A 68,800-nucleotide genomic window follows, 5' to 3' on the forward strand; every position below is an offset into this window, starting at 1 on the left:
GAGCAATGTGCTTCTGGAAACATCAAACAGTGGATCACTGTGCCCTCAGACAAGGAATAAGGAAAACATCTAGGGAACAGACTCTGTGCCCGTGGGTTCCCTTAGCCAGTCCTGTCCAGTGCTCACTCCACGGCACCACACTGAGCGGGACAACTTTCCTGCCCTCAGCACTGCCACGGCTGAAGCCACCTTAACCACAAACGCAACCTAGTGCATGAAACAAAACAGGATTTAAAACGGGGAATTAGGCGCTTATCATATCCTTCCAGGGCCTCGGAGCAGGCTTTGAGCTGAGTACTCAGGAGTGTGTCCTGCCTTCAGTGCGGCTGGGTCCCTGCTGAGCCTGGTATTATGTATCTATTGGAATGATGTCTCTTTATTCCATTCAAAAAGCATGTGGGTTCTCATGTCACACAACCTGTGTAGAAAAAGCTCCAAGAGCTTGTCCAGTGCCTTCTCAACAGAAGAAAGGTGCCCTCTGTCCAGACGCACGGGAAGGCATGGGAACAGCCTATGAAGGCCATGTCTGGGTAAGTGTCATTATCTGGGGTTTAGATGAACTCTTGATAAGTTTATTAATCACCTCGCACTCCATGAGCACATTTGTTAAAAAAAACAAAAGGATATAACAGATTATACAATACAAATTATATGCAAATGAACATACTTGTTCCATCTTGAGAAGATAGTTTGAGAACAAATTTAGCTGTCCCCAATAGGATATTTTGAAATGTTTCCAAGTTTTCTGTTCAAGCCTTACCCTGTGATGAACAAATGTTGAAAACTAATGATGGAACTTTGAATTCCAGTCACCAATGACAGATTTTGAGACTAAAAGTAAAATAACCTTTTTGAGAAATATTTAAAACCTGAGTTGAATTTCAGGCATGGTGTTACCAAATTTGAATTTAGTGTTACCAGAGACAAAGAAATTATTTGAATAAATTGCTAGTTTTAATCGAAATGGTGTCAATCTTATTTTCTCCCGAGATATTCAGTCTTCACAGGAATTTCCTTGTTTTTTTAAAATTTCAAGTATGTTATACACAGTTCTGTTCCACATCTTTAATAAGAGAAGTAAGAGATGTATAACGTTTATTATTTTAATTTTATATGTAATAATTGGATAGTATTTGATGTTTCAGCTCAGATTGTTTCTGTTGTTATTGTTGTTTTTTAAATCAAAACTGAAGATCCCAAAGAAAGCAGGGGTGAAGAAAGGATGGCAGAGAGCACTGGCTATAGTTTGTGACTTCAAGCTCTTCCTGTATAATATGGATGAAGAAAAAGACTCAAAACCCAATGTTGTCGTGAGTCAAGTGATTGACATGAGGTAAGCTTTGAAAGAGAGAATTTTTTTATTTAAAAAAATGGGAATAAAAATAGCTTCTGATATTTTTTTAATGTTTTTTTATTATATTATGTTAGTCACCATACAGTACATCCCCTGGTTTCTGATGTAAAGTTCGATGATTCATTAGTGGCGTATAACACCCAGTGCACCATGCAATACGTGCCCTCCTTACTACCCATCACCAGTCTATCCCATTCCCCCACCCCCTCCCCTCTGAAGCCCTCAGTTTGTTTCTCATAGTCCATAGTCTCTCATGCTTCATTGCCCCTTCTGATTACCCCCCTTTCTTTATCTTTAAATAGTGTTGTCATTAAAATTTAGCTTTATGTTAAAGTTCCTAATTTTCTCCATTGCCATGTAAATGTCAAAGTAGAAGTTTTTTGCCTAAGTTTGCATCACCATCCCTAAGGTATGGATTATAATTCATCGCAATATTTTAAGTGTTTTTTACTCAAAAGTTATCTTCTTAGTGTGTGTGTGTGTGTGTGTGTGTGTGTGTCCGGCAAGAGAAGAAATAGCATCTTAAAACCAGACACTCTTCATAGTGAGATGTAATTCACACACCATAAATGTCACCATTTTAAAGTGTGCAATTCACTGGCTTTTAATATGTTCACAAGGTTGTACAACCATCACCACAATCTAATTTTAGAACATTTCTGTCATGCCAAAAAGAAACCATATCTGCATTAGCAGTCATTCTACATTCTCCCTTGCCCCAAGTCCCTGGCAACCACGAATCTATTTCTGTCTCTATGGATTTACCCACTCTGGTTATTTCATATAAATGGAATCATATGTGAAGCTTGCCATTGGCTTCCTCCACTGAGCATACTGTTTTCAAGCTTCCTCCATGTCGCCTGTATCCATATTTCATTACTTTTTATGGCTTATGCTCTTTTTCAGGTTGAGGAAATTCCCTTCCATTTCTAGTTTAAGTGTTTTTATCGGAAAAGGGTGTTGGATTTTGATAAATGCTTTTGCTGTGTCTATTGAGGGGATCAAAGGGGGGTTTTCCCCCCCCTTTATTAACATGGTGTATTACATTGATTGATTTTTTAAATATAGAACCTAGCTTACATTCCTGGGATAAGTCCCACTTCATTATGATGTGGGAAAATAAGGAATATCCTTTTTACATGCTGCTGGATTAGATTTGCTGGAATTTATTAAGGATTTTTCCATCTGTATTAATATAGAATACTGGTCTATAGTTTTCTTTTATTAGATATTTTTGCCTGGTTTTGGTGTGAGAGTAACAATGGCCTCAGAATGAGTTGGAAAGTACTCTTTTCCCTCTTAATTTTTGGAAGAGTTTGTGAAGGACTGGTATTAAATATGTTTGGTAGAATTCACTAATGAAGCCATCTGGTCTTGACCTTTTATTTATGGGAAGTTTTCTGATTACTATCTCAATCTCTACTTGTTAAAAATCCATTCAGATGTCTGTATCTTCCTGAGTTAGCTTCAATACTTTGCGTTTTCTAGGGATTTTTCTATTCTTTTAGATTTTCTAAATTTTGGGCATGTGATTGTTCATAGTATTCCCTTATACTTCTTTTTTTCTGAAAGGTCAGTTAGTTATGTTCCCTCTCTCATTTCTGATTTTAGTAATTTGAACCTTCTTTCATTTTTTTCTCGGTTTACCTAAAGGCTTGCCAATTTTGTTAATCCTTTAAAGAACCGACTTCTGCTTTTCTTGATTTTCTCTTATTTTTCTATATTCTGTTTTATTAATTTTCACTCTATTCTTTGTTTATTTCCTTCCTTTTGCTTATTCTGGGTTTAGTTTGCTCTTCTTTTTCTAGTTTACTAAGGTGAAAAAGTTAGGTTATTGAGTTGAGATCTTCATCCAATCTTTCTTTTTTTCCCCTTTTGTCTCTTCTCTTACTTTGGGATTCCCACGATGTATATCTTAGCATTATTTATGGTGTCCTGCAGGTCTCTGAGGCTCTGTTTGTTTTTCTTCATTCTTTTTTCTTTCTTTTTCTCAGATTGGATAATATTAATTAACCTATCTTCAAGTTCAGTGATTTTGTCTTCTGCCTACTCAAATCTGTTTTTGAGCCCAATTAGTGAATTTTTCATTTATTTTACTCTTCAAATTCAGAACTTCTATTTGGTTCTTTTTTCCTTTTTACAATTCTGAATTCCTTATTGATATTTTCTATTTGGCGAGACATCATTCCTAAAGTTTCTTTTAGTTCTTTAGCCATGGCTTCCTTTAGGTCTTCAAACATATTTAAAATAGCTGATTTAAATTGTTGTCTAATAAATTCAATGTCTGGGTTTCCTGGGGACCAGTTTTTACTGGCTGCATTTTTCCTGTGTATTGGTCATGCTTTTGTGTTTCTTTGCACGTCTTATAAATTTTTCTTAAAAACTGGACATTTCAGATAATGAACTTGGCAACTCTGGTAATCAAATTCCACCCCCTCTCCAGGATTTGTTGTCGTTGTTACTTGTAATTGTTGTTTGTTTCTTTGGTGACTTTTCTGAATTAATCTGCAAAGTCTTTATTCTTTGTCTTGTGTAGTCACTGAAGTCTCTACTTTGGTAGCTTAGTGGTCAGCTAATGATTGTGCAGAGATTTTTTTTTTAAGCATCTGGATCCAGTATATCTCCCAGTCTTTGTGGAAGGGCTTTGTGTGCAAATTGGGGCACTCCTTCAGTACTCAGCCAGGCAGCTGACAACATTGTCTTAGCCTTTACTTTCTACTTGTACAAGTCCTCAAGAATAATGGAAGAAATAATGGCTGAAAATTTCCTAAATTTGATGTAAAACATTAATCTACACATCCAAGTCAGCAAGAAGTGAGAACGTATGGCCTTCTTAGGTCTTTCCTGAGTATAGCACAGCCCCAGGAATGTTCATAGCCCTACACATGTGCATCGACATCTAGATTCCTAGCAATGTGCCCAAGCTTTTCAAAGACCCTATGGACATCTCACTTCCTACCTTATCTTTTTAAGATTTTTGATTAATCTCTTTTTTGTTAAAAAAAAAAATCTCTGTTTTGTTAAACACTGCCTAGGCAGCTGTGTAGTTAAGATGCTTCCATGTAGTTGTTTTCTTTAAGTGCACCCTGAGGATAGATTTTTCAAGCTTGGAGAGCTCTGGGTTAAGTCAAATACACCAGTTTCTTTCTCATACCTCCTCCTCTTTTCTGCACCCCCACCCCCCAGTATCCACTGGCTTCAAGGATGCACTGTAAATGCAGGATGCCATTTTTCAAGGCTACTAAGGAGCTGGAAAATGGAGTATGCAACTAGGGCAAGTTAAATCACCACAAAGCTCATGATTCCTACCAAGATTTAGTGTTTTTTTGTTTTTTTGTTTTTTTTTTTTAATAAATCCTCCTCAGATTGCCACAAACTTTGGTTAATTTATAGAGTTCTGAAAAAGTTGATTCTGATGAATTTTACCAGTTTTTTCAATCGTTTTCTTTTTTTTTTTTATGAAGGAGAGAATCTTCAGAGATCCTTACTCTGCCATTTTTGTAGATGTCTCTTTAAGTATTTATTATTAAATAATACTGAATCAGTGAACCTGTAGCAAGTATATCTTATTGAAAGAAATGTAGTAATATGTTCTCTCCTCCCCCCTGCCTGTTCTGAATCTTTTAAGCCCCTTTACACATTCCTCTTATTGTATCTGGGTATCTGTCCTTCGCCTTTTACTCTTCCCCATCTGCACACACTCAAGGTGATCCCATCATTTCCTGTAGCTCCTGGTATCACCTGCACCATGATGACATGCTCTGCCTAAAAGTTCTATCACAGATTATTTGGGTCTCCATATTCCTCCTGTCTTATTTTGATTCCTTACTCAAAAACTCTGTACTATATCCTTCATACTAGTTAATGTCACCCTTGTCAGAAATTCAATAGTACCTTGAATAACTGGCACAGGAAATCAGATTATCTTGAAGATGACTTTAAAAGATTAGTCTGGCAGTAGATTTTTTTTTTTTATAAGACAGAGATAGAGAGAGAGAGAGTGTGTGTGTTTGGTGTTGGGGATGGGAAATGAAAGCAATGCTGGAGTCCAGTCCAGCTTGCAAGCATCCATTCTTCAGATTGAATGAGTGCCTGTACTAATGTGATGGCTCCAGAAATTACAAAAGAAGAGATGGGTACAGGAAATACTACTAAGGTGATCTCCTAGAGAAAGGAAAATGAAGAAAAGAGTGACAATAATAGATGGTGCTGAGGTTTTAAGTGATGAAGAATAAGAAAGGGTGACAGCAGTAAAGTTATAATGGAGAATGATCGTATTGGGGGAAAGATATGCTAGTTTTAGATGCTGAAGAAGTAGAAAATTACCGAGTGAGCCGGATCAAACACACTTCTACTTTCAACCAAGATGGAGTAACGGGCTCAGAGTGCGGGACTGGCTCAGTCAGCAGAGCATGTGACTCGATCTCGGGGTTGTGAGTTTGAGCCCCATACTGGGTGGAGAGATTACTAAAAAGAACTTTTTTTTTTTTTTAATGGCGTAACAGGGACCATATTTAACCTTCTCTCTGAAACAACAAAGAAAGTGATTTAAGGTGCTAGACATCAGATAATAAAAGGCAGTGACCCCTAAAAAGTGGAAACAAATGAGGTGATCTCTATATTTGCCTCAAGTTACTGCCTTGTGAGAGTTTCTAGGACATAACACAGGAAGTGGAATTCCAGTCAGAGCCAGGTAGACTCTAGAGTTGAAGACAGGGAGCCGAGAAAGACGCACAGAGAGAAATCTCCAGCGATCTACAGAAGATCTCATTCAAGGAGTCAGCAGATTACTGATCAACATATGCACGTGAGGAAACTACCAGAGGCCAGTGAAAGAACCACCTGAAGGATTAGAGAGAAGAGTGTCTATTCCAACCAGCCAGACTGGAAACCTTGAGATAAATTAATAATTTTGTTGCTATTAAGTAATTGATTTTTAATTAAACATTATCCCAGAAGGAAAATTCCAAGTCCAAACAGTCTCACTGAGGTATTTTTTTTTAATTTTTGACACAATACCAATTCTACATAAAATTTTCCAGGAAATTGAGGAGCAGGTTCCTAACTCGTTCTATGGGACCTGCATTACCTTGATACCAAAGCCAGACAAAGACATTACAAGAAAAGTACAAACTTTTCTTCTCAAACTATTCCAAAAAAGACAAGGGGAAGGAAAACTGCCAAATTCATTCTGTGAGGCCAGTATCACTGTGATACCAAAACCAGATAAAGACACCACTGAAAAAGAGAATTACATGCCAGTATCTCTCATGAATATAGATGAAAAATTCTTCAACAAAATATTAGCAAACCAAATCCAATAATACATTAAAAAAATCGTACAGCACACATCAAGTAGGATTAATTTCTGGGAAACAATGGTGGCTCAATAGTCACAAAACAATCAACATGATATGTCACATCACTGACAGGGTAAAAACCATATGGTGATTTCAATAGATACAGAAAAAGCATTTCACAAAGTATAATGTCCATTCATGATAAAAAAACGTTCTGCATGGGGCGCCTGGGTGGCACAGCGGTTAAGCGTCTGCCTTCGGCTCAGGGCATGATCCCGGCATTATGGGATCAGGCCCCACATCAGGCTCCTCCACTATGAGCCTGCTTCTTCCTCTCCCACTCCCCCTGCTTGTGTTCCCTCTCTCTCTGGCTGTCTCTATCTCTGTCAAATAAATAAATAAAATCTTAAAAAAAAAAAAGTTCTGCAAAATAGGTCTAGAGGAAATAAAGCTCAACATAATAAAGGCCTTATATGGAAAACCCACAACCAACATCACACTCAACGATGAAAAACTGAGAGCTTCTCCCCTAAGTTCAGGAACAAGACAAGGATGTCCACTCTCACCACTTTTATTCCACACAGTACTGGAAGTCCTAGCCACAGAAATTAGACAACATAAAGAAATAAAAGATATCCAAACTAGTAAGGAAGAAGTGAAACCCTTGCTATTTGCATGAGACATGACACTATATATAGAAAGCCCTAAAGACTCCACCAAAAAACTGGTAGAGTTGATAAATGAATTTGGTAAAGTCACAGGACACAAAATCAATGTATAGAGATCTGTTGCATTCCTATATACTAATAATGCAGCGTAGAAAGTGAAATTAAAAAATAATCCCATTTACAATTGCCCCAAAGACAAGAAAATATCTAGGAATAAACTTATCCAAAGTAAAAGACCAATACCCTTTGAAAACACTAAAAGAAAGAAATTCAAGACAATGCAGAGAAATGGAAGCATATTCCATGCTTTTGGATTGAAGAACAAATATTGTTAAAATGCCTATACTGCCCAAAGCAATCTACAGATTTAATGCAATCCCTATCAAAATACCAATAGCATCTTTCACAGAAGGAGAACAAACAATCCTACGATTTTTATGGAACCACAGACGACCTCGAATAGCCAAAGCAATCTTGAAAAAGAAAAAATTGAAAGTATCAAAATTCCAGATTTCAAGTTATATTACAAAACAGTAGTAATTAAAACAGTATGGTACTGGCATAAAAATAGGCACACAGATCAACAGAATAGAACAGAAAATCCAGAAATAAACCTGTAATTATATGGCCAATTAAACTTTGACAAGGGAGGAAAGAATATACAACAGGAAAAAGACTGTTTCTTCAATAAACGATGTTGGGAAAACTGGATAGCCACGTGCAAAAGAATGAAGCTGGGCCACTTTCTCTCACCATCTGCAAAAATAAACTCAAAATGGGTTAAATATCTCAATGTGAGACCTGAAGCCATAAAAATCCTTGAAGAGAGCCCAGGCAAGAATTTCTCGGACATCAGCTGAAGTAACTCTTTTTTAGATATGTCTCCTGAGGCAAGGGAAATAAAAGCAAAAATAAACTGTTGGGACTACATAAAAAAAAAAAGTTTCTGCATGACAAAAGCAACAATCAACAAAACTAAAAGGCAATCTACTGAATAGAAGATATTTGCAAATGGCACATCTGATAAATGGTTAGTATCCAAAACATATAAAGAACTAATACAATTCAATGCCCCAAAATCAAATAATTCAAATTAAAATGGACAGAAGACATGAACAGACATTTCTCCAAGAAAACATCCAGATGGCAAACAGACATATGAAAAGGTGATCAACATCACTCGTCATCAGGGAAACGCAAATCAAAACTACAATGAGATATCACCCTCCCACCTGTCAGAATGGCTAAAATAAAAAACACAAGAAACCACAAGTGTTGTCAAGGATGCGGAGAAAAAGGAACCATCTTACATTGTTGGTGGGAATGCAAACTGGCACAGTCACTGTGGAAAAGAGTATGAAGGTTCCTCAGAAAGTTAAATATAGAACTACCCTACAATCCAGTGATCGCACTACTGGGTATTTACCCCAAAACACTTTATTCAAAGGAATACATGCATCCCTATGTTTATTGCCACATTATTTACAATAGCCCAACCAGGAAAGTGGCCCAAGTGTCCAGTGACAGATGAATGGATAAAGAAGATGTGGTACACACACACACACACAGAGGAATATTATCCGGCTATAAAAAAGAACGAAATCTTGCCATTTGCAACAACATGGATAGAGCTAGAGAGTATAACGTGAAGCAAAACCAGTCAGAGAAAGACAAATCCATATGATCTCGCTTATATGTGGAATTTAAGAAACAAATGAGCAAAGGAAAAGAGAGAGAGAGAAATCAAGAAAAAGACCCTAACTATAGAGAACAAACTGATGGTTACCAGAGGGGAGGTGGGTGGGAGGAAGGGGGAAATAGGGGATGGGGATTCAAGAGTACACTTACCATGATGAAATAAAATGAGATAAAATAAAATATTAAAAAAAGCACAAACCAATATTCTTTGTAAACTTAGTTGCAAAAAGTCTTTACAAAATGTTAGTAAATCAAATCCAATGTTAAGTAAAAATTATATTGCATCATGAACAAGTATGGTATAACTCAGGAAGGTTGGATTAATATTCCAAAATCAATTTATTACGTTAACTTATGAAAAAAGAGCATTCCAATAGATATAGTAAACGCATTTGACAAAATCACACTTATTCTTGATGAACTCTTAGAAGGGAGCTTCCTCATCCTGATAAGGGCATCTATGAAAATCTTGTTAACATTATAGTTAGTGGCAAAAGACTCAATACTTTCTAAGATCAGAAGCAAGACAAGGATGTTTACTCTCACCACCCTGATTTATTTAACATTGTACTGGGAATCCTAGCCAGGGAAGAAAAAGAAATAAAATACATCCAGGCTGGAAAAAAGGAAGCAAAGTTATTCATAGACAAAATGAACATCTATGAAGAAAATCCAAAGCCATTTATAAAAAAGTTATTAGAACTAATATATGAATTTAGCCAGTTTGCAGGATACATGATCAATATATAAAAATGGACTGTACTTCTTTATACTAACAACAACTAATCAGAAATTGAAATTAAATAAGCAGTACCATTTGCAATAGCATCGAAACATATTAAAAGTTAGAAATCAATCTGACAAAAGATGTGTAAGACTTGTACACCGAAACTATAAAATATTGATTAAAAATTAACAAAGACCTAAATAACTGGAGAGTGACTGTGTTCATGCATCAGAAAAGTCAGTATTTTTAAAACGTGAGTGTTCCCAAAACTGATCTATATTTTCAACACAATCTTAATCAAAATCCCAGCAGGTTTTTTCATTTTTTGTAGAAATTGACAAGTTAATTTTAAAATTCATAGGGAAATGCAAAGAGGTAGAAATGCGAAGAGTTTCAAAATAACTTTGAAAAAAAGAAGAAATCCAGAAATACATACACAAATACATACATGTATAAAACATTTATAATATACATACAAAATATATTTGCAAATATACAAAAATATATTTACATATATATACATAATAGATTTGTGTATGTATTTCTGGATTTTCTATTCTATTAATGGACAGTTGATCCCAGAACAACACAGGTTTGTACCGCACAGGTCCACTTAACATGCAAATTTTTTTTGATAAATACAGTATAGCATACTGTACTGTAAATGTATTTGCTTTTCCTTATGATTTTAATAACATTTTATTTTCTCTAGCTTATTTTATTATAAGAATATAGAATATGTTATATATAATATATATATTATATATATATTATATATATATAATACAGAATATGTGTTAATTTACTTGTTTATGTTATCAGTAAGACTTCCAATCAACACTAGGCTACTAGCAATTAAGTTTTTGGGGAGTTAAAAGTTATACATGGATTTTTGACTGCATGGGGATGGTCAGTGCCCCTAACCCCTACATTGTTCAAGGGTCAACTGTATATAGTATTTTCTACAAGTTGTAAAGGCTATCAACAAATGACACTGGAATTTTAGATATTTGTACGCAAAAAAAAAAAAACCCAACTTTGATCCATACTTTTTAACATATACAAAAATTAATTCAAAATAGATCATAGAACCAAATGTAAAACCTAAAACTATAAAGTACCCAGAAGTAGACATAGGAGAAAACGTTTCTGATCTTGGATAAGACAAAGAATTTTTAGATATAACACCAAAGTACAACACGTACAAGAAAAAAAACTGATAAACTGGACTATGTCAAAATTTAAAATTTCAGCTCCTTGAAGTACACTGTTAAGAGAAATAGCAAGCTGCAGAGTGGGGGAAATCAAACTCCTGACAAGGACTTACATCCAAAATGTGGAAAGAATTCTTAAAACTAAAAAATAAGAGAATAAATAGCTCAATTTTCAAAAAATGGGCAAAAATTTGAAAAAATACTTCAACAAAGATGATACACATATGACAAGTAAGCACACGAACAGATGCTCAACATCATTCATTATTAGGGAAACTCAAATCAAACAACCATGTGATGCCACCACACGTCCGTAAGAAAGGCTAAAATTGAAAAGACTGACCATTTCCAGTTTTGGGAAGATGTGAGGACCTAGAACATTCTTACACTGCTTTGTAAATCGAGTAACTGCTTTGGAAAAGTTTGGCAGTTCCTTGAAAAGTTAAATGCACACCTATGATATCATGAGAGACTGGAATACCTGGAAATACTCCCAGGTATTTCCCCAAGAGAAATCCTATGTCCATGAAAGATACACATGAATATTCACAACAGCTTTATTCAAAATAGCCAAACTTGAAAGAACCCAAATGTCCATTATTGGGTGAATGGATACGTTGTGGCATATTCATACAATGGAATATTGCTCACCAATAAGAAGAAATTCAGTATTCATCGTGCGATATGAATGAATCTCAAGATAATTATGCTGAGAAAAAGCAGCCAGACAGAAAAAAATACATATTGTATATCTCCATTTATATAAAATTCCAGAAAATTCAAATTAATCTGAAGTGCCAGGAAGCAGATGAGCGACTGACTGGGGAGGGATTACAAAGCAGTCCCAGGAAACTTTTTCAGGGGATGGACTGTTCATCACGTACGTTTGTGGTGATGGTTTCATAGGTGTATACATAAATCAAAACTTTTCTAATTGTTCACTTTATAAATATGTGCAGTTATATGGCAAGTATAACTTAGTAACATTTAAAAAAATCTATCAGATCAGCTGATCTGAGGGCACAAGGCCCTTATTCTAGGCAGTGGCTTTGGAGTCAGTCAGGTGCTTTATTCCAGTCCGTGAGGACTGTCTGAATTGGGGTCAGCCTAGAGTTTACTTGGGTTTTCTTTCTTTCTTTCTTCCTTTTTTTTAAAAATTTATTTATTTATTTGAGAGAGGGACAGAGTGCATGAGTGAGAGAAAGACAGAGGGAGGAGGAGAGGAGAATCAGACTCCCCACTGAGAGGGGAGCCTGTCATGAGGCTCGATCCCACAACCCTGAGATCAAAACCTAAACCAAACCAAAATTTGGACTCTCAGCCATCTGAGTCACCCAGGCACCCCTGCTTGGGTTTTCTAATATGCTGCTGGCCAAGCACTGCTGATACAATATTTTGATTGCTGTCAGTTACTACAAAAAAGAGTGTCAAAAATCAATGAAATTGAAATTGATGATTATGTTTATATATTGTTTTACTCACTTTTAGGTGATTCTACTCACTTTCAGTGTCTTGCTTTTCCTTCAGGGATGGAGCATTTTCTGTCAGTTCCGTCTGGCCCTCCGATTTTATTCCTGCACGGAGAAAGGAAATGCCCCGTATGTTTAAAGTAAGCATGCGTGCTGCCGCTGGATCTCTGATGGTACAGTTTGTTTCAGCCCTTTCTCGGCTGTCGATAGAGGGTCAACGCCCTTTGTGCTGCTGAAGGTCACTGGAGATTTCAGAAGTGCTGGGGGATCATGTCCTCCTTCCCACCTCCCACTTGCCACAATAATTCTACGCCCTTATTTCTATTTGGGGATAATGTAAAGAGCTTTCTACATGAGCCACGGTCTTTTCATCCTACAGTTAAATCTAAGCCTTAAAATGCAGATGTTCCTGAGGAGGTCCATTCATCCCACACGGTAAGGTAAAAGGACAGATACCAGGTCTATAGCTGAGAACAGACGCTTTCAAAGCAGAGTGGTATTGGGAGTATGAACAATAGGGGAAAAACAGTGACAGAGAGAGATGCCCTCCTTCAAGGTTATCATGACAGATGGTTCATCGCGGACCTGTGTGTGCGGCTTCTGAAACTAGAAGCACTTTGCAAAATTGTTTCCTTTGAGGCAACCTTTTGAAGTCACTTCCAATTCAAACCAAGATTACAAAATAAAAAATCAAGGATGAATGTACTTTAGCAATCTTTTAAAAAAATATTTATTTATTTTAAAGGGAGAGAGAGAAAGTGCATGCACAGGGGGTAGAGGCAGAGGGAAAGGGAGAGAGAAACACAAACAGACTCTGTGCTGAGCATGGAGCCTGACTTAGGTCTCGATCTCACAACCCCGAGATCATGACCTAAGCCAAAACCAAGAGTCACACGTTCAACCAATCGTGCCACCCAGGCACCCTGGCAATCTCTTAAAAAATAAACACTCCACTCTTTAAAATTCATATAAAAAATTAAAGTGATTTTGGAAGTGACTATCTATAAAGTGACAGAGAAAGCAAAGGACTGCAGTCCCCTTGTGACCCAGATGGTTACAGTCAACCCATGACTTGTATTTAACAAAGGCTGCACAAGGGTATCCTAGTTCCTCAGTCCTGGGGTAGAAATCTATGTAGACTCTACCCAACCACCAAGAAACCCTGCAGAGGCCTGGCCATTGGTACTGACTCAGGAAGCAGGAATTTATTATGCTACTGCTGCTTAATTGATGTTTACAAAAGAAAGTTTTACACATGAATTTAGAGTGCTGCGAGGCTAAGAATATATTTTTAAATTTAAATTTTATCTGCCATTCACTAGTAGTGATGTAAATCACTGGCACGCAGCAGCCAGGAAAGCATAAGTACTTCTAAGTATTTGTGATTTAACAACAAAAGACCCCTGAATGTTGCATAATATCCAAATTGATTATGATGACTGCAATTAAGACACATTGCCTGATTGCAATTAAGACACTTACCAAAAGGTACAAAGCTGTGTCTAGAATTGAAGAAACAGAGAGGCTCAGAGTAGGGGTTCTGGCATCATACTGCTAGCAATTTTCACCACTGTGCCTATCTTTTCACCCGTAAAATGGACAGAACTGTGGTGTCTCCCTGTTGAGTTTTCCACGGGGATTAAATCAATTAACATATGTACATTCCTTAGAGCAGTTCCTGGACAGAGTCAACACTCAACAGATGGTAACTATTTTCATTATGAAGCTCAATATTATTTGGACAGAGTACCCAGTATTTTTATGAGGATCAAAATAGAAGTGATTCTGACATTTTGCTTTTGGCCTGGGTTCTGATGCTCACGTCATTTATTCTACTAAACAGGGACAGGGTGATAAACAGTATTAGAAGTATCATCTACCCATGGTGATTTTGATGAAAAACGCTAAACAGGCTGGCATAAAAAGTTCTGCTTTCTTATAACTGAGATATTCCTTAAATCATTGCAGGTCACGGCTTCTCAGCTCTCAGTGCCTAGCAATAGGTACTCAGTACCAATCCTAGCAGACAGCGAGAATGACAAGTGTGAGTGGGTGGGAGTGCTGAGTGACTTGCACACGATGCTGAGAAAAAGTCACTCCAGAGACCACTCAGTCTATGTGCTGAAAGAGGCTTATGATAGCAGTCTGCCCCTGATCAAAACCACCCAGACAGCTGCAATCATAGGTATGGATTTACAACATTTATGCCCAAGGTTCGTATGCCTCACTCCAACCTCCACATCGAGATCTGAAAACCATCCCTTTATTCACAACTCATGTGTCAGCCAAACCTGACTGACTGGGGCTGTTGGGGGTCTTCCCCACAGTCCACCCGCCCATTACTACTCTGCAAAAATATTAATATCCTTCATTCTATGATGGTTCCCCAGGCCCTGTGCCAAATGATGTCTCTTTAATATACAGTAATACCTTTCTGGAGTCTGGATAATTGACTCCCCAAACCCATCTGGCTCCAATGTACCAGCGGTGTGACCCTGTTTAGTCACTGTGAACTATCTACCTAGAGGGCAGAGACTGTCTTTCATACCTGTATTCCCAATGCCCAGAACTCAATAGGTAAATGAAAAATAAGTGACAAATGAGTGAATTGCCAAGATCAATATTCAATAAACAATTTTTATTTCCCAAACATCATTTCTTTTGCCTTTGCTATTTACTGCTGTGTAACATGGAACCTGTTACTACCATGCTCGTGCGTTAAGTGCAGATAATTCCTGCTTTCCAGTTATGAAGAGGATTAAGTGAGCTAATATATGGAAAGTTTTGTGCTTTGAATTTAAGGCATTCACTCAATAAATGCTATCCTTGCACTCTGAGTTGTAGTTCTTGCTGTGTTCTTACACACCCCCAATGCTGTTACAGTTCAGGCCAGGAGCACCCATAAATTAAATGATACAATTTTTTTTTCTATTCATGAGACAAGTTACTTACTGATAGCAAATTAAGAAATACACCATTGCTTAAATATTATCTTCAAGTATTCATAAAGATAATGATCTTTCTAATGAGAAAAGTCATGTTTTATTTTTACTTCTATAATCTGATAGAAAACTACTGCAATTATTATTGTTTCTTTTCATTTTTATATATGCTAAATATGTATCTAATTTGACTTTTAAACTTTTTCCATACTGATACATTTGTCCAGTTTATTTTAATAGCTTTACTTAATGTTCACCCCCCCCACATAAAAATCCTTGACGTTTATATTTATGTGTCAAATATAGATCACAACAGAATCGCTCTGGGAAATGAAGAAGGGCTATTCGTGGTGCACGTTACCATAGATGGTAAGGAGAGTCTTTACTGTTCTGCTATAATGCTAAAAATAACAATATCAGATTTGTTCTCTTTCATTCTGTAAAAGAAATCTTCCAGATCTGGTTTGATGTTTTCAAGTCAAAAGATGACTTTTCTACTATCTGGAGATCCATAATCCCCCAGGGTCTAAATATCTTCACAGGTGATTTTATATAATAAGTCCACTGTAAGAACTCAGTTTACTGTCTTCCAATTGGCACCTGAAAAAAACCACAGTTCTGCTTGCTACCCCCATTATATTGGCACCACAATGAGTAATAACATATAATTGAGTATTTCCTAGAGAAGATAGAAGAGTTCTTTGTTTTTGTCGGGTGCTAATGGCTGTTTGAAGGAGAAATGGAGGTCCAGATGAAGTCAAACACACCCATTCTATACCACTGTCTTCTTGGACATCTGGCACCTATATAATGGCTTAGCTAAGGAGAACCCACATTTGATGGACCCCAGAAATGGACCCTCAGCTCTTTGGGCAACTAATCTTTGACAAAGCAGGAAAAAATATCCAGTGAAAAAAAGACAGTCTCTTTAATAAATGGTGCTGGGAAAATTGGACACCTACATGCAAAAGAGTGAAACTTGACCACTCTCTCACACCATATACAAAGATAAACTCCAAATGGATGAAAGACCTCGATGTGAGACAGGAATCCATCAAAATCCTAGAGGAGAACATAGGCAGCAACCTCTTTGACATCGGTCACAAGAACTTTTTTCATGACACATCTCCAAAGGCAAGAGAAACAAAAGAAAAAATGAACTCGTGGGACTTCATCAAGATAAAAACCTTCTGCACAGCCAAGGAAACAGTCAAAAAAAATAAGAGGCAGCCCACGGAATGGGAGAAGATATTTGCAAATGACACTACAGTTAAAATACTGGTATCCAAAATCTACAAAGAACTTCTCAAACTCAATACACAAAAAACAAATAAACAAATCAAAAAATGGGCAGAAGATATGAACAGACACTTTTCCAATGAAGACATACAAATGGCTAACAGACACATGAAAAAATGTTCAAAATCATTAGCCATCAAGGAACTTCAAATCAAAACCATACTAAGATACCACCTTACACCAGTTAGAATGGCAAAAACTGACAAGGCAAGAAACAACAAATGTTGGAGAGGATGTGGAGAAAGGGGATCCCTCCTACATTGTTGGTGGGAATGCCAGTTGGTACACCCACTTTGGAAACCGGTGTGGAGGTCCCCTAAAATGTTAAAAATTGAGCTACCCTACGACTCAGCCATTGCACTACTGGGTATTTACCCCAAAGAGACCGACGTAGTGAAGAGAAGGGCCATAGGCACCCCAATGTTCATAGCAGCATTGTCCACAATAGCTAAATCGTGGAAGGAGCTGAGATACCCTTCAACAGATGACTGGATTAAGAAGATGTGGTCTATATATACAATGGAATATTACTCAGCCATCAAAAAGAACAATTTCTGAACATTTGCTGCAACATGGACGGGCCTGGAGGAGATAATGCTAAGCGAAATAAGTCAAGCAGAGAAAGACAATTATCATATGGTTTCACTCATTTATGGAACATAAGAAGTAGGAAGATCGGTAGGAGAAGACAGGGAAGAAGAAAGGAGGGGTAAACAGAAGGGGGAATGAAGCATGAGAGACTATGGACTATGAGAAACAAACTGAGGGCTTCAGAGGGGAGGCGGGGTGGGGGAATGGGATAGGCTGGTGATGGATATTAAGGAGGGCACGTATTGCATGGTGCACTGGGTGTTATACGCAAGTAATGAATCATGGAACTTTACATCAAAAATTAGGGATGTATTGTATGGTGACTAACACAATATAAGAAAAAAAATTATTTAAAAAAAGGAGTAACAAGTGTTGGCAAGGATGTGGAAAAAAGAGAACTCTTATATGCTATTGCTGGGGATGTAATTTGGTTCAGCCGCTGTGGAAAACAATATGGAAGTTCCTCAAAAAATTAAAAATAGAATTACTATATGACGTAGCAATTCTAGTTGTGGTATTTTATCCAAAGAAAACAAAAACACTCACTAGAAAAGATATCTGCCCCTATGTTCACTGCAGAATTATCTGTAATAACCAAGATATGAAACAACTTAATTGTCCATCAATGGATGGATGGATAAAAAAATGTGATAAATTCTATAAAATGGAATATTATTCAGCCATAAAAAGAACATCTTTCCATCTGTGACAACATGGTTGGACCTTAAGGGTATTACGCTAAATGAAATAAATCAAAGACAAATATCATATGATGGCTCTTTAATGTGGAATCTAAACAAACAAGCAAAAAAACACACATATACACACACACAGTACACAAATATCATAGATAACAGAACAGATGGGTGGTTGCTAGAGGTGGAGAAGGGAGGGTGCAAAATGAATGAATGGGGTCAAAAGGTACAGGTTTCCAGTTATAAAATAAATAAGTCTTGGAGGTATGATGTTTAACATGATGACTCTAGTAACACTGTATTGTACATTTGAAAGTTGCTGAGAGATTAGATCTTAGAAATTCTCGTCATAAGAACAAAAATTTTGTTAACTATGTATGGTGCTGGATGTTAACTAGGCTTATTGTGGTGATCATTTTGCAGTATATACAAATACTGAATCATTCTGTTGTACACCTGAAATTAATAATGGTATACCTCAATTATACCTCATTAAACTTTTTTTTTTAATAAGAAGACATTGCTAACTTTAAGGTGTCTTGCCATCTTATTTGTAAAGAATTTATTCACATTAATAACATTAAGACTTATGAGATCATTTTTATGGACATTTTTTCAATTGCTTTTGTGTAAAATTGAGGAGAACATTCAAAATAAATAAATAGGGATTATTTTGAATTTGAAAATGACTTAGAACTATGTTTATTCGTGTAGAAATTATTCGGGTTGGTGACATGAAGAAGATTCATCAGATTGAGCTCATTCCCCATGGCCAGATGGTTGCAGTGATCTCTGGGAGGAGTCACCATGTGCAACTGTTCCCCATGTCAGCTTTGGATGGACGGAAGACTGATATTCACAAGCTGGCAGAAACAAAAGGGTGTCAGACAATGACTTCCGGAACAGTGTGCCAAGGGGCCCACATATGCCTCTGTGTAGCTAGGAAAAGCCAAGTCTTTTGTTATGAGCTGTTTCAAAGCGAGAAAATTTCTCACAGAAAATTTAAAGAGCTCCAAATCCCAACCAATGTCCAGTGGATGGCCATCTTCAGTGAACAGCTTTGTGTAGGATTCCAGTCAGGATTCCTGAGATACCCCTTGAGGAGAGAAGGAATTCCATACAAGATGCTCCACTCACATGACCCTACACTATCATTTATTGCACATCAACCAGTGGATGCTCTCTGTGCAATTGAGATCTCCAGTATTGAATATCTGTTATGTTTTAAGAGCGTTGGAATTTACACTGACAGCAGAGGCCTCCGATCCAGGCCAATTGAACTGATGTGGCCAGCAACTCCAACTTATTGCCGTAAGGGTATCTTACAATTTGTTCCCTTGTCTTTCTGTATCTTTCTTGCCTTTTTTTCTTATATTTCTATTTCAGCTAACTATTGTTAGTGACAGGTTTTATTTCTGAAAACAATATCACTGAAGGTATTTCCTGATTTTTCTAAGTCTTTTTAAGTAGAACAGCTCTAATGAAGTTATATCTAAGTCATACATGTGATAACTTAGCCTTTATCTTTTTCTATATTCATAGGAAAATTTATCTTGAATATATCCTTAATCCAAATTGCTACTCTTTGTAAGCTCCTAAATAGGTTATCTTCATGGTCACTGAAAATCACATACACATTAATAAACCATAAGAAATAGTTACTATGTTTTGCCTTTTAGCTTTAGTTCACGTAAAGTATACATGTAAGGTTCCTAAATAATTTTAGCTTATTTCATATTTTATTGGTGCAGGCCATCATTTTATCAATTAAATACAGCCTTTTTTAATTCACTTAGAGAATAGTTGAGCACTTAATATGAGCAACTTACTCTGCCAAGGGTTAAGGGCACAATATTAAACATAAAGTAGTCTGTGTCCGTATGGAGATTATAATCATGAGACGAGACCAATAATTAAGCAAGTGCTGTGACGGGAGCAGAGTACTCTACAAGAGCACACTGGGTCAGGGAAGGCCAGTGGGTCAGGGAAGGCCAGCTAAAGAAATGAGAAGTGTTTTTTAAATCTTTTTTCTCTCCTTCAGTTTGGATAATTTCTATTGAGCCCATCTTCACTTTCATTGATCGTTTTTCCCTGGTTTATCTAGGAATTAAGCATTTGAGATATTGTATTATTCAATTTTTTTGAAGTTTCCAGTTAGTGAAATTGCCCTATCTTCTGTTTATATTTTTCACAAAGTCCTGAGTACTTACAATAATTATACTTATTCCAACATATGGCACATCTGTGGGTCTGTTTCTATTGACTATTTTTTCTTCTGGATTAAGGATGATATTTTCCTGCTTTTTTTTAATCTTATTTTTTTACGCTTTGCTGGACGCTATAAATGCTATGACATAGGGACTCTGGACTACATCGCACAACTCTCTAGAGAGTGTTGTGCTTTGTTCCGACAGACAGTTAACCTCCTGATGGACTAGTCACCTTGGTTTTGCTGAGGCTTGGCCTTAGACTTGTTAGGATGGGCCTATTTTGGCTTTTCCTTTAGTCCTTACTCCTAAAGAATGGCCTTTTTGGGGTCTCAACTGAACGCCCAGAGTTTTGCCAATGTCTCTCCACTCTGTCTACGTCAGAAATCTGTTTTTCCAGCACTGTACTACCCACGGAATTTCTGTTCATCCCTCAATGCTCTGAGCAGGTCTCATGGAGTTTTGCTCTGTCCATGAGCAGCTTTGGATTTGACCAGGGACTTTGAGGGAACTGGTGTGCAGATGTCTGGGAGAACTTTTTTGTGCTCTTTCCTCTGTGTACTCTACTTTGCAAATTCCAGGCACATTAGAATCTGTTTCCTCTGCCCAGCAAAACTCCCACTCTCTGCTTGGGCTCCATTTTCTCTGCCCAGCAGTTTGGAAATTTTCCCTAGCAGAAAGCTAAGGGAATGTAGGATCTACCTCATGTCTTTCTCCTTCTTTAGGAATGGCAGTCCTGTGCTGTACACAAATACCTAAAAAAGTTACATCATATATATTTTTTCCAGTTTTATAAGTATTGATGGTGGCAGGGCATGTCCAATATCAGCTGCTCTGTCATAACTGGAATAGGTCATCCACGCTGCTCTGTCTGAGGAACTGTAAGTTCAGTGTTTCAGGCATGGAGTTCAAGATGACAGTTCAAGACGGGCCTGGAGGTGTTCTCATGAAGCAGACCACAGAAGGTGTTTTATAGGCATATGGTTAGATTTGCATTTCAGAAAAATTCCTAGGTTCCAATGGTTAGATTAAAGATGATGCAAGGTAAAACTGGAGGCCAAGAGACCACCTTAGAGGTCATTGTAGAAATTGTGGATTAAAATTGTATAAAGTAGAGGCAGTTAGGGTGGAGAGGAGAGAACTTGAGGGATATCGAAGAGATATAACTGACAAAATTTTACATTTGATTGGCAGTGGAAGCTGAGGGACGAGACAACCAGTAATGATTCTCGGATGTCGAACTTGAGCAAATGAGTGGATGCCACTGATATTTACTAATAAAACACAAGGAAGGGTGTACTCAGATAGACAGGGGATGAAGGTTGTGATCATTTAACTTCTTTCTTTTTTGTTGTGTTGAAAAATCAATTCCCAGAAGTCCTTATCATTCCACCTCTATACATTTTACATTACACCTCTAAAAATATGGACATTTTCTCATAAAACCACATTGCTATTATCACCCCTGAAGAAGTTACCTATGGTTCTTATTATCATCAAATACACAGTCCATATTCAAATATTTCTGATTATCACAAAGATGTCTCTTTTGACAATGTATTTCTTGGAATCAAAATTCAAAGGTCCACACATTCCTTGTTATTGTTATTATCTTAAATATTGTCTAATCTTGAGTGGTCTTCCAAGCCACTGATTTGTTGTCCTGCAGGATGTTCCACGATCTGGATCTGTTTCCTCATGGTTCTTTTTTCTCTTCCTTCATATTTTAAATTTCCTGTAACTGAAAATGAGCTCTAAAGACTATTATTAAGAATACTTCATTAATAATGTTGTTATGTCACACTGAAGCACATTGGGGCACATGATGTCTGCTCATCTTCTCATGGCAATGCTAAAATGGATTACTAGTTTCTAATGTTGTCAGCCTGATTCCTTGGACATGCTGAGTTTGTACTGCCAGAGTAGAGAAGAGGACACAGGTTAGAGAACCAAGAAACACAAATGTCAGAGGGATGGTCAGGAGGCAAGAAGCCCACAAAGGAGAATTCTAGGAGGCAAGTATTACTGAGCAGTCAAGTAAGACAGACTAAAATGTGTCTGTTGATTTCAGCAACAATTGGTGGTTGATGACTTGTTGTGACAGCAGTTTTAATGAAGGAGCTAGCGCACAGGTCAGACTGCTTGGACTGAAGTGTGGAAGTGGGGGAAGAAAGGTAGATGGCACTCTTAAGAGCTTGGCCGTAAGAAAAGGGAGAAGGATGGCACAACCAGAGCATAGGAAGAGTTGTTATATTGCTGTTGTTTTAATGGGGAGGTATTCAGGTGAGAATTTTGTAATCATTAGTTATTATTAGTAATATAGAAAATGTTAGTGCTGCAAGTTTTCACTGCTTTGTTCGTTAACTTCACTTTCCACATATACTTTGCTAATCTTACACTATATTCTTGCTATAAGCTCAATTAGTTTAGAAGCTGCAGATTTTGAATTGTTATGCAATTACTTAATAAAGCTGCCATTAGATGAAAATGTTAGAAAGCTTTGTCAGACTTTCACTGTGTTGTATTCTAAAACGTAAACCATGCGCATCATCATCTATTGCTTTTATTTATTTTAACCATATTAAAAATATTTGAGGCAATGGGGCGCCTGGGTGGCACAGTGGTTAGGCGTCTGCCTTCGGCTCAGGGCGTGATCCCGGCGTTATGGGATCGAGCCCCACATCAGGCTCCTCTGCTGTGAGCCTGCTTCTTCCTCTCCCACTCCCCCTGCTTGTGTTCCCTCTCTCGCTGGCTGTCTCTATCTCTGTCAAATAAATAAATAAAATCTTTAAAAAAAATATTTGAGGCAGCAACTATATGATAATTAAATTATAATGGAATTCTCTTAGGTTTCCAATCTGATGTGTTTTTTTTAATGTATTAGGGCTTAGCAGATACAATTTATCAAGAATGCCGTGTGGTTCCACTCATACAATACTTTTGAAATGCCAAAATTGTAGAAATGGAGGACAGATTATTGATTCCCAGGAGTTAGAGAAGGAGGGGGAGGTGGGTGGGATTATAAAAGGGAACCCTGAGGGATCCTTGTGGTGGTATATGAAATATTCTGTATCTTGACTGTGGTGGTGGATACATGAACTTACACAGATGATAACAGTATACAGACCCACACACATACATACACACACATACAAACACACCTACACACATGTAAACTGGGGAAATCTGCCTAGAATGGGTAGGTTGACTCTATCAATATCAGTATCCTAGTTTTGCAAAACTGTTACATTGGGTTGAACTAGACAGTGCGTGCAAGAGATCTTTCTGTATTCATAAAACTGCATGTGAATTTATAATTATTTTAATAAAAAATCCAGTTAAAAAATGAATCCTGAAGCCCACACTTGCTGTCATCTCCTCCCCATCTCCCAGGTTACAATGCCCCATACCTCTCCGTGTACAGTGAAAACGCAGTGGACATCTTTAACGTGAACTCCATGGAATGGATTCAGACTGTCCCTCTCAAGAAGGTGATTTGACATTGAGATCATGTGACTAATGAATTACTGACTGAAAATGGAAACAGGAATATTCATTTGTGCATTTACTAATTTGGAGGCTGAACTGAGAGTGGAAAATTCACACCAAAACCCAAATTGGTTAATTTTATTACTAGTACAAAAGCTATTTTGTGATTCATACTTGCATTAAAGTAGGACTGTTATGATCAAATAGTACATTTATTTGTATTTATATCATACACTATAGATGCCACATCCACATTCAGTTTAGTTACTTTTACTAATTTTCACTTAGTATAATTTTTCATCCTGAGAAAGAAAATTTTATAGGCTAAGGAAAAAAAAAGAAAAAATATATAAACAAATCTGTGTTTAAGATTCTCTGTGTTTAGGATTTTATAAATTCATAATAAAAAATTTTTATCTCTACTGCAAATAATCTCAAACATAAAAAAAATTTAAACATAAAAGACTCACATTTTGTAAGAAAGATCAATGAAGATTTAAGAATAATTAAATTTTGGGGGCGCCTGGGTGGCACAACAGTTAAGCGTCTGCCTTCGGCTCAGGGCATGATCCCAGCGTGATGGGATCGAGCCCCACATCAGGCTCCTCCGCTATGAGCCTGCTTCTTCCTCTCCCACTCCCCCTGCTTGTGTTCCTTCTCTCGCTGGCTGTCTCTATCTCTGTCGAATAAATAAATAAAATCTTTAAAAAAAAAAAGAATAATTAAATTTTGGGATATTTATACGTAAGATGAGCTATGTATCAAAAAAAAAGTTCATACAGGAATAGGACGAAGAAAGTAGTCAATTATGTGAGATTTTGTCCTACTTTAAACAATATCATCTGTGGGAAAAGCTTTTGCAAGGACTGCCTAACTACATAAAACATGAAAAATTTCCAGCATTCTAAATGCGAATCAGTCACATTAACTGTTTGATAAAATGAATTTATGAGGCAGATGAATCTTCTGAAGATAACATTTTATTACTAATATAAAAAGTTAACTTAAAAATTGAATGTATCTCTGTTACCAATTTTCAGATTTCTTTAACCTATGATATTCATGTTTCTGAAATTTTATCCATGATTTTTTTAACAGCATCTATTCCCTCTGACTTGTATTTTTCTGGTTTTTGTTGGTTTGTTTGTTCATTTTGTTTTTGGGAATAAAGTATTTTGAGCGGGCGCTTAGAATATTTCAATAACTAATGCTTTATATATAAGCAAATAGGCATAACTTAATTTTAAAAAGTATTTGCTGAGATGGTAATCTTGCTTTTTATTATTTTAGGTTCGACCCGTGAATAGTGAAGGATCCCTAAATATTTTACTTTCGGAGACAATTAGATTAATATATTTCAAAAATAAGACGACATGTAAGAAGCAACTTCTTCTTAGTAGAACTACTTCTAAGACTCCATGTCTCTAGCTGACGTCCCAAGGTCACAGAACAAGCGAGTGGAGAAGATCTGACATTGATTCAATGCACTGGTGGCCAAGAGTGATTCTTCCTCATCGTTGCATATCTGTATAGATGTAACATTTACTTTTGGCACACTCATTTTCCAGTGGGACTGATCTAGGCATAGTTGGACATAAGCACCTGTAAACAACGTAATCACCATTTACAACGTTCACTGTGAAGACTCGTTCACTTCCGAACAAGCTGAGGGTCTAGAAGTGCACCAAGCTGCAGTTCATGTGCTGAAAGCAGATGTAGCCCCCAGCCCCGCCCCGGCCCCGCCCTCCTTCAGCTTCTCCCACCTATGTTTTTAGACTCTAGATTTGTGGTATGAAGAAAGCCACATGGATTCATTTCCTTTTTCCCTTATTTTACTGATAGGACGAATGCACAGTGCAGCTAAGATTTAGTTTGCTAGGGCTGCCATGACCAAGTACCACAGACGAGGTGGCTTAAACCACAGAACTGTATTGCTTCTCGGTCCTGGAGGCTACGAGTTTAAGATCAGGGTGCCAGCAGGGTTTGTGCCTTTTGAAGACTGTGAGAGACAACCTGCTCCAGGCTGGTCACTGTAATGACTTCATCTTAACTTGATCATCTGCAAATATCCTATTTACAAATAAGGTCACATTCACAGGTACTGGAGGTTAGGACATCATCTAACATCTTTTGGAAGGAGACTCAATTTAACCTGTAACAAGATTTCTTATTGTCTTTTTGAAGTCTAAAGCAGTTTTGATGGTTTCTGGGTGACAGTTATATTTACTTCTAAATATTAAAGAAGAGCTGTATCCTCCCCCAAGGTTAGAAAAGGCAGAGAGTAGAGGCTGATTCTTACCTCCAGTAGAGGGGAGTTGGGTGGGGTCACTTTACCCCACCTCTGTACCTCTTCCTCCTGTTGTGGGCCTCAGAAATGCTTTGCTTTGTCACGATAACTGTTTTTATTTATAGAAGGATTCACCCTTTACATTTTACCCTGCAGCACCACAGAATATTCTAATGCCCTTACACCACGAAAATCTGGTAGGAGGAAAACAGCATAGACATGTGAGGGCCAATTAAAGTGGAATGACACCAATGCAACTGCCCTCCCCTTCTAAAGAAGCGACGTTGCTTTATAGATATAAATCAGCACAGGTTTACTCTTCAAGTACTGTTTAAATTGAACACTAAATTCTGTTCATTAATGCTCCCTTCATATTCTTGATAATGGATAATGGATGCCATAAGCATCCAGTTTTAACTTTTAAAAATTAGAGTAGTGTATTTGTGCAGTTCCTTAATTGTGAGATTAATGTGAAATTAATGAACAGGGAGGCATTTTAACAGTTTAAAGGATGCTGTTGTTTTATTTGTTTAAAAATTTGTATAGATGGAGATGAGCTGGTATTTCCTGAAACATCAGATAATCATCGGAAGCAAATGGTCCGACACCTCCACAGCAAGCGGCGATATTCCTTCAGAGTTCCCAGAGGGAAGGGGAGGCCGCCCATGGGGCTGTGATCACCACCCTTCACATGTGGGCCAGAAGGACCACTCCAGAACCACATGTTATTTGATGTTATTTGAAAGAAAAAGAAATAAATCTCTGAAACTTGGGCAGAAATCTCTGTTCCCATCAGTGTTATGTTTATTTCTCTGTGAAACTTCAAAGAAAACCTTTATGTAGTAAGTATAAATGGAAGTTCAATGTCGATTCTTTCTCCGTGAATGTGAAATAACTGAAACTCAGTACGTAAGCCTCCATATGACATAAATATAGAACAAATGTGTATACACATCATAATGTATGTCCTGTAATCATTTTGTGAACAAATAAATAGTGCTGTGTATGCATGGAGATTGATGACTTTCTGATTCTGGATGTGTTTTGCTCTGACTTTAGGATAACCTTTGGTAATGAGCCATTCCCTGGCAATAGGTAGGTCTTCTTTGGATCACAGCATAGGCTGTACTCTTTGGACCAGCATAGGCTGGTCTTCTTTGGATTACAAATAAAAACATTTCTAAAGTGGTGCAAATTCTTTTAAAAGAACCATAATCATATGAAAAATATATAATATGGCAGAGCTTTTTTGAAGTCTGTGGCTGTTTAAGTCAGTATTTCTACCAAAAACTTTGAAGCTTTTCAAGTTTCAAATTTTCAAGTCTTTTTGAAAGAAGAGAGAACTGTTAAAATATTCAATCATAATTGTGGATTTCTCTTTTTTTCCTTTCACATCAACAATTTTGGCTTCATGTATTTTTGAAGTTTTTTTTATTGGATTCACATGCATTTAGGTTATGTTAGATAAGATAGTTGATCTTATCATTATGAAAATTTCGTCCTTATCAAGGAGCCTCCTTAGTCCAATATTCATTTAGCCACTCTAGCTTGTCTTACTTCAGAATCTGCATGGTAGCATTTTTTTTTTTCCCATCCTTCACTCCTAACTTACACGTGTCAAATGATTTAAAATGTGTTTCCTATATATAGTTTATGGTTAGGTCTTGATTTTCATTAAGTTTCATAATGTCCACATTTTAATTGGGAGTATTGAGAACACTTACATTTAATATAAATACATTGACATGTTTGGTTTTGAACATATCATCTTTCGTATTTGTTCTGTATCTCCTTTTCCTTTCTTCCTTGTTTCTGGATTCTTTTGAATTAATTGTGTATTTAATTATCCAATTTTTCTGTTATAATTATTATTTGTACCACTTTTTTTTTTTTTTGGTGGTTGCTCTCCGATGTAGATTGTTATAATTGTGAGACCAATTAGGATGTATGAGTTTTCCAACACCACCAAGAAATTCTCTGACACCGGCTGGGTGTCCTACAATTCAGCTCAATTTGGACACTATCTACCTGGAGATAGTGTCAGACCCCACTGGTTAAGAGCTCAGCCCCACAAGACTGCCCGCTCCCCTCTACTTCAGACAAGTCTCAAGCCCAGGTTGTCGTCACCTGTGGTTCTGACGTACAGGGTATAGATCAGAGGCCCCCACAACTCCCTCCTAGGGTTCAATTAACTTGCTAGAGTGGCTTACAGAACTCAGACAAACATCTCACTTATTACTGGTTTATTATAAAAGGAACTCAGGAACAGCCAAATGGGAGAAATTGGACGAGTTATATGGAAAAGGCACAGAGTTTTCAAGCCCAGCATCTCCCTGAACCTCCATGTATTCACCAATCCAGAAGCTCTCTGAACCTTGTCCTTCTGGTTGTCTATGGAGGCTTCATGACGTAGACATGATTGATTATATCGATTGGCCATTGGTAATGGATTTAATCTCCAGCCCTTCTCCCCTCCCCAGAGGTTGAGGAGAATGGAATTATAAATTCCTACCTTCTTTTTTTTTTCTTTTTTTCCCCTTTTTTTAAAAAATAATTTTTTGTTATGTTAGTCACCATACAGTACATCCCTAGTGTTTGATGTAATGTTCCATGATTCATTACTTGCGTATAACACCCAGTGCTCCATGCAATACGTGCCCTCCTTAACACCCATCACTGGCCTATCCCAATCCCCCACCCCTCTCCCCTCTGAAGCCCTCAGCTTGTTTCCCAGAGTCCACAGTCTCTCATGGTTCATTCCCCCTTCTGTTTACCCCCCCTTTCTTCTTCTCTTCATTCTTCCCTTCCTTCTCCTACCACACCTAAGAATGGGGGCTGGTTGTCAAGGAACCAGCGATGTGATTAGAAGGTTCACATTCTGAGGTGCTTTCTAAACTCACCTAATCTAACTTCACAAAAGACAGTTTTATCACTCTCATCAGTTAGGAAATTCCAAGGGTTTTAGAAGCTCTGTGGCAGAAATGGGACAAAGACCAGATATAAACTTATTATGAGTCACAGTATCACAAGTATGCATCCTCAACATCACTATCTACCCTGGAATGATACCAATTCACCTGTATCATGAAAACCCGCAACAACCTATTTCCATCTCCCTCTCCAACCTTTTGTGCTATAGTAAGACATTTTGTTTCTATATGTGTTGTATTTTTTTATTAAATCACCATACTTCGGTATTATTTTTGCTTAAACAGTAAACTGTCAAGAACTTATTTTAAAAAGGAAAACAATTTATATTTACCCACATATTTACCATTTTTGGCAGTCTTCATTTTTAATGATTTTTAATGATTTGTTCTGTCTGGAAACAGACACTGATTTTTGAAGAGAGAAGATCTGTTTGCAAAATGACCTACTTTGTGAATTATTTTTATTTTTATTGCTATCATTCCTTTGTTGAATATTCTCAAATTGGGATTATCTATCAGGCATCTATTATATATAGGTAAAATGAACAGCATTTGTAAATGTGTATACCAGTTGTTCTCACCTGGAGACTATTTTTCAGGAACATTTGGTAAAATCTGAAGGGTTTTTGCGGGGGGGGGGGTTGGCTGTCAAAACTAGGTGGGGTGGGTATGCTCCAATGCACAGGTCAGTCCCTACAGCAAAGAACTATCTGGCCCAACATGGAAATAATGAGGAGGTTGAGAAATACTGATGGTGATGCATGAATCACTATGGCTAGTTCTGAAAACTCTTACATATTTTCGTGTGGCTGGAATGAAGCGTGCAATATTGGTGAAAGAGTCCAATCCCAGGAAAAATAGAGGATAAGAGATCGAATAGACCAAGGTCCTAAGTAAATTGCAACAAAGTTTGGATTTCATCCTGCAGGACAGAAAACACTGAATTATTAACTGAGGAATTAACATGAATAACACAGTTTGAAAAAATTGCCCTGGCAGTAATACAGATGGTCTGCAAAGCAATGGGGAAGTTGCAGCAATTTAGGAAAGAAACGCACAGGGCTTTAAGGAAGTGAAATGACTTAATAACTTTCTGGACGTGAGGAAGATGAACTGAAGCATGACCACTAGGTTTCCACCTTGACAGCTGGGAAAATGTTATCATTCTGTGAGGTCAGGAACACAGGACAAGGAGCAACCTTGTGGTGGAAAGTGTTGAGTTTGAGATCACTAGAGAGCTTGCAAGGGGACATGTTCAGGAAGCAGATGGCCTAGTGCTCAGGAGGGAATTGTGTCCTCAAGGAACTAAAGCATTTAGGTGATGGCTGAAGAAACAGTTGAAGCACCTCGAGGTTACAGGAACAACAGAGAAGGTCTGATCAGAGAAGGAGGACCCAGACACAGGAGAGGAACCACGACTACACCACGGAAATGAATACCAAGAGGTTTCAACAGACAAGCTCTCAAATGCTGCCTCAGAAGCGTAACTTAAGTATGGCCGGAAGCATGTCCCCTAAGGTGCTCAGAAATCTCAGAAGGTCCGCAGGGCAAAGCAGCAGGCTGTGGGTTGAGGAGCGAGGGCTTGCAGGGAACAAGGCAAAAGCCGTACTGTTTGACAGGTCCACGGTTTCGACTGCCCTGTTTATCAGCCTGGCTTTATTTACTGTCTATCCAAATAACTCGTATCATCCTTGCACAGAACAGTGTTGCACTAGGAAGTACATCCCCACCGTTTTCTCACCCCACCATCAAAGCCATAGGTAGCTTACCTGCCCATCAGGTTTGGAAGGATCCCGGCTCTCAGCCCAGGTCGGCCGCTGGAGAGTCTCCGGGAGAGCAGCCTGGGCCCGGGCAGCGCCACATGTGGGGCATGGCCGAGTCCACCGACCCCACCACAACCCCGCAGGCACCTGCGGCGGCACACACCTTAACTCGCACACGTCCTCTCCGACACGTCGAGGAAGGCCGCGCAGAGCCTTATGGGAGCTCACCGCACAGCACCCTGGGAACAGCCCCCTGCGGAGCCTTGTGCGCAGGCGCAGCCCCGCCCCCTACCACGGGGAGCCGCCTGCGCCCTGGAAGTTCACTCCTGCAGTCCCGGGGTGGGTTGGAGTATGGGATCTGCTAGGTGGGATGGGCGCCGGTTCCTGCTCGACCCGGGGTCAGGTTCTTGCAGGGGCGGGAGATCGCGGGTCAGGTCTGCAGGGAGAGCTGCAGGGAGCCAGAGGACCCAGGGCCAAATCTAGCTGCCGCCGAGGAACCGGGAGCGAGGCGGGAGATTGCTGAGACTCGGTGTCCGCGTCTGTCCGCGGGCACTGCCCTCGACGGCCACATGTTCTGACCACCATTAAGATGCTACCTGCGAAGGATGAGCCAGATGCCAAGCGATAAGCACTAGTTAGGTGTAAGCTTCTGTATTTAGAAGACAATTCGTTCTTATTTGACGTAATTCTACCTTTTTTTTTTTTTAAAGAACATGAAACAGGTGCAGAGAGGTGGTGGGATGTACTGGGGGTCACAAGTTTTTTTGGTGAAGGAGTTCAGGTTCAAAGACTCCTCTGTGACTTCTCACAGAGCCTCGGAGCAGAGGTGGAGGAACAGGGAAAGAAGGTTCTAGATTTGAATGGTCATAAGCAATTCTTTTTTTATTTTTTAAAAATTTTTTAAAAAGATTATATTTATTTATTTGACAGAGATAGAGACAGCCAGCGAGAGAGGGAACACAAGCAGGGGGAGTGNAAAAAAAATTTTTTTAAAAGATTATATTTATTTATTTGACAGAGATAGAGACAGCCAGCGAGAGAGGGAACACAAGCAGGGGGAGTGGGAGAGGAAGAAGCAGGCTCCCAGCAGAGGAGCCCGACGTGGGACTCAATCCCATAACGCCGGGATCACACTCTGAGCCAAAGGCAGACGCTTAACAACTGTGCCACCCCGGCGCCCGGTCATAAGCAATTCTTGATCCTCCTGACCAGAGTGGGCCAGACGTGGGGGGNACTCTGAGCCAAAGGCAGACGCTTAACGACTGTGCCCCCGGCGCCCGGTCATAAGCAATTCTTGATCCTCCTGACCAGAGTGGGCCAGACGTGGGGGGTGTTGCCACAGCAAGAAGCCATCTCAGACTATAACAAGAGCTCCTACAACTCAACAGCAAAACCACCAACAAGTCCTATTAAACAATGGGCAGAAGATCTGAACAGACATTTCTCCAAAGAGGCACACAGATGCCCAACAGGTCCGTGAGAAAATGCTCAACATCACTCATCATCAGGCAAATGCAATCAAAACCACAATGTGATGTCACCGTGCACCTGTCAGACTGGCTAGAGTCAGAAAGACGAGAAATTGGCGAGGATGTGGAGAAAAGTGAGCCCCTGTGCACTGTTGGTGGGAATGCAAACTGGTGCAGCCACTGTGTTCCACTATGGACCACATGGAAAAGCCACTATGGAAGTTCCTCAAAATATAAAAAAGTATGATACATGTGATCCAACAATTTCATTTCTGTATATTTATGTGGAGAAAACAAAAGCACTAACTCAAAAAGGTATCTGCACCACTATGTTTATTGCAACATTATTTATAATGGCCAAGATGTGGAAACAACCTAAGTGTACATCAACAGATGAATAAATCAGGGAAAGTGATACACACACACACACAGACATAATGAAATCTTAAAATATTATTCAGCCTGGGGCACCTGGGTGGCTCAGTCGCTAAGTGTCTGCCTTCGGCTCAGGTCATGATCCCAGGATCCTGGGATTGAGCCCTACATTGGGCTCCCTGCTCGACAGAAGCCTGCTTCCAACCCTTTCCCACTCCCCCTGCTTGTGTTCCCTCTCTCTCTGCCTCTCTCTCTGTCAAATAAATAAAATCTTCTAAAAAAATATTATTCAGCCATAAAAAAGAAGGAACACCTGCCATTTGTAACAACACGGATGGAGCTAGAAGGTATGATGCTGAGTGAAATAAGTCAGAGAAAGACAAATACCGCATGAGTGCACCTCTGTGTGGAATCTAACTCCTCCCGGAACCCCCCCAAAAACCCAGCACCACAACAAAGAACAGCTCCCTGTAGCAGAGATCATATTGGGTGGGCTATTGCCCTCTGAGGCGAGGGGGGAGGGATGAGAGAAATGGGTGAACTGCCTCTGTTTGTTTGTTTTGTTATGTTTAAATAAATTGGGGGGGAGCCAAAGTCTTTGCTGGGATCTAGGAGGTCAAACATGGCCTGGACCCCTCAACCCCCCGACCTCCCGCCTCCCAACTTGATCCCCTCCCTCCCACCCCACTCAGCCCTTAGACTCCAGGCCAACTTCCTGCTCCTGGGAACCCTCCTTTGAGTATTTATCCCTGTCCAGACCTCTCTCTGGCACATCCTTCCCCTGGACAGCCACTTCACTCTTTCCTTTCCTCGCTTAGGATTTTTGCCCAAATGTTTTCAGCAACCTTTGCTGACAGTTCTGATCCCCAATGCTCACTCCATACCCACTGGCACTGCCCCCATAGAACTTACCATAGAACTTACCACCATAGAACTTAGTCATTTGCTTCCCTGACTCTGTGCTGGAAAGAATGTTGTGCTCAGCAAAGGTTTGCGTGGTCACATTCTAACCTCCCTGTGCTGTCTGGGTGGGATCTCTCCTTTTGCTCTCTTTCCAAAAGATTGCTATTTGGGGTACCTGTGTGGCTCAGTCAGTTAAGCATCTGCCTTCGGCTTAAGTCATAAACTTGGGGTCCCGGGATCGATCCACGCTCAGTGGGGAGCCTGCTTCTCCCTCTCCCTTTGCCTCCCTCCCCCCAGCTTGTGGTTGCTCTCCCTCTCTCTCTCTTTCTCTCTCAAATAAATGGGGGAATGGGATAGGCTGGTGATGGGTAGTAAGGAGGGCACGTGTTGCATGGTGCACTGGGTGTTATACGCAACTGATGAATCATCGAACTTTACATCAAAACCCAGGAATGTACTCTATGGTGACTAACATAATAAAAAAAACATTAAAAAAATAATAAATTAATTAATAAAATCTTAAAAAAAAAAGAGCGATTGCTATTCATGTGTTATCCAGCATGATGATGTATTTGCCTAGTCAGTTCTATGGCCAGACCCTGAGATTCCCAAACCTGAAATCACTTCTGCAACCAGTGTGGACTTGTGGGGGACCTCGAGCACCATCTCTGAGGGCTGGTCTCCAGTTGACCAGGTAATAACTGTAAACATGGCTTTTTGAAAGGCCAAGGCACATGAGGCAGTGACCATTGTGGGTCTAATAACATCGTCTTGGGCATAATATTCAAGCTTTTCAAGATCTACTTTTAGCTATTATTTTCTTGACTGTCACTCAAATGTGTTTTTATTTCTTGTACTTGAAGGAATAGCAGTAGTGGCTGCTCTGGCTTTCTTTGAATTTGTGGGACACAACCACATCACATGAATATGGAACAGTAAAGTCTGAGCAGGCATGAATTCGCTGTGTATTCAGCAAAGTTAAATTTAGAATGGCTAAAGATGTGCAGAGTAACCTCTATGCTTCATGGCAGGTTAGACACACAAATGGTAGGAAGATCATAAATGACTGAGTAATATTACTTTACACAGATAAATCAGGAGTTTACATTTCTTTTCCTTTTTGCTTTGTTATATGTTAGTGCTGCTTTTCACTCTGATGGCTTGAGGTCAATGATCAGGGTCACCTTAGGAAAGAGGACTTTAGACGCCAAGCTGCCCAAGGGCAGGGCTTGTCTCATTCTTGCGTGTCCCGGACACGGTGCTGGGCATCTGGCTGGAACTCAGCAAGTATTTGTTGAATGAGTGAATGAATCCCCTTTGGCTTCTTGCTAGCTCTGGTTTGGGTGGTTAAGAGCTATTTCATATTTTTCTGTGTAATTTAGCTAATGTTCTTTAAAAATCTATTGGAATTTAACCTGAGGAAAAGGAACATTTTTGATTGCTCAGGAATGTAAAGATTCTCACATCACAAAATGTTAAAATGTGTTTGATGTGTGCTACACATGTAAATATCCTGGTTCTGTGTCTTTGTTTATGGGTTATATACATGGCTTGAATGTTTGTTACAATTTATAACTTTTTTTAAAGTAGGCTCCACAGAGCTTGAACTCACGACCCTGAGAGCAAGACCTGAGCTGAGATCAAGAGTCAGACACTTAACTGATTAGCCACCCAGGCACTGCAACAGTTGTTACGATTTAAAAAAAAAAAACTTTTATCCTTAAGGTGGTGAAGTTAATTTGGGCTGCTACGTAATGAAGCAATATGGCCACTAGGTGGAGGTGTTGTACAGTGTAGAGCACACAGCCCTTTGCACTATTCTTTTACAAAGATTTTATTTATTTTTATTTTTAATTTTTTAAAAGATTTTTATTTATGTTTGACACAGAGAGAGACAGCCAGTGAGAGAGGGAACACAAGCAGGGGGAGTGGGAGAGGAAGAAGCACGCTCATAGCGGAGGAGCCCGATGCGGGACTCGATCCCTGAACGCCAGGATCACGCCTTGAACCGAAGGCAGACACTTAACGACTGCGCCACCCAGGCACCCCAAAGATTTTATTTTTTGAAGTAATCTCTACACACAATGTGGGGCTTGAACTCACAACCGTGAGATCAAGAGTCACACACTCTTCCGACCCAGCCAGCCAGGCACCCAGAGACTTTTACTGTTTAATACAGAAAATCAAATGGAAGTTCTGTGGAAGTGGGCACTTTTGAATATACGTCCCTATTGAAGTTTCAAAGCAGTAAATACGATCAAAACATTCAAGACAAAAATTGTAAAGATAAATTATCCTGGTAGTGTTATTCTTTATTTTCCTTTTATAAGGGTTTATTCATTGTTCTTTTACATATCAACGCTTAATATTTTGAGTTTCAAATTCCGTGTATAGCATATAAAAGGAAAATGCAGTTCTATCTAGACACATAAATACATAATTTTGACTGTAGTGTTTATAGGGGAAAACAATGACCTCTTTTGTCATGAAAGAATGTTTGATCTTTCCATTTTTCTCAGCAACTAGAAAAGTAGCAACTAGAAAAGTAGCAACTAGAAAAGTAGCAACAAAGTTTAATTTTTTTTATGTTTAGACAATGGCTGCTTACAAAATCGGTAACTTAGACTGTCAAGGAAGATAATATCACATGTCAGAATGGCTTTTGAAGGTCCTGGCATTTTTATGTTGTTCTCCTGAGATACACAACACAAAAGACCTTTGCTCTGAATGGATTTTATTTGTCACCATTTACTCGTACTTTTGTTTCTAAACAACCCCAAAAATCAGACATATTTTTTTGTGTGTTTACTTTTAAAGAAAGCATTGTCGTCTGTGATAGGTCTGTGGGAATTCAATGCCGTCGTCTTACTTATCACATATTAATGTAGTCAACTCACATCAGGTTCTCAGGTGTTCTTTTTTTTTTTTTTTTCAGGTGTTCTTTCCCTGAACAGGGAATGAACTTTGGGTGTTGCACTCCCAAGGCTGTGGGGACCACTAGTGTCATTGCTATGATGTGTGTCTGGGGCCAACTCAGAAAGCTGTGATAATTACACGGGAAAGGAGCGTTTTCCAAACCGGGTCATTCACACTCTGTCAGCGGGTGGATGGAGGAAGATGGGGGGAGAATGGTTCTCTGCAAGTACCCAGGAAACACAGAACTCCAGGGGACGAGCCCTCCTCCACCACCCCACATCTGCGATGATGTGCAGGTTCAGAAAAGCTTTGTGAGTTGGTCCTCCGGGCCACGAGGGGCAGAATCATGCCCTGGGGAGCTCCCTAGTGGGGTGCAGAGGTCAATGCCCCCCCAGGCTTGGAAGGAGTTACTCAGAGTGCTGGAGTGCTCAGTCCAACCTGACAGCTCATTCATTCATTCATTCATCAGCACAGGAGTGCCTGTGCGTATCGCGTCTTCTGTACATAGATGAGGGAAGCAGGCAAGGGTGTGGGTGGAGGGCACGGAGAGGGAATGCCCAGGACTGAGGGCACATGGTCAGTGGTTGGAGGGAGTTGGGACATTCTGGGAGGCCGGAAGTAAACCAGGAGGGTATGGTGGCACAGAGAGAGCTTTAAGGAGGTGTGAGCTGTCACAGTCGTCCCTGCTGCTGAGAGTTCAGGTATAATGGTGCCTGGGATCTACTGGGAATGGCAACGACATGGTGGGGGATGAACGGGAGGGCTGTTTGGTGGGGTGGGGGGGCCCAGAAGTCCAATAGGTGAGTGGAAGATGGGGAAATGAAGACTCCTTCATGCCTCTTTGCCTTTGAGTAGTGGGAGAGAGATGGGCAGTGCCACAGGAGGGTAACACAGGTTAGAGCAGGAAAGTACCTGAGTCAGGGATGCCCATACTCTGGAGGAACCCCCCCCCCAGCCTGCACTCTCCACATATCACCCAGCCTTCCGTTACCAAAACCATGTTCACCTCCAGGGAAGAGGGTTTTCACCTGGGCTCAGGAGATAAACACCAGCTCCCAGTCAGTCATGACCCCACGCTACAAATGTGAACAGGTAAGTAAGAGATACCAACACATGAAGAAAGACAGAGAAGAGTCACTGCAGAAAACAGAAGAAACTGATGCCAATCCAAGGAGGGCGAGGATGGAGACAGTAACACCTGATCCAAGATACTGTTGGTGCCCTGGATACAGCTGTACCTGAAGTCTGTTCTCAAGCATTTGATTACACAGGCCAAGATGCCTCTCTTGCTACAGCAGGTCTGAATTGCAACCAACATCCACATCCAAGATCGCCTTGGCTGTGTTCACTGATGTATCTATTCTTGGAAAATTCAGGGACATTTTTATGGTGATCTGACATCGAGTGTATCAATTTCAGGAAAAAGAAACATTAATTCCGATGCCATTATTTCTCCTGAAAATTATTTACAACACAAAGAAATGAGAAAACTAAATTAAGTTTATGAAGTATCAAACAGAGCCTTCAGAATGGAAACATGTCATTATTTTTTATCACTTTATTACTCATGTTATTTATTTAATACTTTATTACTCATTTAATATTTTATTATTTATTACTTTATTATTTATTACTTTATTTATTTAGTAAGTTCTTAGCTTTATGACTCATTTAATAAGTTCTTAGCATCAACGATGACCTGTATGTTTTCATAATTTTCTCCAAAGAAATCGGTCCACTGTAAGCCTGCTACCAAGTGTTGTCACATGGATTTATTTCATGATCCCCTGTTTTGCTTTTCCTTAGAACTTCACGCATTAATAAACTGTGTGTTTTCAGTTTCAGTCTGCATTGGCGCATTCTATCTGTACAACTGCTAACACCTTGCACACAAAAGCTGCCGTTCTCCCACTTGCATTTCTCGGGCCGCAGAGAGCGTTGTGGAGCTCCAGGTCACACGGTCTTAATGAGGAAAGTGGTCTGAGAACTTCCTGCCCTTGTCTCTGTGGACACAAGACGTCAGGTCTTGCAAGTAGTTTGTATCTGTCTTCAACCCCGTGTTCGTGGTTTCTTACATTTTCCACTGTTGGCTCTGAGATTCCAAACCCCACAAGGTTCGGGAGGAGAGCACAAGTCCCCTGGGGAGCTACCACGGCCGCAGCCCTCACTGTAATCGGGTATCTTTGCTTTCTCTTCCAGAGCAGCCCACATTTATTTATTTAATTTCCCTTGAAATGATGACACTTTTCCCTTCAAGGGAAATAACAATCTTATGGCTCACTGCCCACATATAAATCATCTGGTGGATACAGGTTGTGAATTTAGGGCTGAATTTCAAAAGATGAAGTTTTGATCTAGGCTTTAAATTTTATTCTTTTTTTTTCCCACTAATTTTTGGAAACCTCTGTGGGCAAAACCTTCACTGAATTAAGTCAGAGAAAAGACCAAGGGTGGGAAAGAGAATAGTGACATTTTACCTTCAAAAAGCCAGTGCGCTGGGTCTGCCGAGCAGCTGGTGAGGGGAGAGGGGCCGTCCTGACCCCGCCGTGGCTCCCCCATCCGATCTGGCCGATGCATCACCTACTGTTTGTACCCTAACCCAAGATGCATTTGTTTATTTATTTAAATTCTAAAGTTCCTAGAAAGGATGTGCTTTCTAGTTAATAAAAGAAGGGCTCTGAGCACCAACGATTGGACGTGAAGGTGAATTTTCCTTCCTTCCGTCTGAAAGATAAGAACTCCCCATGTTGTTCAGTTGATGTTACAAACACCTCCCTGCCCCCCAGAAAAGGAGGGGCAAAATGGAATTAGGTAATAGTAGTAAATACTTTTGGTGCTTTGGCTCTGTTTTCCCTTTTTCCCTGTGTTGGTATGTTTTCTCCGAAGCCTGTCCCACTCCCCACCCCTAGGGTGGCTGTGTTTCTGTGACTTAATCCTGTGTCAGCCTGGGTGGGGTTCAGTGTCCCCACCACATCCTGTCCCCAAAACCTGGGGACTGGGGTTGAGGAACGCTTCTCTGAGCTTGCAGATCACTGTAACTTAGAATATTGAAGTTTGGGACCTCTGCTGCTGCTGTATTTACCAAACGCTCAGCAACGCAGATAGAAGAGTCTGGAAAAGTGAGGCAAGGTGGAGTGAGAAGCTGGGAGGAGAGGGTGGATGGACTGAGGGGAGATTCGCTTAGCGTGGATGGATCTGCTCTGGAGCTCTTCTGGAAGCTTCCGTGCCATTAGAATAAACTCTCTGGATTTGGATTAAATTGCTCTGACAATGTTTCTCACTACAAAACAGAACGGCACTGAGTAGCTAGTTGTATGGTCAGAACATGCTGCCAAACGGAAAAAGAATCGACAGAAACCTCCATGCAGAGACGGTTTTTACCCCGCTTCCCTCTGTTCCTGTTGGTCGAATAACCTCCAGAGCTGCACTATAGAGTTTTACCCCCTAACGAAGAGCAACCAGCTGTTTCAAAGTAAAGTACAGGCTGGTTACGGCTTATTAAATAATGTGTCTAAAAGGACCAGAAGTTAGATCTTGAAAGACATCAAGGCAAGTTTAGTTGAGATCATAGAATCTTAGTGCTGAACAGTCCATGTTGTCACTGCGCACAAATCCCCACTCTGCAGCATCCCCCTGCCCCTGTGCTCCTTCATCCACATGGGGCGAGCCCCGTGCAATGTCCCACCACCTCCCAACTCCTCTGGTGCTCCTTCACCCGCCTGGGTGAGCCCCATACAGCGTCCCCCCGGGGCTCCTTCATGCACGTGGGCAAGCCCCATGCAATGTCCCCAGCAGTGCTCTGAGAATGGGAGGGTCAAGTGGTGCCTTTGCCCTTTAGGAACAGAGAAAACTCCTATTTCTCTGTGGTTCACCTGAGAGGCAAGCTTGTCACATGCAGGGGACCCGTTTCCATTTGTGGCCCCCTGAGGGCCAGCTGGCACCAGGCACAGAAGCCACACTGTTGCTCTGGGCTCTGTACTGCGGTGAGCACAGAAGTCTGGCTCTGAGCCAAAGCCTTGGGTGTGCTATCAATGCGGAGGAATAAGGAAGCCTGCTCCTTGCATTCTGAAATCTGGGAGCTGCTCCTTCCAGCTTCCATGTGGCCTTGGGAGTCTGAAGCCAAGGGCAGGTGAGACTCTGGGGAGGGGTAACACCACTCTGCTTCTTCCTAGGGTTTGCTTTCTCAGTTAACACTAAAGGGATGCCCATAGCAGGTGTAAAACCAAAGTCCTACTCAGTAAAGCATCAGAAGAACTGCCCAAAAGGCACAGATTTAAGGACAGTTTTCACGGAAGGCACTTGCAGGTTTGAAGGCCGTGGGAGGTAGGCCGTGCTCTGTGTGGCTGAACTCACAGGCCCCTCTGCTTTTCATTCATGTCTCCTTAAAAAAAAAAAAAAAAGTGAAGACAATAAATCTGGAAGGTGGAATGAGACGCCTCACATGATGTTCTAGAGATTTTTATTTCATTTGCTGTGTCTCGGACAAGGAAGAGTCAATCAGCCATGAGCCACTGGTTCATCTTTGAGCCTGGCCACCGGTGACCACAATGCAGCCGTCCTAAACGTGGCACCTTCCCCAGTGTGATGCAGGAGGCAAGGGGGGGCTCGCTGTGTGCAAGCAGACGTCTGGCCCTTATATCTAGGTCCATCCTCTTGGGGGGCTCCTGTCCCTGAGGACTCCTGATATCTGAGTGTTCCCACTAGCCACTCACGTCCAGCCATAGAAGCCTGGGTCAGCCCTAGAATCGGGTTGACTTGGGTCAGATGCGACTTCAAATCGAGTCAGAAGGCAACATTCTCATAATTATTTGCAAACATGTCTGTACTTTCTACAGATTCCTTCCATTCTGCCTCCATAGCAAGCCATCCGAGGCCCAGGATTTGCTGAAGTCGGTTTTTAAACCCTGCTTTTCTTTATTTAAGCTCCTTATGCCCTTCTGCAATATGCATACGGAGAATATAAAAAATTCTAAACTGGCTGGCCTGCTTTGCACATTTATAATGCTGTCAACTTTTCCAGGCAAACAAAGTTGCAGATCTTTAAATCGGTGTTTAAAAATTCAGACATGTTTTTAATTTCTAATTGAGACAGAAATGAAAACAAATTGTAGCAGGTGTAATACAAAGAATTTTGTGACCCGGTTTCACTTTAAGCTTGAACCCTTCAATAGTGACCCTAATAATCAATTACGCATTGATGTAACGGGGTCTTCTATTAGAAAAATCAAAAGATTCTTCAGAGAAAGGATAAGTCTGAGTCTTTGGGGGGAAATCTGAAACAAATGGAAGCTTTGGGTGACATCGGGGGGGAATTACCTGTCACGGCTGCTGGAGGAAGGTATAAGCGACCTGCACACGGGAAGGTTCTGAGATTTGCCAAACAGAGGAGGCGGCCATATAAGCAGAATCGTAGAATACTGCTGCTCCTTTGATTTGACAAATTCCACTCTTCATCCAGAGGGGATTTCGCCAGTTCGTGTCCTGTTATGGGCTGAATTGTGTGCCCCCCTCCAAATTCATACATTGGAGTCCTAACCCCCAGTAACTCAGAAGGTGGCCTTATTTACAGAGGGTCTTGACACAGGGAACCAGGTTATATTGAGGGCATAAGGCTGGGCTGTAATCCAATAGGACTGGTGTCCTTAGAAAAGGGAGAAATTTGGACACAGACCGATAGCGGGAAGACCACGTAAAGACACACAGAGAGAAGACGGCTGTCTATAAGCCAAAGAGACAAGACTGGAATGGATCCTTCCCTTATGGCCCCTAGAAGGAATCGAATCTGTCTCACCTGGAGTTTGGACTTCTTCCTCTATCTAAACTTCCAGGTCTGTGTCGCTTTGTTACAGAAGCTGGAGCGGACCAAGACAGGTCCTATCACAATAGGGCTGGGGCGCCGGGCTGCAGAGCTTTGAGGCAACTCGGGCTCCGTTTAGACCAGCACTGTGCAAGCAGAGCTCAGAGCCAGCCTCGAAGGCGGGCACTTACGTAATGTAAAATTTCCTCGTAGTTGTATTAAAAAAAAGAAACAGGTAAAATTAATTCTAATAGTATATTTTGTTTAATCCATTATATCCAAATATCGTTTCAGTGAGCTATGTCGCATACAAACAAGATACTTTATCTTCTCTTTGTGGTCCTAATCTTTAAAATCGGGTGTGTGTCATTTACACTGACAGAGCGTCTAAATGGTCAATAAAAGGTAGGGATATTTTGTCCAACGGAAGTTATTGTGGGAGGGCGCTTGAGGAAGACATAGTTTCTCATTGTTCCATTCTTGCTCCTCTTTCATGATTTCAGCATTGGCTGTGGAATCATGTGTTCCTTTTTCTGCTCTGATATCTCGTCTTGGTAAGGATAATCCTTCCGGACAAAGATGTGATATTGGGGGGACCCATCACAGGATATTCTGAAGCACAAGGCCGGCTACGGTGCTTTGATTTTCTGCGTGTGGTGATGCCAGGAAGGTGATCAGACCTCAGCGTTGGCCACAGTGAAGAGCCCAGCCCCGCTGCACACCCCTGCCTCCTGCCCCTTCCTTTCTTGTTCGGTGTTCGGATGGATTCTGGGCACACCGCCCCTGGGAAGCCTGGTGGGGCCGCAGGCTGAGCGGCGGGGAACCAGGGCAGTGGTTTGATCACGGCAGTGGTTGGGTCTTGAGGGCTCTGGGCAGTGAGGAAACGTTCCTTTGTCTTCATTACCATATTCAAACGGAGGCGCGGGTCTGTTGATAGTTCTGCTGTGATTTTGCTCATCGTTGAGCAAAACCGTAGTGAGCGTTTGCTAAAGGTCCTACTAGAAAATTACAATTAATTTCTTTCCTCTGGGAATCTTTACCTATGGTTTTATTCCTTTTAAATTTCGATGTTTTTAAGAGAAGTATGTTCTGGCAAAGTGAGTTTTGGGTAATACGTGAGTGGCTTGGAAAACACTGCTTTCCTCACGTGGGGCAGTTCTGAATTTCCTCTAAAAAGAGATTTACCGTGACAGTTTTGGAAATCACATTTTCTGTCATGAAGGAGGAAAGCGGGAAGACTGATTACCACAGTCCGACCACTGAAACTGTTTGGATGGTTCTCTTTGAAGAACTGCAACGCCTTACGATTAATGCCGAAGTTTATCTTCACGAGGTGAATGAGGCGAAAACGAGATACATCGTACGAATTCATTAATAACTTATTTGATTGAGTTAGTCAGTCAGCAAGCGTTTATTAAAGAATCAGGCTCAGCCAGGAACCGGGCCAGTTGTGGAGGGTTCAGAGGCAGACGGAGCCCCCAACTCGGATGCTTCTGGATTTCCCTCCTCCAGCAGGTGGGCAGGTGGGCTTGACTCATGAATAAAGACCAGCAGATCTGCCTTAGACTGCCTCTGTGTGCTGTTCTCCGGGAAGCTGCGCTCATGCCACGTATTTCATGTTATAAAACTCAAAATGAAAAATGCAAACATGTTTGGACAGCGATGGTCCCACCAATGAAGAGGTGAACTTTACAAAATGGGATTAAAGACCTTCCACAAATTAATTCGAGTAATACGAGCTGGGCAGGGTGAGATGATACTAAACGGGTGATGTTGGAGTTTATTGTCATTATTCTACGGCTTTCTACTGCTTTCGATGCTGCGAGAATTGCCCCTGAGAATCCTGCACATCTTGGAAAGGGTTTAAAAAAAGCCTCTTCTTTAATCTTCTTTGTCTTGGGCTCACGTTCAGGGATGGGTGGGTTGAAAGGGCACAATGAAGAGATAAATACACCTCTGGCTGAGAAACGTTTCCACAGCCGCTGCTGCTCTTTCCCTTACATTGAGCGAGGTAAATACAGAATATCTTGGCATGCAGGTATGTTCAAGTCACAGTCCTGGGCTGTTAGAAAAATGAGCACGGGCAGGAAACGTTCACTTGGGCTCCCTCTCCGGTGGATTGCCTCGAGCCTGGCGCCTAGCCGGTTATCTCCAACAGGCAACAGAAACGCTCTCTCCCTCTGCCTCTGTCTGTGGTCAGACGCCCCTCTGTCTCCCTCTTACAAGGACCCCTATGGTTACACCGAGCCCACCCAGCTACGGGATAACCTCCCCACAAGATCCCTAACCGACTCACATATGCAACATCTTTTTGGCTACCTAAGGCAGCATATTCCCAGGTTCCAGAATTTAGGACATCTTTGGGATTATTATGCAGCCTTACAAAGTCCCAGAGCCCATGTGCTCTGATGGACTTGGCTTTCACTATGGCCTGATATGGGCATCAGCCCAGCCTCCCTGTTCCCAGCAGAGCCAGCAGTTTGGACCATGCAAACATGTGTGAGGACAGGCCCTTTGCTGAGGGAAAACATGGGTATGGGGGCTTCAAGTTTTGGACGGAAGCCTAATAGCATGCTTGTCATTAGAAACATTAGTTTAACATGGTTTTATTCTCTTGCTGGGAGAGTAGTGGAAAGCTCTCCGAACCTGCACGGAGAAAAGGATGCAGGTGGAGGGACCAGACTGACTCCAGACACGGAGGCTCCTGCTTCATGAAGTTTGCCCCTCTGAGAAGTAAGCAGTCATGTCCAAGATCGCCGTGAGCCGTTAACACTCACACGTGTTAGATTTCTGTGTCTCGTCCACGTGTTCAGCTCTCACAGAGGGGAATGGCAGCTGGACAGACGATTGCCCAGAAGTGGGGGCCAAAGACTTTCAAAAATGCCAGGAGCCCAGTATTGATTCCCGGCCGCCACAGGAAGAGGCTGCCCCAGAGAACCAAGCGTGTGACTCCCTCGTTCTCCCAGGTGCCTGCTGTCATGCTGGGAGCTCAGCTGAGCTCCACCTGCCGCCCTGGGAATCAATCACGCAGGACCTGGGGGTCCTGGGACCTTACACTTCCCCATTTTAGGACCCGCAGGCCCACCAGGATAGAATAAATTATGAGTACCTGCTTTGTTTGTTTTCTGTTTTGTTTTTGGTTTTGGCAAATCGTAAAAGGAATACTATACACTTGGAAAAGTCACAACAGAAATTAGCAGTGTTCAAAGCTAAAACGCTCCTTCTTTTCCCATAAGCATAAATAATGGTACCAGTTGGCTTAATAGACTTTTCAACATGACATATTTATATTCTTTGCCTGAATGGCTCCCATTCTCCACTTTTCTGGAACGGCACTGATGCATTCAGAGATGTCTCCGTGTGCTGCCCTGGCCGTGCATCATGTTTTCCCGTTGGTGTGTTTGATGAGGGGGTTTGGCTGCGAGATATGGAATATTGGGAAGAAGACATGGGCGCAGAGACTGATGGGAAAGAGAAGAAAAGAAATGAATCCTAGTTCTTGTGTTGTCCTCCAAAAACCAAGCAAGCAACGACAAAACACCCTCTTCTGAAGAACTCTTATCACCAAGACACCAGCAGCATGTGGGTAGAGGGTTGGCAAAGCTCTCTGTCCTTCTTCAAGGACACACTTAACCTGACGTTTCTAGGTTTAAAGGGGGCTGTCAGCTGGGATGCCAGGCAACAGTAACCTGACTGGGGAGTTGCATGTGAGGGCATCTCTGTGGGGGCTGGGTTGTAACAGTAACCAAACTACCGCCACAGCTCGTGCACCTGTTAGGGGCTGAGTGTGTCCCCTCCCCCAAAATTCATACATTCAAATCCCAACCCCTAGTACCCAGAGATGATACCGCATTTGGAGAAGAGGTCATTACAGAGGTGATGAAGTTAAAATGAGGTCATAAAGGTGGTCCTAATCCCATCTGATTGGTGTCAGAGACGCCGCACAGAGAGAGGACCATGGGAGGACAGAGGGAGCAGACGGCCACCTACATGCCCAGGAGAGAGGCCTCGGGAGACCAGCCCTGCTGACCCCTCGACTCGGTCTTCCAGCCTCCAGACTGTGAGGAAGCACCTGTATGGCATTGAAGCTGCCTGGTGTGTGCTGTTTTGTGCCAGCCACCCTAGCCAACTAAAGTGGTACCTGTTTCCATCAGCCCAGTCCCTGTTCTAAAAGGTGTTGTGTCTGTATAATTTTGTGCAGTGCCCAAAGGACGCTAGCGGCTTCGGCTGAGAGGTGAGCCTGTGTAGCTCCCCTGCTCTGGGAGGCTGTGAAGGGTGGTGTCACGATGCCCCAGGCCCTGGTCCCACACCGCTGCCTCCGGGTCAAAGTAAGAGAAGTGTCTGGTTTCTGGATCCCAGGGCGTTGGGGGCCAGGAGTGTCAGTGGTCCCTTCTTCCAGCCAAAGAGCAGAAGGACCTTGCGTCTGTGACCAGAGAAGCATAGGCTGCTTCTCAGTTTCTGTGGGAGTCAATCACCTCCCGTCACACGTCATGTGTCACATGCCAGCTCTCAGAGATTCCCGGATGACAGAGCATGCCTCCAGCAGCGAGAACTATGGAGGGTGCATCTTGGCCGCCCCTCGCCTCCCTCGGCATCTTCCAGCCGCTGGGGCTCCAACAGCTCCGTGCGGAGCCCCAGTAGAGCCTCGACCCCCGGCTGAGCAGGTTTCCACAGTGGGAGGATGGGGCTTCCGGTAGACAGGTGCAGAGAAGTCAGTCCTGGCTTCATCTCCTGCCGACTTTCCCTTCAAGTGGGTCTCGTTTGGTCCTGAGTGTCAGGCTGTGATCTGAGCTCTGTGTGTATTCAGCACGGTGGCCATAACCAAGGAGAGGAGAGGGAGCCTCGGGGGGGCCCTGCTGCCGTCCCTCCCCTCCTGCCTCCCTGGGAGTCAGTTCCCATGTAAACCAGGGTCTGTTGTTAACTTTTTATGCTTCTCATTGGATCTCAGCTTGCTTCCCTGGTACTCCCTTGCTTTTAGGTTAATATAAACAACACATTTTAAATCATTTTAATTAAAAAATGGGTACTGACTTAGTATCTGTCATGAAACCGCCATGAGAGTCTCCTGTTCTGGAAATTGCTTGTAGCAACTCAAACCAGCCTCCAACACTCTTTTGCACATTGCTTCAGGTCCTCTTTAGCAACCCTCTCCTTCTGGCAAACTCCTGCTCATGCTTTGTATCTGCACAAATGCCACCTCCCCTGGGAAGCCCTCCCTGCTTTCCACCCAGGCTCGATTTGATGGCACATCCTTGACATCATTTCTGTAATACTTTCCCCATCTCTGCAAGATTTTCTTCATAATCTTCATAAACTTTATGAAAAGAGTTTGCTAATTTCTTTAAAAAGTCAAACACAGCTATCACGTGATCCGGCAATCACTCTTAGGTTATTTACCCAAGACACATGAAAGCACGTGTCCACACAAAGCTTTGTGTATGATGTTCATAACAGCTTTAATTGTCCTCATCAGAAACGAGAGGCAATGCACCTGTGCATGAGCAGGTGAGCGGGAATGTGTGGTCTCTCCACCCAGGGAAAGGCTACTCAGCCACTAAAGGGATGACCTGATGTGTGCAGAAGCATGGAGATTTCTAGACACATTTTGATGAGTGAAAAAAGCCAGACACAAAAGAATATACACTATGCGGTCCCATTTATAGGAAATTCTAGAAAAGATAACTCTAAATTACAGCACAGAAAGCAGAGCAGTGGTTGCCTGGGGCTGGAGGGCAGTCAAGGTTAGATGCTGGGATGGGGGTGGGGGGGTCAGTAATGAAACATCCTGGCCTCAGAGGTGTCTCCCAAGAGGGGAGTCAAGGGTCCAAATCAATGTCCATGGGAGAGTGGGGGAGGCAGGACTGGATGCGGGTTGGTTTTGCGATCCAAGGTGGCTGCTTTGCAGGGCATAGGACCTCTCAGCAGTGGAAAGACTGCTGGAAAATTTGGGGGGGGGGTCAGGGGACATGGTCCCCTGAGATGGTGCTGGTGTTAAAGGCACAGGAGAGAAAGCCGGCTAGTCAGTTACTGGGACAGAAGCCAAGTGAATCCGGGAGGGTGAAGGGAATTGATTCCCCAAACAGAAGTTGTAGAAAGACCAGGGATCCGAAACATGAGCCCTCTCCTACAGCTGAAATCAGCGTGGCCCCAGCGGAAGGCAGGCTCTGTAGTGGGGGACACAGAAAGGCCGCCCCAGATGGGGCCCACAGGCAGGGCACTAGTGGGGCACACAGATATGTCCCTGCTCAGTTAGCTCCGGCTCAGGCTTGGGTGGGGCGCGCCCTACTGGCCTCCAGGACTCACCCAGGAGGTTGGTGGGGCCGGAAGGCACCTGCCCGTTAGTGGGCCCCTGCGGATTTCCAGATCCTCTGGCCACACCAGGAGGCAGGAAAACGGGCTGGGCTCGTATTTTCCATCCTCTTTTTCCTTATCACTAGGTAGGTAGCGATGTTAATTATCTGAGAAATGACTCAGAGGCAGAAAGGCAAGATCAAAGTGGAAAGCAAAGCAGGGGGTGAGGGACCCCAGCGTGAGGAAGCTCTTATGTTAGCTAGTCACGAAGCGTGAAAAGCCACACCAGTGAGGGAGCAGGTCAGTCAGGTCTTCGAGGGTCATTTGCACACATCTAACAGAGTCCGTTGGATTTGAAAAACTTACTATACAGTAAGACTGTATGCAGTGAGTGAAGTGGGAAACATCCGTCGAAAATAGGACAAGCCCACGCATCCAAGGTATCATGGGGACCATGTATCGTGGGTCCTCCCTGTGACGACACGATTTCGGGGGCTGCAGCTGGCCGCCATCGAAGACTCCCTGCCTTTCCTGCATGGGTAGCGACACCGGCCAGACACACGAGGAAGGTTTAAACTGAACGAGGGCTCATTTATTTTTCACACCTACCCTATTACCCTGTTACTTACAGCTGTGTTTTTAAAACAAAACAAATCAGAGCACAGTATTAACAGAACCGTCTATTACAAACAGCCACTTACTGGATCAAATTCAAGCATTTGGTTTGTTTTGCCCAAAACACTGCTATTTAAATTTGTTGAACAATCAAGCCTTATCTCCTATTTCTTCTAGCCTTTTCCCAGGTGGCCTTTCCCCCTCTTTGATGTGAAAGAAATCCTGCCAAAATTTGTTTATGAGATAGACTTTACCCCACAAAGGATCAGATCACGGTCAGCCAAGCAGGGATGCACGCGGAGATGGGAAACTTTCCCAGGTATAGACATGCTGACCTGGGTAGCCAGTTCTTAATCTGAATAGACACTCTGTTTCTGACCCACGTTGCCAGTGCCTGCCTTTCCCCTCCTAGACTCACGTTGCTGTGAGACCTAACAATGAAACTCACTATTACGTGCAGCCTTGACATTGGGTTAAAGTGGGAGGGACTCAGATGGCCTGACCACATGCTCCCCCCACTTTACCCACATAGGCAGGGTCTCCCAGCCCAGCAACCCTGCCGATCCGAGGGGCCAGGTGTGTTCCTCCTTCCCTTGCTGTGAGTATATGTGACTAATGAATTGTCAGTCTCATCTGTCCTGTGTCAGGAGCTGTGTGTTCGGCCCTCCCTGGAAAGCGAGGTGGGGACTCCCTCCTTCGTCAGGATGAATGGGGACAGTTGAAGAGTCACGTATGAAGCACATGTCTGCATGACTTCTTGTCCCTTTGGGCATGGTGAATGTCAGAGAGGAGACACTGGCTCTGGGGCAGTGACCGTGCAGCCCTTATGGGGCACCAGTCCCCCTGCCTCTCACCAGAACCCCTCTTCTCAGTGCTGGCTCCTGACCCGCCATCCTCACTCTGGGCTTAGGGACACCTCTCTGCTTCCGTCCTCCGGTTACACACGCTCTCCCCAGAGCTCGCCCGTTTCCCTGATGGGCTGGTATTCTGCTGCTTCTTGGTTTATGCATCGAAATCATCAGTGAAGCTCCTGTTTGAGACCCCCAGCTGACTACAGGATGCGTCCGTATTGATGACCGCATCTCTTCAAACTAACCTGGTGTCGTGTCTCATTCTTTCCATCCCTTTTCCCAAGTGTGGACGCCAGGGAGCACACTGTCCTTGCCGACACCCTTGAACCACCTTCCAACAGGAGGGATGACCTCCTTGCTTCCCTTTCCCGCCCCTTCCAAACCCTTCTGCTCTGTTGCCATTTCCAGCTCAGGAAAGGTGTTTTATCAAGCAAAGTCGAGAGGCAACACGTATCTGACTGCCAGGGGGCGTCAGGCACTGACGGGGCGGGCTGGGGAATTACATTTCCTCATTGGGAGGCTTCAGAATGACGGGGTGGGGGGCATCACCTTCTCTGCTGCTCTGCGAGCAGGTTGTAAACAGTAGGAAGGTGTCTGGGTCAGTCAAGTCTAAACAGGGCGATGGTTTGTGTCCTTCTTTTCAATTTCTCTCCAAGTGGTTGCCGTTTTAGGACTCCTAAAGTCAGAACTGGGCTGTCATTTGGGTGAGCCTTTCAGACTCACGCAGTTGTACGTCCCCTAAGTGTAGGCTGGAGGGGCACACAGTGACGGCTGCGGCTTCCTGGACCCCCGGCCCATGGGGACGGCTTGGTGAGGGGCTCAAGACTCGGACGCTGACACTAGTGCTGACGTGTGGTATCCCCCTAGACCACCAAGCAATTAACTCCATTCTGACAGTATCTACCTGGAGATGGCCTCATATCGCCCAGGCTAAGGACTCAGTCCTCATCCCGCATCAGACGTCAGTCCTGAGTCCAGGCTGTCACCTGTGCTCTGCTTCTGGCTGTCAGTCTGTTCTCACGATCCACTCTCCCAACCCCGTCCTGGTTTTGATGAGTTTGTGAGAATGGCTCAAGGAACTCAGAGAAACATTTTACTTACTAGGCTACAGACTTATTATAAAAGGATAAAACTCAGTAACAGACAGATGGAAGAAATGCACAGAGCCAGGCACGGGGAAGGGCACAGAACTTCCACATTCCCCTCGGGGTCTGGCTCTCCAAACCCCCACCCTCACTTTCCCATCCTTTGGGGTTTTATTGTATTTATTTATTTATTTATTATTTATTGCCATCACTTCCATTCCCTGAAATAACACTCTTCTCAAAGTAACTTGCAAGAAACACTCATAACCATCATAAATAGATGTGTTTTTAACACTTATCTTAATGCATCATGGAATGTCAAATGCATCTTTTCACATAAAAAATACTGTTTACTTTATACTAAATGGTGAGTAGTTTTTAAATATTGTTATTACAAGTGTTTATAAACACTTTTCCAAATGCATTAGAGATTATCTATCACATCCATTTCCTGTGAAAACACTCTTCTGGGTTTTTATGGAGGCTTCATTAAGTAGATACAACTGGTTAAATCATTGGCCATGTGTGACTAGGTCAAGCTCCAGCCCCTCTCCCCTCCCCAAGTTGGGGGGCTGGGGCTGAAAGTCCCCACCATCTAGCCACAGGGCTGCTTTCCCTGGCAAACAGCACCCACCCTTCTGTGCTTTCTAAAATTCACCCCATTAACTTAAACTCAGGGATGGTGGAAAGGGATTTGTTATCAGAATCAAGACACTTTACTGCTCTTAGCGCTTAGGAAATTCAAGGGTTTTAGGAACTCTGTGTCAGAAATGGGGATGAAGACCAAGTCAACGTTTCTTATTATAAATCACAGTATCACGCAGGGTCTCCTTCCTGGGGTTATTTGTGAAGTTGCTCCTTTCGAGATGGGATTTTACCTCGCTAGTTCTCTGGAAAGTCCTTCTTTACTGGGATGCATGCTGACCCCAGAGGTCTCGTGCGATGGGGTCCCTACCACCGACCCCTTTCAGACTTGCGTCTCTTGGCCCCACCTCTGGTCTTGTGAGTCTCCTTGGCTGGAATGCTCTTCCCATCTTCCAGCCCAGGTCATAACCAACCCCTCGACAATTCTTCCTCAAGTCTCTAGTTTATGAGCTTACATTAGTCTTTCTTTCCTCTGGATTCTTTACCCAACGACTCAACCTTGCCTGAGCCGCACTACCCTGGCCTCCAGCAAGGTCACAGCGACTTACATTCTAAGGCAATAGAAGGCTTTCTGCATAGTTTTAGCATGCAGCAAACAACTCACTGACGTTGTTAAATGGACTAGAGTCCTTTCAGTTTGTGCTTTTGTTTCGCTGTCGGGCATCACCCATCCCATCGGAATAGAGGGCATGTCTGGCGCCATCTTAACTATGATGTCAGCAGTAGGCGTCCCAACTTGCCTTTTGTTTACTGCTTCTGCATTTTGTTTCCATGAACGTGTTTCTCAGACACAGGTTCCTTTCTGAAGTGATACCTGCATTCTGGTGCAAAGATATTCCCTGTGAGCTCAACAGAGCAGCTCTTGTTCCTTTTCTAAAACCCCGCTCCTGTACTGAGGCCCCACTGATCATCACGAAAGTAGAACTAAAGGTCCTGGCTGAGCACCTGTCACTTAATCTCTTTCAAAAACTAATGAAGAGAAACCAAACCGTGTGGTAAGATGAGTCAGGTTTCGTTCTGAACAAATTGGCAGTCGCCTAAAAAATGATTTGGGCTTGAACAGGGAGCATGAGAGAAATCCACTAGGATTTTTGTTTTTGTTCTTCCTCGGTGGGGTAGAGTCTTGATTTTTGAGGTGATGCTGTGTATTTTGGTTCTCATCCAAATGATTAATGGTAATTTTATATATTTTTTAAAACCGCAAAGTATCTTTTTCTCCAAGTGGCTTTTGAAACAGGAGCCCATGTTACCATGACCTGTATGTAAAGATGGAGAGCCTAGAGAGCTGAAGGTGAAATTTGCAGCCCTGACAGCTCCATTCAAACCTAGCTGCCTTCTTCTTATCGGACCCGAGAAGCCCAAGGCATTTCCATGCCCTTTCTATGGTTTCACCTCGGTCCGTCTATTACCGGCCCAGGAAAACGTAAGGCTCAGTGACTTATAAGCGTGGTTCAACTCCCTGAAAGAGGTAGACTGAAAACGAGTTTTAGAATAAAAAGAAAACCACTGTGTGCTTTCTCTTAGATTTCTAGATTGTAGGGTTGACCCAATTCTGCATGTAAACAAGTCATTCACATTTTCGGAGAATGTTATCAACTCAGTTCAGTTGGGTGCATTAGTCATTTGTTGAGTCGGTGAACTTGGGGAAGGGGAAGAGGGCAGGGCTGAGTCAGGCTTCAGAGCCCGACTGCCTGGCCCACTGTGAAGTCTTGGCCTCACACTTAGCCTCTCAAACACCCGGTGCCTGCTTCTTCACGTATAAAGTGAGGTAACGATACCTCCTCCATCACGGGCTTATGAGGAGGATTAAAGTGCAACCAGAAAATGTGTTGCCTCCACTAGCCCTGAGCTCCTGTCTCCACAAGGACTCAGGTCACACTTGTCGGCCTCCTTCAGAGGGGGAATTCGTACTCTGGGCATCAGGCGAGGATGATGATAGCTCAAATTCTTTCCAATTCTAAGGCGGCAGCTCCAATGATCTGGTCTAGTCACAATGCACCTTATTTTTCTCTTTCCTTGGAGTGTTGGATGCCAGCCCATACCAGCATGCCCAGCTTAATGAGTACTTAATTAAGAAACAGAAACCAACTCAACTTTCAAGCAGAGGGATTTTGGGGAGCCTGGCTGGCTCAGTTGGTAGAGGATGTGAGACTCTTGATTTTAGGGTCATGGGTTCAAGACCCACAGCGGGGGTAGAGTTTACTAAAAAAAAAATAAGTAAAACAGAGGAACTTGAAGTTACTGGGGAAGATGGTAGTGTTGTGTATCATCCCTAAAATAAAACAAAACCCAACACATGGCATGATGTCCATAAGATAAATTTCATAAACATGTCAAGGAAATAAAAGAGTGGCTTCCATGCAGGGATAGGGTACACATGGGTGACAAGGGAGCTGACAACTCAGATAGAAAACTGAGGTCACCTAGAGATGAGTAACTGGGGATTGCCACCCCCAAATCGTAGGGCCCAGGCAGGAGGGGGTGTTCCCCAGCTTCCAGGAAGCAGGGACTGTGACCGGGAGCTGGTGCCAGGAGTGGGCTTGTTCTCGAGGACCTAGAGCAATGAAGGAGACAAGAGCAGAGGACCAGGCATCTCCTTTCCTCTTGCTTCCCAATTTTCCACCAGTGTGTCCACTTTTTTTTTTTTTTTTTTGGTAGAACCATTCAGAAACAACCCTGCGTGTTTAGGAAACGCAGCCTGCAGGAGCAAGCCCCCCCCAACACAGAGGAAAAGCAGAGAAAGTTGAGGGATGAGCTGAGGGCAACCTGGTCAAGTACTGGTACAGTCTACCTAACATCAGTTTGTGGCTGCCAAAATTATGCACAGGATCAGCCAACCACCAACTGTCAGGGCAGACGAGACATCCTCTGAGCTCAGGTCATGCTCAGCTGAGTGGCTCCAGCTCTGATGGACCACTCATGTGGGTTGACTAGACATCTCCTCCAAGAATCTAGTATCTTCTTCTGACAAGCGGGCTGCTCTGGGCATCTTCTTTGCCTGGCAATCTCAGAGACACAAGAGGGCAAGCCAAAATGGGGGACCACTTGAGTTGAGATGAGAAGGGACATGATCAGTCTTCTACCAAAGCAAGTCACCTAGCTGAGCCCACTGTCAGAGAATGGGGAAGCATGCCACCTTTTGTGGGATGGACTATAAAATTGTAGGGCAAAGGGCATGGACACAAAGAGGGTTGAAGAATTAGGGCCAGTTAATTCCACCTAGCACAAGTCCTTTCATAACACAGGATTACAACCCACGTAGGTTGAATCAACAATGCACGATCACTACCATGAAGTATGAACATGATCCCAGACGTCAGCCAGTGGTCATCTTTACCACAACCCTTCCACACCAAACTGGGTGCTGCTTTCAANCGTGTGCTGCCCTGGCCGTGCATCATGTTTTCCCGTTGGTGTGTTTGATGAGGGGGTTTGGCTGCGAGATATGGAATATTGGGAAGAAGACATGGGCGCAGAGACTGATGGGAAAGAGAAGAAAAGAAATGAATCCTAGTTCTTGTGTTGTCCTCCAAAAACCAAGCAAGCAACGACAAAACACCCTCTTCTGAAGAACTCTTATCACCAAGACACCAGCAGCATGTGGGTAGAGGGTTGGCAAAGCTCTCTGTCCTTCTTCAAGGACACACTTAACCTGACGTTTCTAGGTTTAAAGGGGGCTGTCAGCTGGGATGCCAGGCAACAGTAACCTGACTGGGGAGTTGCATGTGAGGGCATCTCTGTGGGGGCTGGGTTGTAACAGTAACCAAACTACCGCCACAGCTCGTGCACCTGTTAGGGGCTGAGTGTGTCCCCTCCCCCAAAATTCATACATTCAAATCCCAACCCCTAGTACCCAGAGATGATACCGCATTTGGAGAAGAGGTCATTACAGAGGTGATGAAGTTAAAATGAGGTCATAAAGGTGGTCCTAATCCCATCTGATTGGTGTCAGAGACGCCGCACAGAGAGAGGACCATGGGAGGACAGAGGGAGCAGACGGCCACCTACATGCCCAGGAGAGAGGCCTCGGGAGACCAGCCCTGCTGACCCCTCGACTCGGTCTTCCAGCCTCCAGACTGTGAGGAAGCACCTGTATGGCATTGAAGCTGCCTGGTGTGTGCTGTTTTGTGCCAGCCACCCTAGCCAACTAAAGTGGTACCTGTTTCCATCAGCCCAGTCCCTGTTCTAAAAGGTGTTGTGTCTGTATAATTTTGTGCAGTGCCCAAAGGACGCTAGCGGCTTCGGCTGAGAGGTGAGCCTGTGTAGCTCCCCTGCTCTGGGAGGCTGTGAAGGGTGGTGTCACGATGCCCCAGGCCCTGGTCCCATACCGCTGCCTCCGGGTCAAAGTAAGAGAAGTGTCTGGTTTCTGGATCCCAGGGCGTTGGGGGCCAGGAGTGTCAGTGGTCCCTTCTTCCAGCCAAAGAGCAGAAGGACCTTGCGTCTGTGACCAGAGAAGCATAGGCTGCTTCTCAGTTTCTGTGGGAGTCAATCACCTCCCGTCACACGTCATGTGTCACATGCCAGCTCTCAGAGATTCCCGGATGACAGAGCATGCCTCCAGCAGCGAGAACTATGGAGGGTGCATCTTGGCCGCCCCTCGCCTCCCTCGGCATCTTCCAGCCGCTGGGGCTCCAACAGCTCCGTGCGGAGCCCCAGTAGAGCCTCGACCCCCGGCTGAGCAGGTTTCCACAGTGGGAGGATGGGGCTTCCGGTAGACAGGTGCAGAGAAGTCAGTCCTGGCTTCATCTCCTGCCGACTTTCCCTTCAAGTGGGTCTCGTTTGGTCCTGAGTGTCAGGCTGTGATCTGAGCTCTGTGTGTATTCAGCACGGTGGCCATAACCAAGGAGAGGAGAGGGAGCCTCGGGGGGGCCCTGCTGCCGTCCCTCCCCTCCTGCCTCCCTGGGAGTCAGTTCCCATGTAAACCAGGGTCTGTTGTTAACTTTTTATACTTCTCATTGGATCTCAGCTTGCTTCCCTGGTACTCCCTTGCTTTTAGGTTAATATAAACAACACATTTTAAATCATTTTAATTAAAAAATGGGTACTGACTTAGTATCTGTCATGAAACCGCCATGAGAGTCTCCTGTTCTGGAAATTGCTTGTAGCAACTCAAACCAGCCTCCAACACTCTTTTGCACATTGCTTCAGGTCCTCTTTAGCAACCCTCTCCTTCTGGCAAACTCCTGCTCATGCTTTGTATCTGCACAAATGCCACCTCCCCTGGGAAGCCCTCCCTGCTTTCCACCCAGGCTCGATTTGATGGCACATCCTTGACATCATTTCTGTAATACTTTCCCCATCTCTGCAAGATTTTCTTCATAATCTTCATAAACTTTATGAAAAGAGTTTGCTAATTTCTTTAAAAAGTCAAACACAGCTATCACGTGATCCGGCAATCACTCTTAGGTTATTTACCCAAGACACATGAAAGCACGTGTCCACACAAAGCTTTGTGTATGATGTTCATAACAGCTTTAATTGTCCTCATCAGAAACGAGAGGCAATGCACCTGTGCATGAGCAGGTGAGCGGGAATGTGTGGTCTCTCCACCCAGGGAAAGGCTACTCAGCCACTAAAGGGATGACCTGATGTGTGCAGAAGCATGGAGATTTCTAGACACATTTTGATGAGTGAAAAAAGCCAGACACAAAAGAATATACACTATGCGGTCCCATTTATAGGAAATTCTAGAAAAGATAACTCTAAATTACAGCACAGAAAGCAGAGCAGTGGTTGCCTGGGGCTGGAGGGCAGTCAAGGTTAGATGCTGGGATGGGGTCGGGGGGTCAGTAATGAAACATCCTGGCCTCAGAGGTGTCTCCCAAGAGGGGAGTCAAGGGTCCAAATCAATGTCCATGGGAGAGTGGGGGAGGCAGGACTGGATGCGGGTTGGTTTTGCGATCCAAGGTGGCTGCTTTGCAGGGCATAGGACCTCTCAGCAGTGGAAAGACTGCTGGAAAATTTGGGGGGGGGGTCAGGGGACATGGTCCCCTGAGATGGTGCTGGTGTTAAAGGCACAGGAGAGAAAGCCGGCTAGTCAGTTACTGGGACAGAAGCCAAGTGAATCCGGGAGGGTGAAGGGAATTGATTCCCCAAACAGAAGTTGTAGAAAGACCAGGGATCCGAAACATGAGCCCTCTCCTACAGCTGAAATCAGCGTGGCCCCAGCGGAAGGCAGGCTCTGTAGTGGGGGACACAGAAAGGCCGCCCCAGATGGGGCCCACAGGCAGGGCACTAGTGGGGCACACAGATATGTCCCTGCTCAGTTAGCTCCGGCTCAGGCTTGGGTGGGGCGCGCCCTACTGGCCTCCAGGACTCACCCAGGAGGTTGGTGGGGCCGGAAGGCACCTGCCCGTTAGTGGGCCCCTGCGGATTTCCAGATCCTCTGGCCACACCAGGAGGCAGGAAAACGGGCTGGGCTCGTATTTTCCATCCTCTTTTTCCTTATCACTAGGTAGGTAGCGATGTTAATTATCTGAGAAATGACTCAGAGGCAGAAAGGCAAGATCAAAGTGGAAAGCAAAGCAGGGGGTGAGGGACCCCAGCGTGAGGAAGCTCTTATGTTAGCTAGTCACGAAGCGTGAAAAGCCACACCAGTGAGGGAGCAGGTCAGTCAGGTCTTCGAGGGTCATTTGCACACATCTAACAGAGTCCGTTGGATTTGAAAAACTTACTATACAGTAAGACTGTATGCAGTGAGTGAAGTGGGAAACATCCGTCGAAAATAGGACAAGCCCACGCATCCAAGGTATCATGGGGACCATGTATCGTGGGTCCTCCCTGTGACGACACGATTTCGGGGGCTGCAGCTGGCCGCCATCGAAGACTCCCTGCCTTTCCTGCATGGGTAGCGACACCGGCCAGACACACGAGGAAGGTTTAAACTGAACGAGGGCTCATTTATTTTTCACACCTACCCTATTACCCTGTTACTTACAGCTGTGTTTTTAAAACAAAACAAATCAGAGCACAGTATTAACAGAACCGTCTATTACAAACAGCCACTTACTGCATCAAATTCAAGCATTTGGTTTGTTTTGCCCAAAACACTGCTATTTAAATTTGTTGAACAATCAAGCCTTATCTCCTATTTCTTCTAGCCTTTTCCCAGGTGGCCTTTCCCCCTCTTTGATGTGAAAGAAATCCTGCCAAAATTTGTTTATGAGATAGACTTTACCCACAAAGGATCAGATCACGGTCAGCCAAGCAGGGATGCACGCGGAGATGGGAAACTTTCCCAGGTATAGACATGCTGACCTGGGTAGCCAGTTCTTAATCTGAATAGACACTCTGTTTCTGACCCACGTTGCCAGTGCCTGCCTTTCCCCTCCTAGACTCACGTTGCTGTGAGACCTAACAATGAAACTCACTATTACGTGCAGCCTTGACATTGGGTTAAAGTGGGAGGGACTCAGATGGCCTGACCACATGCTCCCCCCACTTTACCCACATAGGCAGGGTCTCCCAGCCCAGCAACCCTGCCGATCCGAGGGGCCAGGTGTGTTCCTCCTTCCCTTGCTGTGAGTATATGTGACTAATGAATTGTCAGTCTCATCTGTCCTGTGTCAGGAGCTGTGTGTTCGGCCCTCCCTGGAAAGCGAGGTGGGGACTCCCTCCTTCGTCAGGATGAATGGGGACAGTTGAAGAGTCACGTATGAAGCACATGTCTGCATGACTTCTTGTCCCTTTGGGCATGGTGAATGTCAGAGAGGAGACACTGGCTCTGGGGCAGTGACCGTGCAGCCCTTATGGGGCACCAGTCCCCCTGCCTCTCACCAGAACCCCTCTTCTCAGTGCTGGCTCCTGACCCGCCATCCTCACTCTGGGCTTAGGGACACCTCTCTGCTTCCGTCCTCCGGTTACACACGCTCTCCCCAGAGCTCGCCCGTTTCCCTGATGGGCTGGTATTCTGCTGCTTCTTGGTTTATGCATCGAAATCATCAGTGAAGCTCCTGTTTGAGACCCCCAGCTGACTACAGGATGCGTCCGTATTGATGACCGCATCTCTTCAAACTAACCTGGTGTCGTGTCTCATTCTTTCCATCCCTTTTCCCAAGTGTGGACGCCAGGGAGCACACTGTCCTTGCCGACACCCTTGAACCACCTTCCAACAGGAGGGATGACCTCCTTGCTTCCCTTTCCCGCCCCTTCCAAACCCTTCTGCTCTGTTGCCATTTCCAGCTCAGGAAAGGTGTTTTATCAAGCAAAGTCGAGAGGCAACACGTATCTGACTGCCAGGGGGCGTCAGGCACTGACGGGGCGGGCTGGGGAATTACATTTCCTCATTGGGAGGCTTCAGAATGACGGGGTGGGGGGCATCACCTTCTCTGCTGCTCTGCGAGCAGGTTGTAAACAGTAGGAAGGTGTCTGGGTCAGTCAAGTCTAAACAGGGCGATGGTTTGTGTCCTTCTTTTCAATTTCTCTCCAAGTGGTTGCCGTTTTAGGACTCCTAAAGTCAGAACTGGGCTGTCATTTGGGTGAGCCTTTCAGACTCACGCAGTTGTACGTCCCCTAAGTGTAGGCTGGAGGGGCACACAGTGACGGCTGCGGCTTCCTGGACCCCCGGCCCATGGGGACGGCTTGGTGAGGGGCTCAAGACTCGGACGCTGACACTAGTGCTGACGTGTGGTATCCCCCTAGACCACCAAGCAATTAACTCCATTCTGACAGTATCTACCTGGAGATGGCCTCATATCGCCCAGGCTAAGGACTCAGTCCTCATCCCGCATCAGACGTCAGTCCTGAGTCCAGGCTGTCACCTGTGCTCTGCTTCTGGCTGTCAGTCTGTTCTCACGATCCACTCTCCCAACCCCATGCTGGTTTTGATGAGTTTGTGAGAATGGCTCAAGGAACTCAGAGAAACATTTTACTTACTAGGCTACAGACTTATTATAAAAGGATAAAACTCAGTAACAGACAGATGGAAGAAATGCACAGAGCCAGGCACGGGGAAGGGCACAGAACTTCCACATTCCCCTCGGGGACTGGCTCTCCAAACCCCCACCCTCACTTTCCCATCCTTTGGGGTTTTATTGTATTTATTTATTTATTTATTTATTTATTATTTATTGCCATCACTTCCATTCCCTGAAATAACACTCTTCTCAAAGTAACTTGCAAGAAACACTCATAACCATCATAAATAGATGTGTTTTTAACACTTATCTTAATGCATCATGGAATGTCAAATGCATCTTTTCACATAAAAAATACTGTTTACTTTATACTAAATGGTGAGTAGTTTTTAAATATTGTTATTACAAGTGTTTATAAACACTTTTCCAAATGCATTAGAGATTATCTATCACATCCATTTCCTGTGAAAACACTCTTCTGGGTTTTTATGGAGGCTTCATTAAGTAGATACAACTGGTTAAATCATTGGCCATGTGTGACTAGGTCAAGCTCCAGCCCCTCTCCCCTCCCCAAGTTGGGGGGCTGGGGCTGAAAGTCCCCACCATCTAGCCACAGGGCTGCTTTCCCTGGCAAACAGCACCCACCCTTCTGTGCTTTCTAAAATTCACCCCATTAACTTAAACTCAGGGATGGTGGAAAGGGATTTGTTATCAGAATCAAGACACTTTACTGCTTTTAGCGCTTAGGAAATTCAAGGGTTTTAGGAACTCTGTGTCAGAAATGGGGATGAATGGGGCGCCTGGGTGGCACAGCGGTTAAGCATCTGCCTTCAGCTCAGGGCGTGATCCCGGCGTTATGGGATCGAGCCCCACATCAGGCTCCTCCGCTATGAGCCTGCTTCTTCCTCTCCNTTCACCCCATTAACTTAAACTCAGGGATGGTGGAAAGGGATTTGTTATCAGAATCAAGACACTTTACTGCTCTTAGCGCTTAGGAAATTCAAGGGTTTTAGGAACTCTGTGTCAGAAATGGGGATGAAGACCAAGTCAACGTTTCTTATTATAAATCACAGTATCACGCAGGGTCTCCTTCCTGGGGTTATTTGTGAAGTTGCTCCTTTCGAGATGGGATTTTACCTCGCTAGTTCTCTGGAAAGTCCTTCTTTACTGGGATGCATGCTGACCCCAGAGGTCTCGTGCGATGGGGTCCCTACCACCGACCCCTTTCAGACTTGCGTCTCTTGGCCCCACCTCTGGTCTTGTGAGTCTCCTTGGCTGGAATGCTCTTCCCATCTTCCAGCCCAGGTCATAACCAACCCCTCGACAATTCTTCCTCAAGTCTCTAGTTTATGAGCTTACATTAGTCTTTCTTTCCTCTGGATTCTTTACCCAACGACTCAACCTTGCCTGGGCCGCACTACCCTGGCCTCCAGCAAGGTCACAGCGACTTACATTCTAAGGCAATAGAAGGCTTTCTGCATAGTTTTAGCATGCAGCAAACAACTCACTGACGTTGTTAAATGGACTAGAGTCCTTTCAGTTTGTGCTTTTGTTTCGCTGTCGGGCATCACCCATCCCATCGGAATAGAGGGCATGTCTGGCGCCATCTTAACTATGATGTCAGCAGTAGGCGTCCCAACTTGCCTTTTGTTTACTGCTTCTGCATTTTGTTTCCATGAACGTGTTTCTCAGACACAGGTTCCTTTCTGGAGTGATACCTGCATTCTGGTGCAAAGATATTCCCTGTGAGCTCAACAGAGCAGCTCTTGTTCCTTTTCTAAAACCCCGCTCCTGTACTGAGGCCCCACTGATCATCACGAAAGTAGAACTAAAGGTCCTGGCTGAGCACCTGTCACTTAATCTCTTTCAAAAACTAGTGAAGAGAAACCAAACCGTGTGGTAAGATGAGTCAGGTTTCGTTCTGAACAAATTGGCAGTCGCCTAAAAAATGATTTGGGCTTGAACAGGGAGCATGAGAGAAATCCACTAGGATTTTTGTTTTTGCTCTTCCTCGGTGGGGTAGAGTCTTGATTTTTGAGGTGATGCTGTGTATTTTGGTTCTCATCCAAATGATTAATGGTAATTTTATATATTTTTTAAAACCGCAAAGTATCTTTTTCTCCAAGTGGCTTTTGAAACAGGAGCCCATGTTACCATGACCTGTATGTAAAGATGGAGAGCCTAGAGAGCTGAAGGTGAAATTTGCAGCCCTGACAGCTCCATTCAAACCTAGCTGCCTTCTTCTTATCGGACCCGAGAAGCCCAAGGCATTTCCGTGCCCTTTCTATGGTTTCACCTCGGTCCGTCTATTACCGGCCCAGGAAAACGTAAGGCTCAGTGACTTATAAGCGTGGTTCAACTCCCTGAAAGAGGTAGACTGAAAACGAGTTTTAGAATAAAAAGAAAACCACTGTGTGCTTTCTCTTAGATTTCTAGATTGTAGGGTTGACCCAATTCTGCATGTAAACAAGTCATTCACATTTTCGGAGAATGTTATCAACTCAGTTCAGTTGGGTGCATTAGTCATTTGTTGAGTCGGTGAACTTGGGGAAGGGGAAGAGGGCAGGGCTGAGTCAGGCTTCAGAGCCCGACTGCCTGGCCCACTGTGAAGTCTTGGCCTCACACTTAGCCTCTCAAACACGCGGTGCCTGCTTCTTCACATATAAAGTGAGGTAACGATACCTCCTCCATCACGGGCTTATGAGGAGGATTAAAGTGCAACCAGAAAATGTGTTGCCTCCACTAGCCCTGAGCTCCTGTCTCCACAAGGACTCAGGCCACACTTGTCGGCCTCCTTCAGAGGGGGAATTCGTACTCTGGGCATCAGGCGAGGATGATGATAGCTCAAATTCTTTCCAATTCTAAGGCGGCAGCTCCAATGATCTGGTCTAGTCACAATGCACCTTATTTTTCTCTTTCCTTGGAGTGTTGGATGCCAGCCCATACCAGCATGCCCAGCTTAATGAGTACTTAATTAAGAAACAGAAACCAACTCAACTTTCAAGCAGAGGGATTTTGGGGAGCCTGGCTGGCTCAGTTGGTAGAGGATGTGAGACTCTTGATTTTAGGGTCATGGGTTCAAGACCCACAGCGGGGGTAGAGTTTACTAAAAAAAAAATAAGTAAAACAGAGGAACTTGAAGTTACTGGGGAAGATGGTAGTGTTGTGTATCATCCCTAAAATAAAACAAAACCCAACACATGGCATGATGTCCATAAGATAAATTTCATAAACATGTCAAGGAAATAAAAGAGTGGCTTCCATGCAGGGATAGGGTACACATGGGTGACAAGGGAGCTGACAACTCAGATAGAAAACTGAGGTCACCTAGAGATGAGTAACTGGGGATTGCCACCCCCAAATCGTAGGGCCCAGGCAGGAGGGGGTGTTCCCCAGCTTCCAGGAAGCAGGGACTGTGACCGGGAGCTGGTGCCAGGAGTGGGCTTGTTCTCGAGGACCTAGAGCAATGAAGGAGACAAGAGCAGAGGACCAGGCATCTCCTTTCCTCTTGCTTCCCAATTTTCCACCAGTGTGTCCACTTTTTTTTTTTTTTTTTTGGTANGTAGAACCATTCAGAAACAACCCTGCGTGTTTAGGAAACGCAGCCTGCAGGAGCAAGCCCCCCCCAACACAGAGGAAAAGCAGAGAAAGTTGAGGGATGAGCTGAGGGCAACCTGGTCAAGTACTGGTACAGTCTACCTAACATCAGTTTGTGGCTGCCAAAATTATGCACAGGATCAGCCAACCACCAACTGTCAGGGCAGACGAGACATCCTCTGAGCTCAGGTCATGCTCAGCTGAGTGGCTCCAGCTCTGATGGACCACTCATGTGGGTTGACTAGACATCTCCTCCAAGAATCTAGTATCTTCTTCTGACAAGCGGGCTGCTCTGGGCATCTTCTTTGCCTGGCAATCTCAGAGACACAAGAGGGCAAGCCAAAATGGGGGACCACTTGAGTTGAGATGAGAAGGGACATGATCAGTCTTCTACCAAAGCAAGTCACCTAGCTGAGCCCACTGTCAGAGAATGGGGAAGCATGCCACCTTTTGTGGGATGGACTATAAAATTGTAGGGCAAAGGGCATGGACACAAAGAGGGTTGAAGAATTAGGGCCAGTTAATTCCACCTAGCACAAGTCCTTTCATAACACAGGATTACAACCCACGTAGGTTGAATCAACAATGCACGATCACTACCATGAAGTATGAACATGATCCCAGACGTCAGCCAGTGGTCATCTTTACCACAACCCTTCCACACCAAACTGGGTGCTGCTTTCAACTGCACTTTTTTGGGGGCTGTGTATGAACTTCAATCTTTCTCTGAAGTTTTGCACCCAACAATTACTGAGCACCCAGACTTTCTCCTACCAGGGAGGGACGCTGGGCTTTCCATGCTAAGATGAGGACAGTCCCAGGCACATGAACCAATGGTGCCTGACATGCTTGCCAGTAACTAACTAGCTAACTAACTAACTAAATAAAGTACAGACACTTTTGCTTCAAAATGACCACAAAGTCTTTTGATCATAAGTCAGCAACTCTTACAACTCGGAAATAAAAATTAACTGGTCACATTGCTGGTTTGGCTGCTTGAGTTAAACTTACTTGTCCACATTGTTCCCATATTAGTTTGAAAAGATCAGAAACAGCTTGTGCCTGGATATATAACATATGGGACAGTGCCCTGGCACCTATATGACGTTCCCATGGAAAGGAGTACCGGAAATTCACCGGAGAAATGCCATTATTCTGTCTTTGTCTCTTTGACTTTGCCCTACCTATGATCAAGCCCTTTCCCTCCCCTAAAAAATGTTAGATTGCCTATCCTCTGTTTACATGACATCTCTTCTCATTGTGGGATTTTCTGTCTTGTGCCAGTCACTCTCCCGGAGCTTGGGAAGGATGGACTGACAGGAAAATGGAACAAGTGACAAATAAGCCAGGTTTGCAGGTGGGAAGCATGTCAACCCTGGTGCCTTCCGCAGAATCTGGGGCCTGAAGCCGTGATTTTGGCGTGTGCATGTAGATGCTGGCTTCCTGTGCACATCTCGACAGCTGTCACGACTCAGGCTGTCTGTGGGGCATGGCACTAGCTCCCAGGCCGCTGCCCCTTGAACGCTGTTCCTTCCTGGCAAACGCATTGAAAAAAGTGTGGCCGGAATTCTTCTCCACTCTCCCTGCATCTCAGATGGACCAACGAATACATTTACGTCTTGCATGCATTAGTCTGGTTTACCTCCTAGGAGATTTTAAAAAGTAATTTTCAAGGGGATTTATTTTCTTCTCACCCTTAAGTAATGAAGACTGATTTTCCTCTCCCCCCTCCAGCTCCGGTGAGGCTATGCATTGCCCGGAGTTTAGCAAGCCAGTCCCCCAGGCTTGGGGGTGAACTGCATAGTGAAAACAACAACTTGTGGGAGACACAATGGTGGGGACATAGAGTGGTGTTAGGCCTCCGTGCTACAGAGAAAGAATCCGTGTGGAAAGTCAGCAGGTGAGGGCAGTGTCTACAGAACCTAAAGTGGCTGAAATGCTGGGGCGTTTAGCTGTAGGTATGGAATTACATGAGAAAAAATCTTCCTCAGCATGTGGCCCAGACTGGCTTCGAGGAAGGGGAGAGCATGGGGTGAGCTCGGGTCACCGGACCATCCGAGATGAAAAGACTCACGTGCTCGGATCTCCTCTGAAGACACATTGCTACGGAAGCTCCTAGAAGTTGTGACCTTATCCCTCTACAGGGTGAGATGAGCAGGTGCTATGGGCTGAAAGTTGGTGTCCCCTGCTCCCCAATTCATATGTGGAAGCAAATGATGGTCAATTATTAAGTCCTTGCAAACCTAACAGCCACCCTCCCGGGACTGACCGAGATTACCCCTGCTCCAATTCAACACCCCTTTTCAAAAATCAGTGAACAATGCCTCTCTACTAAAATATACAGTGTAGTATTTTGTGGTCTTGTTAATAGTGAGCTTTTCTTTTTCTGCACGGCGTCCACGTGGCCGGGTTGGCAGAGGACAGAGGCCAGCACTCAGTCCTCGGGGAGCCTGTCCCAAAGCTGCTGTCTGTCCCTCCTCCCGGCTGGTTAAGCTCCTACTCTGAGAAGCCCCACGCATCCAGTGGGGAAGGGTACCGGGGAAAAGAGAAATGAAGTAAAACTCACCAGAGGTGCATCTCATGAAACGACAGAAGGGCTGGGGGTCATTTTTCAATGAGTTAGTGAATAAATGCCACCGACCGCATGTGGACATGGGCTCTCTTCATATTTTCCCGTCAGAACCTTTAAGGACAGCAAACTTGGAGTCACTTAAAACAGCCTGAAGGAGACTGAGGACTTCCGTTATGACAGCAGCCCTTCATTGTTTCAACTCCTTCCAAATTCCAAGCTGAACCTCACGGCGCGATCTAAAACAGACATGTTTTTAATGATCTATCAACTGACATTTGGTGAACATTAAAGAATTGTGGGAGGGTGTGATACCCAGTCCCTGGAGTCATAAACTTTTATGATTTCTGGGAAGTTCACCAAATGACAATAAATCATACCTTCTTCTCTCTCCCAGGCATTCCTTGATCACCCAAAAAACTCAGAATTAGACATATGATAGATTCCCATACACTCTGTGTAGTCACAGAATGTGACCCGGATGGTACATCCTGGGGGAAGCACAGACTTCCTCCCAGTTCCATTACGAAAAGGCCCGTCTAGATGGAGCCACCACGTGACATCGAGAAAAAAAATCTACATATTTCAGAAACAGGTTTGGCCATCTGCAGTGAAAATTATTTAAGTGCTACCTGGATTTCACCAAAAGAAAATGTGCTGTGTTCTTCAAGTTCAGAGAGCCCCGACACTAATGACCTGTCACAATATTCAGCACGGCAACAATATGTCCTTGCTATTCTGCAAAGAGTAAATGCATATGGAAAGGACTATAACCAAGTATTTGATTGAATAACCAGACGGAAACAAACAGACCAGCAGGCTGGGGCTGGAGGACACGGCTTCACCACCAGAAAGCTGTTTCAACTCAAAATGTGATGGACACAAATATTTACAATGAACTTCAAGATTGCTCACGACCAAGGTGAACAGAGAAACAAAAATAAAATGTGCCAAAAGATTTAAACATCCTGAATTATTAATTCTCCACTAGAGGTCAGGCCTTTTCTTTTGATTGCTTTTTTCTTGCTTTTGGCAATCCCCAGGCCCGCAGGAACCCACTCCACCCAGCACAGCACTGTCGGCTCAGGACCCGGGTGTTGGGCGGTGGAGGATTCCCCGTGGCCTCCTGGATGGTTGGGTACTCAGATGTCTACCCACAGGTGCACCTGTGTTCACAGAATTCTCCTGCACAACATTTTCCCCCCCACTTGCTTCCTTATGTATGTTTGCTTGTAGGGGTCTCAAAAGAGCCCAGGGTGTTGGGAGCCCTTGTTGTATTTTTGAATGCTTTCTGGAGTATTCGACAATCCTACAAATAGTGGTAGTCATGTGGTTGCCCTCAATCACAGGAAGCCGTTTACAAAAATTATACTTTTTCTGTTTTTGGAGTTTAGTGGACTTTCCAAACTTTTAGAAGCCTACTCAGAAAACTAGCTTCTCATGAGAATGCATGGGTCTGAATTGGAAGTAAGTATGATTTCAAAAGGAAAGACATCTTAGTAGCAGGAAAAAAAATGCCCGGATAAACGTCTACAAACTATATAGAACAAGGCCGCATTCAAAGGACTGGATTCCTTGTCAGCTGTACTTTACAAGAGATACTGGGTATTTCTAGGATGACAGGACATAGTGAACTGTCTAGAAGAAAAGTCACAGTATCATTAAAACATAGAAAAAAGTGTAAGACTACTATGTGTCAGAAAAGAAAATTAGATTAGATTTTGAAAACTAAAATTTATCAGAAGCAAATGTCATCATAGTATTTCTTGCTTTTTTTTCATCGAATCAGTCAAAAAGTGAGATAATGTATTTTCTATTATTAGATGTATTTAAATGAAAGATCTTTGTGATCACAGCTTTGTAGTACAGCTCGAAATCCGGCATTGTGATGCCCCCAGCTTTGTTTTTCCTTTTCAACAGTTCCTTGGAGATTCGGGGCCTTTTCTGGTTCCATACAAATTTAAGGACTATTTGTTCCAGTTCTTTGAAAAATGTCCTCGGTATTTTGATCGGGATAGCATTGAAAGTGTAGATTGCTCTGGGTAGTATGGACATTTTAACTATGTTAATTCTTCCAATCCATGAGCATGGAATATTTTTCCATCTTTTTATGTCTTCCTCAATATCTTTCAAAAGTGATCTATAGTTTCTAGGATATAGGTCCTTTACGTCTCTGGTTAAGTTAATTCCAAGGTAACG

General features: G+C 43.3%; 1 protein-coding gene and 1 long non-coding RNA gene across 2 annotated transcripts in view; one reads left to right on the plus strand and one right to left on the minus strand.

The window, feature by feature from the left end:
• Window positions 1-1,207: 1,207 nt before the first annotated feature.
• LOC109489601 (serine/threonine-protein kinase MRCK alpha) lies at window positions 1,208-26,617 on the plus strand. The gene is made up of 7 exons (XM_034647313.1): window positions 1,208-1,333; window positions 12,489-12,570; window positions 14,399-14,615; window positions 15,679-15,741; window positions 23,558-23,655; window positions 24,944-25,028; window positions 26,487-26,617. Exons 1-7 carry the CDS (start codon window positions 1,275-1,277, stop codon window positions 26,615-26,617), a joined length of 735 nt encoding a protein of 244 aa, XP_034503204.1. The 5' UTR covers window positions 1,208-1,274.
• A 39,987-nt stretch (window positions 26,618-66,604) lies between these two features.
• LOC117796914 overlaps window positions 66,605-68,800 on the minus strand; it is a 9,026-nt gene continuing 6,830 nt past the window's right edge. Inside the window, exon 3 of the long non-coding RNA XR_004621617.1 lies at window positions 66,605-66,715. This is a non-coding gene — a long non-coding RNA (uncharacterized LOC117796914). The remainder of the gene's footprint in view (window positions 66,716-68,800) is intronic.

Source organism: Ailuropoda melanoleuca, chromosome 17 (assembly GCF_002007445.2).
Source record: "Ailuropoda melanoleuca isolate Jingjing chromosome 17, ASM200744v2, whole genome shotgun sequence".
In the NCBI taxonomy this organism is placed as follows: Eukaryota; Metazoa; Chordata; class Mammalia; order Carnivora; family Ursidae; genus Ailuropoda; species Ailuropoda melanoleuca.

What these genes read in the sequence shown, in the direction of transcription:
- LOC109489601 (XM_034647313.1), top strand. Translation starts at nt 1,275, where the DNA reads ATGGATGAAGAAAAAGACTCAAAACCCAATGTTGTCGTGAGTCAAGTG. An exon ending in AAATGCCCCGTATGTTTAAA is followed by an intron (nt 12,571 to 14,398) that starts GTAAGCATGCGT and finishes AAATCATTGCAG; the next exon opens with GTCACGGCTTCTCAGCTCTC. An exon ending in GGTGCACGTTACCATAGATG is followed by an intron (nt 15,742 to 23,557) that starts GTAAGGAGAGTC and finishes CCCATCTCCCAG; the next exon opens with GTTACAATGCCCCATACCTC.